Below are 72,089 nucleotides of genomic sequence, written 5' to 3'. Positions count from 1 at the left end.
GATCGCACCACTGAATTCCAGACTGGCGAAAGAGTGAGACTCTGTCTCAAAAAAATAAATAAAATAAAATAAAATAAAAATAAATAAATCACTACTTAAAAAGGTACAATGTTGTCTTTCTGATCTTTAAGAATTATGTGATACAGTTTGTTCAAGCAATAATAACATACTTTTCCTGAGAAACACAGATTGAGTCTTCCTGTTAAATCAAATCTACACCAAAGCTAAAAGTGAGAGCTTAACTTCAGATTATTTCCACCTACTAAATTTAGAGTTTATCCTTTTATGTCTAGACACATACCAGAAACTATTTTCCTTTTTTATATATGAGAAACCAGCCAGGAGTGCACTTTGGGAGGCTGAGGTGGGAGGATCATTTGAGGCCAGGAATTCCAGACCAGCCTGGGCAATACAGTGACACTTCATCTCTACAAAAAAAAATCTTTTTTTTAATTAGCCCAGACTTGTGGTGCACGCCTGTAGTTCCAGCTACTCAAGAGGCTGAGGTGAGAGGATAGCTTGAGCCCAGGAGGTAGAGGTTGTAGTGAGCCAAGATCATGCCACTGCACTCCAGCCTGGGTGACAGAGCAAGACTCTGTCTCAAAAAAAAAAAGCAAGAAAAACCTTTAATAGGCATTTTAGGTTCTTCACTTGCACCACTTTCCTTTTGCACTTCTCTTCAAAAGGTAATTTATCAACATGTGATGTTAGTTTCTCAGTAATATACTGCTTATTGTAAATGTTTTGAGTATAGAGACAGTAAGCAAGATTTACATTCCTGCTGCTCCCTATCCAATGCCTATAATAGTTCAAACTACATTTATCTCAAAGATGACTCAATACTTTTCAAAAAGAATTGAATAAATTTGGAAGACTAAGCATTCAATATGGATGCAAAAAATAGAATATGAAAGAAGGGAGAGAAGAGTGGGAGAAGAGGGAGAAAAGAATTTCGGTGTACTTTCAATGATTAACTATAATATTTTGCTTCTCACAAGAATGTCAGTTTCTCGTCAATCAAATAATCCTATAATTTTACTTAATATTAATGCAAAAATTTATAGAATTTCCATGAAATGTAAAATGGTCATTTATAAATGTAATAATATGAAGAACTGTTTATTATCCCATTTATAAATAAGATCTGTTAAGAGCACTAATCTCATAGAACTTTTGTGTCCCATATAAAATTCAATGCATCTTAGTAATTAAATAGTTGGTCCAATAGCACACCACCTAATACTAAATTTAAGGGGCAGCTAAGCCTAACTAGTTCTTGAAACTACTGACATTAATAAGCAAAATAACAATGAGAAAAATATTTTTGTAAATTACCTAGAATACATACATATAATATTCTTAATCCTTTTTAAATTAAGGAGCCACCTGAAACAGAATGCCAAAATCTTTATATAAATCAGCTTATAAAAACAAAACTGGCAACAAGTTTCAGTGATATGTGATTATTCTGGCGAACGCTTATTTCCATTATAGAGAACTATTATTACCAGGGTTATTAAAATTAAATCTAAACTCCATCAGTGAGTACATTTGCATGACACTACTCAAATAAGCACATATGAATTTTGTGGCAAGAAGATACAACTTTCATTTGTTCTCTGAAATTCCAAGTATTCTAAAAACACAGAATACTCTAAAAGTACATTCAAGCATGGTTTTAAAAGTTCTTTTTTGTAGTTTTTTGAACTACTGGATCATAAATTTAACAGCTCCTAAGTTAGAAAACATTTTACTACCAAAAGAAAATTTCCCACTAATATCAAAGTTATATTAATAACCCTGAAAATTACTGACAGAATAAACTATGTGTTTCTCCAAAACTGGAAGCTAGTTCAACTGCAACACTGTCAGTTGGGAAGCCTAATATATTAATATGAATTAACTAAGTCACAAAGTCAATAACTTAAAAAATAAATAAATCACTTAAGAGTAACGTCAAAGAAGTAACAAGTATTATTTCTTATACCCTTGTATCACACAGAGATTCAGTAGTATGCCTTTGGAGTAAAAAGCTTCTCTTGGTCAAATGAGAACCAAGATAGCCAAGTGCCGCCTCAACTAGCATTTTTTGTTGCATGTTCTAATGCTGAGTTTCTCAATCATTTTTACCGCCACCCACCCTCATTCCAGTTGTCATTTGGCAAGGTCTGGAGACATTTTGATCGTCACTACTGGGAGAGATGCTACTGCCTAGTTTCCCAGGTGCTTCCCAAACCCCTCCTGAGAACTACCATGTACATTCTTTACCTAGTGACAGTATCAATTAACCTCCCTAACTCAAATTGTAGCTTCAAACTGTCCTAAAGCGGAGCTCAAAACAATAGGTCATTAAGCTGGGGTCAGAGATATGTGCCAAGCTCTAATGCCAGATGTTAAGAGAGAGAAACCCTAGCCTGGTCTATACAGTCAAATATCATGACTAAACAAGATTTCTCTGCCTGCCATCGCCAACTCAGGAAGTTGACTTAATACAAATCAATCAAAAGTAAATCTACAAAATGCCCACTATGGTTTTAAATGAGAGAAAATGTCAAAAAGTCTGGGAAACTCCAAGACCAGATAAACAAGAGCTCGCATCAAAATAAATGGGCTTCAAAAGGAACAAAGACAGCATCCCTCCCAGAAGCGGAACCCCTCTAATGCCCCTCTCAGGTTAGGAGCCTGCGAATGGCAACAAAAAGACATCTGCCAAGACAGCAGAATGAGGGGCCACTTAACCCAAATGAGGAACACACTCCTTAGGAGAAAGGAGAATCCTCCTCATTCCTACTCTGGCCCAGGGACCCCTGCGTGTAGCTTCTCCTTCTGTCCTTTCCAGATGGTAGTTTTATACCAATTCATCAATTTTTCCTAACCACTGTATAAAGGCTATGTTGGGAGGTGTTTACATATACCACTTACCACGATGGCCAGAATAGTGGGAGACACATAGTTCTGAAAGGACAGCCTATTGTGCACTGGAGAGAGTAACAACGTGCCTTTAGGTTACGGCCCTCCAGGGAAAATAGGAGGTTAAGTGTGATTTTGGTTTTAGGTGAGATAATGAATAGTGGAGATGTTTTTGAAAGTGTTCACTATGAAAAAATGCTATGCTAACCATTAATATACTCTGTAGTTTGAAAGACTACCACTGACATACCAAAAATACCGATTTAAAACAAAATTTATCCAAAACTTGAGAAGTTGGTTCTCTGGATTACTCCTCTCTCTACTTCCACCAATATAGCTCATGTGAGGTATATATGAGGTATACATAAACCTCACACTCTAGACAATTATTTTCATTTCTCAAACACCAAAAATGATTGTACTAAATAATTTAGTCAGTTGACTAAAAATAGTTTTTAAATGCTAAACTGAAAAAGCCTAAAGAGTAGGAAAACTAAAAAACAACGTATAATGTGTAATCAAAATGTGAATACACTGATGTTTCTGCTACCATCAGTGGAATTTACTGTCTTAATTAACATATGTAAGGCTACAGATATTGTGATATTTAGGTGAAAGTTCTATATTTTCCATACCATTTTTGTAAGTAGTCCAGTGCCTCCAAACGAGCACCAATCTCAAAAGTGATTCCAGGGCGATTTGGGGGCTTTTTACTCATCTTGAGATCCTATTCTTCAGTATTCTCTTTTCACTACCTCAAGAGAAAGAAAAAAGTTAGATTCCGATGCAGAAAATGCATAGGAAGTAGAGTATAAGGGAACAGGTAAAATTAAATTTAAACAGAATTTCTAAAACAATACATGGGAATATAAAATACTTGCCAAATTGTTAAGAAATCTGAAGGAGTATTACCAACATCTCTATATAAAGTTCTGTGCAATCTGCAGGCAATCTTGATAATGACTTAAGAAAAAGAACAAAGAAAACATAACTATCTAAAAAGAATGAATAAATGGACTGTTAAAAATTGTTAATAGCTAAAAATGCTTTATATTTTAGCTTGAAGATACCCAAGAAAATTCTCCATGGGGACAGTTGAAAATGCTTTCCTGCCTTTGAAAAATTAAGGCAGCTGAATGTTCTGGAATACGACTACTGAAATTCTTGAGAACAAAATCAATTTTTTAATTTCAACAAATATTTGTTGAGTGCCTCATACTACAAAACATTAGATAAGGCCCTACAGCACACAAAGATGGAGGAAACAGTGGGCACAATCCTCTGCCAGTAAAGATACCACTAATTCCTCTTGGGATTAGGATGTTTCATTACTCATGATCTCCCACCTTGGCAGCATATAATTCAATAATTTTAATTTAACATATAGTGTTACAAAAGAGACTGCTTTCTTATACTTCACATTCAACAAGCAATAATAATATGCTTTTGTTAACTCTGAGTATTTCTACTATATTTCAATATAGACAGTGTCCACATTGATAATAAAAGTGGTTGTAATGCTAGAACAAAAACTGCAAAGGAGTACCTATGTATCCCTAGGTCGTTCACATGCAAAGTATTATATTTTGGGCCACACTGGCCACCGAGCACATTTGAGGTGGCCTCTTTTTCACTAATGGGTATATGAGGAACATGAATAAATTTTGAGATAACCTAATCAAAACATAACTCATAATTAGAAATGTAAATTGATTGTTATCGGGGCAAGGAGAGATCCCTAAAATGTCCTTCAATATTTGAGATCACTAATGACTATGTTCCCTAGAGTTTAAAACGAAAAAAAGAAACACACACACTTGTCATTTTTTATAATGGTTTTGTCACAATTCAAAATAGACAAAACAGAACAGCAAACATAAAATTTCAACTGCTCCCTCTTTTCTCTTTGAAAGAGCCTGATAGATCAGGGAAAAAATAGCATCAATACGGGCCATGAAAATATGCGAACTCAAATACTCATGGTTGGAGGGGGAGAGTGGGTATCCTCCTGCTATGGCATAAGCAAATATTAAAGCATTAAAATGTTAACAGGGATCTTGCCCAGGGTGTAGGTGGTGCAAAAGAACAAATGTATGAATATTTCTAACAGAGGTCTCGTCAGTGTGCAACATGTAAGGCAGTTACTTAAATGTGTAGAAATCGAATCAACCTTTTCTGCTGTCCGTCACAGGAAGAATTCAGTAAGAGGTAGTAAAGGTACACTAACATATTCTAGGATCAAACTTACAGCCCATAATTAAGCGATGGATTGAGTAAGTATAATCCCCTACTGACACTTAGGGGTGAAGTACCAGAAAAAAACAAGATTTTCCTTTGTCTTAGGTTTGAAGAGGGAAGGATGAAGAGGGACTTGAATTAAGGAACTTTTATAAAGTAAGACACCCTACTGGGAGTAAAACTTGAAGCAAAAAGAAGGCAGAGAGCACGGAGAGGAATAAAAACAGAAAGGAAAGGAGCAAAGAATGGCAAGAAATAGGACAGTGGAAGTTTTCGGAGATGACAAGTGAGAGAGAAGAAGAAATGAGCAAGAAGACAAAGAGACGGATAACGTAAAGCAATGGTCAGAGAATGACCGCCAGGCCAAAAAAGGTGAGGAGGTGAAGCCAGAGAGGGGTGGCAAGCGACAGGCAGGAAAGGCTGAGACCGGGCTGGCAGGGAGCTGGAGAAGCCTCCAGGTTTGACAGCCATCCGGCCCTCGGCAGGGGGGTAAGGAAGGGAGGGGAAGGGGGAGCGGCGGCGCCCAGACAATAGGGCCGGCGAGTTACGGGGAGGGAGGCAGGAGGGGAGCGGGCCGGAGAGAGAGACACCAGAATGGGGCCGTCCCGGGCGGCCTGGCGGTGGCCAGGCGGCCTCCCGGCTCAGCCGCCGCCGCCTCTTACCGACTCGGCCTCCTCTCTGCACAGCAGCCGGGCCGTCCGGGGCCGAGCTGGGGTACGAGCAGGGCAGCCAGCCCGGGCCTCTGCCTCTGCCTCCGCCCAGGCAGCTGCCGGGGAGGGAGCAGGAGCGGAGCGAGCTGGGGCCGCAGCGCCGGATCGGCCCAAGGTTTCGCGGGAGGGAGCTGGGTCCGAGCCCTCAAGCTTGCTCAGGGTCCGCTGCCATCGCCGCCGCCACCGCCTCCGCCGCCGGCCAGCCCTGACGCGACGCCGGGCCCCGGCGACGTCAGCCGCCCGCGACGTGCCGGAAGCGGGCCTGGCCTTGTCACGTGACTCGCGAGGGTTGGGCCCGGGCCGCGCAGCAGATTGGCGGGCCGCCGTGGGAGGCGGGGCTTTGTGGTGGTTGATGGACCGCTAGCGGGCGGGGCTCTGGGTTAGTGGAGGAAAGAACGCGAGCTCTTGGTGCCTATTGGTAGTTGTGAAGTGTTTGACCTTTGAGATTTGAGGACGAAGGGCATTGCTTGTTATTCTTGATTCGTTGGGAACCATGTCCCCCAAACCCCTCTACCCAGGACCCTTGGCAAACTTTTTCAAATGCACTACATGCTTTCTTAGATATCCACCCCATTCCACATCAAGAATAGAGCATGGTTACTGCTACAAAATCAATAAACCTCCCTTGAATGGATACTTTGTGATAGACGCTAGGCTGTAAATATGTCACCTGACAATCACAACTGTACAACTGTGTTACAATTGTATTGCTTTCCAGTCTTGGAGATCTTTACAATACAAAGAAGCATATTACTAAGATGTGTGTGTGCGCTCGCGCTGAGGCACAGCTGAATAACCTTAACCTATGGCTACATTGATATCACTTCCCCAGGACTACACAGCTAATGATAGCAGAACTGCTTTTATTGAATACCTACCCTCCCAAACTCTACTAAGCATAGGAGACAGTATCCCTGCTGTGGGGAGAAACCAATAAGTGAACACACTGAAAATAATATTGAGATGAAACATCTTTTTTCTCTTGCTTTCCACTGTACCACTCTGGCTTTCAAGTGCAACACTGCATACAAATGACACATATTTATCTTGCTTCATAGTGTGGAGTTAAAATAGCAAAGTAACTCTCTTTAAGCTTCAGTTATAGTAAGATTTGGTAAAATAAACAATCATTTTTTTTTTATTCAACAAACATTCATTTAGCACCTACTATATCACTAATAGCTAGTGAGCTAGACTGAGCATGGTGATACATAGAAAAGATAGAAATAAGACAGTCTCTAGTGGATATTTGTTGCCTTGTTATTTGGTTGCCCGGCATCTCAACTCTCTTTCCATGTTTGAGAAATTTCTCATCATGGTTGTCGTTAGTTCAGAACACCAAATACTTGTAGCATCTTCCTTAGGACATGACAGGATTATACTTTCCACCCTCCTTAGAATTATGCATGGCTATTTGATTTGCTTTGGCTGATAAAATGTAATTAGAAGTGAGATTTGTCATGGCCGGTTGGTAATTTTTAACGCCAGCTCACCAAACTTTCTGTCTCTGGCACAGTGTAAAGCGGTGTTCGAGATGATAGCTGCTCTACCATCTGTCTAAAACTGTCTACCAGGTTCTAGACAGATTATAATGAACCAAGGCCTCACTGATAATCTACAACTACTGTGTTGTATAAGGAAAAAATAAATATTTATTATTTTAAGCTATGGAGATTTGGGGGCTGGATTGTTTGTTACACAGCATAATCCTACCCAAACTAAATGATACATCCAACCTTATGTATCTTGGATGCAGAATCAACCTCCCACTAAATAAGATGAAAATATCAGAAACTTATGTTGCCAGTCTCCCTTGCAGCTAAAGTTCTAGTCTCAAGTAAAACTCTCTTACCAATGACTTTGTCGCTAATGATGTTCAAAATAAGGAAACTTTTCTCCTGCATCTGTGGCAGTACCAGTATTCAAGTTTCTGATGGTCAGCCTAGAGTTAAATCTTTCTGAACTCTGGCAGAACCCCTGCTGAATCACAAGCTAGTAAGTGAGAAATAATAAATATCTATTATTATACACCACTAAAAATTTGAGGTTGTTTGCAATTTAAATAAAATACATACATAAAGAATAACACATATTCTGTCCATTCTCCCAACTATTTGTTGAGAATCCACCCTGAAAAGACGATTGTTCCATTTTAATTGGAACTTGACGATGGGTCTTCCAATAATGACACTTGAAAGAAAAAAATTAAAATGAGGTCTTATATAAATGATTCCTGGCTTCAGTGGATTGAATAGGCTTAGTAATCCTCTGTGGAGTTAATACCATCCCCTAGAGGGCACTTTGGAAATGGAGGAAGGTATTTTAGTTGTCTCAGGTTTGGGGTCGGGCGCTGCTACTACTTAGTGGGAAGGAACCAGGGCTACTAGACATCCTGAAATTTACAGTGCAGTTCCATACCTTGAAGAATTGCCCCAGGTCATGCATGACTTCTGGATGTTCTTCCAGACATTCATGTAGGTGAAAAATCTGTTTATAATTGTCTGTACCTAAAACTGCATTTCACATGTAAGTTTTCACATATAAGTATTTTTGAAAGGTTTTAATATACATTAAAAATTTCCAGGAATGAAGCAACTATGTAGCGTAAGGGAACACTGACCTTTTCTTCTGAACATTACCAAGAGTCTATCTCATTTTAAAATATCATGCCACCAATGGCTAATTATTCATAGTATTTGAGGCCCTGATAGAACTCACCTATGTCAGTCTGGTTGCGTAGCTGTTATATTTAGGAAAATCTAAATTTAGATACAAGCACATCACTACTTCATTATATATCTCTGTGAGACATGGCTGAACGTTATGTATTGAAAAATATATATGATTTCTTATGAATTATTTTCATAAAATTTGGTTTTTTATATTATCATTGTCATATTGGTTTTTAAGTATATATATATATATATATAGCTTGGTTATGTTATTTATGAATTTAATGTCAGAAAGTGGAGAGGGTGTGAACATAATACTGACTCTAAAAGGGAGTCTTTTAGACTTATCTCAAGCCTGATAAAACTGACAAAAAATTCATGTAGGATGTCATTTCCTCTTTTAACCACACAGAGTCAAAGGTCAGGATCAGAGTAGGGATACAGGATATACAAAATTCTAGTACTGACTCCCCGGCCATGTAGTGAAGCTATGCATTGCTCTGTCCCTTCTCCTCTCTTCCACCCAACACACCCTCATCCAGATGGTTGATGCCCAGCCATCAGTCACTCCATCTCCAAATATAGAAAGAAAGAACTTACAGCTGTGTTTGAGCAGAACCAAACAAGCAGTGGGCAAATTATCTTGAAACAACAGTTGTTAGGCAGAAATCACTGAACTAAATTCCTCCAACATTAAAAATATGAATGTGGAACCATAATGTCTCCTGGAATATTTAACAAATGTTTACCTATTTTAAGGTAGAAAAAAAGTTACCACTAAATACCAGATACTTCTTGATTACAAATAAAACACAAGAAAGTTACTTTTTGTGTGTTTACTTAATATTTGTAATTAGCATTATTAAAGAAAATCAAAGCAATTCAAGGTTTTTTTGTTTTGTTTTGTTTTAGGTTAGTTTAGCAGAAATTTAAACGGCTGTGATAGATAACCTCCATCAAATCTCTTCATTCCAGGTGCATAAAAATCTTTGAAAATAGCACTGACATAATTTTCCTCACCTGCCAAAGAGCTCACTTATCTTTTCTCTGTCACCATATCCCTTTATCAACTGAACAGAAGTTATAGTTATTCCAGAATTAATCCCTGGCAATAGGAGCTCTAGGCCATGTATAAACTAACAGAGATATCATCTCTCCCAATGTTCCCACAGCATTTTTTTCACCTCTCTAATGTATTCCTCACTGTGATTCATAGGTTTACATTCCACTTTCTTAGAATGAGCCAACTCCAAGGATGATAGGGTATTCCAGATTACTTTAAATGTATTTATATATATGTATAAATAAAGAAACATAATATTATTGAAGTAAATAATACATACTTATTAATTTATGTACAAAGTACATAATATTCAAGTAATATATATTACTTTGATATATATATGTATATATGCATATATGTAAGTTTATGTGTTACTCAGTTTACACGTTACTCAGAGCCACATGGATTTCTGAGATTTTTAAAACTTTTAGGCTTGGCAGTAATGATTCTAAGATATCAAAGGCTCTGCTACTAAGGGTCATAAAATAGAAAACATACGTATGTCTATTTCAGCAAATGCAGCAAGAGAGGCAAAGAACTCTTTTGTGTGTGTGCAGATTACCGTGAAGCAAGAGAGTGAACATAAAATATATCATCCAACCCTGAACACTTTTGAGAATGGAAGGAAGTGCTATTAATAATTACACCAGAATGACAGGTGGATCCCAGACAGTTCCAGACAAACTGAGATATCTGGTCATGACACATAAAGCACGAAGAAATAATCATGAGAAATTAGTGAAGATTTTATAAATAGAAGTACATTGAATATGGAATCCTCTCGTGATACCTCAAAGGATTTTCACATTTCCGATTTAGGACAAAGGATGGTCTCTGCTTCCCGCTGCTATATGATACTTTGCACCTCCCCTGATTTGTATCATTGTTTACTAGTGTCTCTTGCATTAACTATATCTGTATTTCTCAAGCTTTGGTCTGCCAATTATCTGCATTATAGAGATGTGCATACAGCTCAGGGGCACTGTTTTAACAAGACGGTCTGTTAAAATGCAACACTGTTTGATAAAATGCAAGTTCCTGGGCCCTGAATTATATCTTAGGTTTGGGGACTGGAAATCTGCATTTTCAGTAAACTACCCAAAACAATTCATACGTACATGAAAAATTCAGACCCGCAGTGTGTGAGGATTCTTTTTGTAGCATGTAACAGAAAATTTTATGAAAACAGGTATAAGCATAAAGGGAATTTTTCAGTTCGGGGAATTAATAGAAGATAAGGGATAAATCTGCCTTCTGCATCAGTTTGATTTAGATAACATCTTTCACTCTACTTCCTAAGGTTTAGCTTGATCCTGGGGATCCCCAATAGCTTAAGATATTATAGCATCCTGGTGACCATAAAAACAAATCCTAGAAGTCTTTCTCTCACTGGCCTAAATAAAGTTAGGTGCTTAAACCTGAACCAAGCATGGTGGCCATGGGGATGACTTGTACTGATTTGGCTTAAACTGGGTTCCTATTCCTAATCAGGCAGGAAAGCGGGAAGACTGGTCTAAACCTCATGGACTGAGCGATGGGAATGAGTGGGTTCTTTAATGCAAAATTTGAGTGCTGTTACTTAAAAGAAAGAGACTGTAATTTGGACAACAAAATAACTAATATTCAACACAACTGTAACTCCAAATTACAATTTACAGCCATTCAACAAAGCTGAGAATTCTCTTCCTGGCTTGCAAAGTTAGAAAACCAAGCCAAATGAGAGCCAAATCTAGTGAGAGATTGACCTAACACTCACATTCCTAATTCTGTAGGTGTTTGATTTTAGAGATAGTCTCTGCAATGTCCAATCCCTATTTCTGCAGATTGTTAAAATTTGGGTAGGAGAGGCTGAGCAACAGAACTCAGCAACTACACAAATTAACAGTCACCAAATAGTGAATATTTTTACTCTGTTAGTGATCATTCTTTTCATTGAGAACAGAGCTAGCAGCAATTAAGTGGCATCCTGAAAAATGGCAGACAGCATACATGCATGCATGCAATATTCATTTATTTACATGCATTCATTCATCATTAATTTATTTGTTTAATCACTTAATGTCTTAGTTTGTGCTGCTATTTAAAAAAATACCATAGACTGGGTAGCTTAAACAACAGAAATTTATTCCTAACAGTTCTAGAGGCTGGGAAGTCCAAGATCAAGATGCCAATTGATTTGGTGCCTGGGATTCTTCCTGGTTTGCACTTGGCTGCCTTCTCACTGTGTCCTCACATGACAGACAGAGATCATCTCTCTAATGTTTCTTCTAAGGGACTAATCTCATTCATGAAGGCTCAACCTTCATTACATAGTTACTTACCAAAGGCCCACTTCCAAGTACCATCGCACTGGGGATTAGGGCTTCAATATATTAATTTGGGGGACAAGGAAACACACACATTCAGTTCATAGCACTCAACAAACTTTTTGAATTCTCTCCTAATGCTAGAGACTGGGGGGATGTAGAGTAAGGGAACAGAAAGAAAAATGAAACTAGATACCCATTCAGAGGTGACTTGTCATGATGCAGACATGGATACAGAAACAACTAAACACAATATGAAGCTAAATATAAATCAGTTTGAAATAAAGATACTATTGGAATATGGTCATTCTGACTTAACAAATCAAGAAAGACAGCATAGAAGAAGAGACATTCAAAATATGCTTTGAAGGATAAGTAAGCTCCAAATAAGAGTTCTATGCAGACTTTATAATTATTAATGCCTTACAGTGCTTTACAGTTTCAATTCAAGGACTGACAAATGAAAATATTCTACTTCCATTTCTTTTCCACATGCACGTATTGAACATCTGTGATGTGCCAAGCACACAGCACTAGTTTCAGGGAGCATAAGGGATAAGCTTAATTCCTGATCATTGTTAAGACATTTAACAATGTAGAAATGTAGACAAACATGCAAACAGATAACTTGGATACATTGTAAGTGTTAGTGTGGAAGAATGCGCAGGGTCAGCATTTGGGCTCTAACTGGTTACTCAGAATTTGTCGAAATGTCTGGCCTCCTGGCCAGGACCAGAAAACATAACAATATCTCCAAGGTAATTGTGGACATTCAAATGAAATAATTCCCCTTCTGCAGGAGGGAGAGTGAGCAGGGAAGGGGCAGATAATTTGTCAGCGCAAGCATTGCACAGCTGGTGGTTTGCCTTAGTAAAAGTGTTGAGGCAACACACCGTTGTGGTCGAGTATCGGATTACTTCCTCTTTTGTATTTTGCAAAACATTCTACTGAGCCAGTTTCACCAGGATAAGGAGAAACACCCTTTTGTTTTTTTTTCTTTTCTCTCCAATTTTTTTTTATAACTATGATGTCTTCAAGACAATAGGAGACTGTAGATTTGAAGGAAATCAATCCATTAACTTGCTTTTTGCTATTGTTTTTTAAATAACAACTTAAAATAATAAACCATATAAGATCCAGGGATCTGGAATGAAGCCAAGAATTGTATGTTAGACCTGACACATTACCAGTTTGTTTGGGGACTAAATACCTCTCTGATTTGCTCTTCCTCACATGTAAATTAAAAATTTAAACTTACTTTGCAGAGTTGTAATGAAGATTAAATTAGAAATTATGTTTTGCAAATTATAATCGATATACAATTGGCAGGTGCTTCCTAATGTTCCTTTCTCATCATTTTCAGGGACCCATATACTAATGATTGTAATCTCTAAGAATAGTCCCAGTTTTATTATGATTCCGTGAAAACACACATTTGCTGAGGACGTGCTATGTCAAGCCCTGTGTTTGCTGCTGGAGATTACAAAGATGAATAAGACACTATTCTTGCTGCCCAGAATGTAAGCTCTTATTAAGACTTTATTGTAAAATTTCCACTAGCTAATCAGTCTCTCTTAATGTGACTCCTCTGCACCCTCATTTCATAATCTGTCTCTCCCTATCTCTGTCTCTCTCTCTCAAAAAAAAAAAAAAAAAAAAAAATGCTGCAATTGAAAATGAACCCTGAGTAAACAGTAGGGATATACCTATAGCATTTTTGAGAGACAGAATTCTAGTTGCAGGAAATATTCTATAAATTCTAAAAAGACACATTAGCAGCAAATGATCTGCCTGTCTCAGCCTCCCAAAGTGCTGGGATTATAGACATGAGCCACCGCACCCTGCCAAACACAACATTTTTTAAAGTAAAAGGGAGGAATGTAAATATTTGTGACCAAAGGAAATTTGAGAACATCAATTATAAGAAAATCAAATCTAAAGTACTTATCATCTAAAATGAAAATACTACAATGAATTTAATGATGTAGAAATTGTAGATTCTAAAAAGCAGGACAAAGCCTCAGAAATCTCATTGTTCTATCACTATCTGGACATGAACTATTCCAGTGTTATTACAACGGAATTGAGGTGAGTCAGTTTTTAAAAATGCAAATTTAGCCTGGTTTGCCACTTTTCTGATTTCTATGTCCTTTCTTAGTACATCACTTATAATTTAATTATTCTCATATTCTCTAAATACTCACATATACAGTCCCCATCCCTACCCCCATATTACCTGTAGGTAACATAATTCCTTAATGGCACTGTGATCTCACAATCTCATGACAACTCATACCGCCAACATAATCTTTTTCTCATAAAGCCAAATAGTTTGAAAGTTCTTCAAAGACGTGCCCATGAATTATTCACCCGACACAGGACAGATGCTTAAGCAACAGGTTGTCCAATAAGCTCAAGGTTCTAGCAGTTAAAAACAAAGAGCTGGATCGGGTGTGGTGGCTGACGCCTGTAATCCCAGCACTTTGGCAGGCCAAGGCAGGTGGATCATGAGGTCAGGAGATTGAGACTATCCTGGCCAACATGGTGTGAAATACTCTCTCTACTAAAATACAAAACATTAGCTGGGCGTGGTGGTGCACACCTGTAGTCCCAGCTACTTGGGAGGTTGAGGCAGGGGAATTGCTTGAACCCGGGAGGCAAAGGTTGCAGTGAGCTGAGGTCATGTCCATGCACTCCAACCTGGCAACAGAGCGAGACTCCCATCTAAAAAAAAAAAAAAAGAAATTAAAAAAAGAGGTAGGTATGTCTCAAAACAGTTATAAGCATGAATATTGACACAAGAAGCTGACTGGAATCAAATGCATGAAAAGTTGTCGATATGTTCTTAATAGAATGTACAGTCACAGAGGTAGCAGCTTGGTATCAAAGAGATTATGACAACTAAAGGTTTCAAAGTTACCTTTCCGTCTGCTAACTTCTACAAACAGAAAGTAAGCTGAGAAAGTTGCTCAGCCCCCAAGAAAGGCATATTCTCTAATCTTCAGAGGTGGCCAAGGAGAGTAATGGAAAAGGAATACTTTTACTTTCCGGAGGGTAGAAACAAGAGCCCCAATTGCCTGAGCTACTACCCCTGAGGAGCAGAATCAGAGCTGTATCAAGGAACATTCCGTACTCACAGGGTACAAGGCTTTTGTAACAACTGATCATTCCGTTTCAGAATAGCTCCATTACTGTCTTGCTAAATAGGAGAAGTTTTGATAGAAGTTATTCCATCTCTGTTCTGGTATTGAATGTTGGACATATAGGCTAAGATGTTTTAGAAGTCTTTGTATTAAGAGAAACCAAACTGATGTAGAGATTATTATGAGATTCTGGACTGGAAGTCTGTTGTCATGATTAAATAAGATTTTGGCATGTTCTCTGGAAAGATGAAGTGAAAACAGCATCTTTTTTTTTTTTTTTTTTTTTTTGTGGGGGTGGACAGAGTCTCTCTCTATTGCCCAGACTAGAGTACACGATCTTGGCTTCACCACCTCCGCCTCCCTTGCTCAAATGATCCTACTGCCTCAGCCTCCTGAGTAGTTGGGACCACAGACTTAAGCCATCATACCTGGTTATTTTTTTTTTGTAGGGACGAGGTTTCTTCACGTTGCCCAAGCTGGTCTTAAACTCCTGAGCTTAAGTGATCCACCTACCTCGGACTCTCAAAATGCTGGGATTATAGGCGTGAGTCACCATGCCTAGCTGAATACAGTATTTTTTTTTTTTTTAAAGTAAAAAGGAGGAATGTACATATTCGTGACCAACGTGGAGGGCTATAGTAAATTCTACAACAATTCCCAGTTCTTCCTTTCCACCCCATCCCCCGCCCCCCATGTGCTTCTGCTATATACATCTACCCATTGCCCTATGACTTACAGTGCTTCCCCCTGGAGGTGTGTACTTCCCTATCCTGATGGCATTGGATTTGACCATGCAATATGCTTTGACCAAGGAAATATGGGTAGAACTTTCAGGTGTCAGCTCTGAAAAGCTTTAAAAGCCATTATGTGTTTCTGACAGCTCTCCTGTTCTCTTCCCTCTGCCGCAAGAAAGGGAAGTCCCTCACAAGGGGTACTGCCTCCAGGAATGATGGCACAAGGAGCAAAGTTTCAGCCAACTTGCAGTTAACACAGGTCAAAATGTGTTAGATTCGGCAGGGCACAGTGGCTTATGTCCGTAATCCCAGCGTTTTGGGAGGCTGAGGTAGGAGGATCACCTGAGGTCAGGAGTTAGAGACCAGCCTGGTCAACAAGGTGAAACCCCGTCTGTACTAAAAGACACAAAAATTAGCTGGTGGTGGGTGCCTGTAATCCCAGCTACTCGGGAGGCTGAGGCAGGAGAATCGCTTGAATCTAGGAGGCAAAGGCTGCAGTAAGCCGAGATCGTGCCACTGCACTCCAGCCTGGGCGACAGAGTGAGACTTGTTATCAATCAAAAGATAATATCAATAATAATTATATCAATAATAATAATATAATATAATATATAATATATTATGTATAATATATTATATATTATGTATAATACATTATAATATAATATAATAATATATAATATATATAATATATTATATATTATGTATAATATATTATAATATATAATATATAATATAATAATAATTGATATAATAATAATTATATCAATAATAATATCAATCAAAAGATAATAACAATAGTAATAATAATAAGAAGAAGAAGATGTGTTAGATTTGAGCAGAGAAGCAGAACTACTAGGAATGATGCAGAATTGCAATTGTGTAAAATAGAGATTGAACCTTGTACAATTATGGACACTGGTAAGCGAGCTCAGTTTGGCTGTTTCTTTGGAGGGGTGCTGAGCCTGAAATCACAAGACAGTTGGTCAGTATCAAAAGATGGACAGGAAGCAGAGGAGAGCTCGGAAAACTGGAATCCACAAAGAACCATCTGGAACACGCATCTGTCTATCACCAAAAGCCATATAGGCCTTTTCCTATCTCTGAGACTCCACCCTCATTGCCGGGTGTGCTCTAAACAGAAGCTGGTATTCTTTCTGTAGAGCCACACCCTCTCCTCTACCAGGACTTGTGAAATGGAAGCAACTGATCTCCAGGGACTGGAGCTTTGGGCCGAGTCCATGCATCAAGCCAGCAGGTCTGTGAAAACGTGCATGAGCTGCCGCAAAGTCTGACTTGCGGGGACCTTCCAAAAATACACACAGCTTCAGCTCCACTTTCATCTTCCAAATCTTGCACAAGTTGCTTTTAGGGCCTATCTTAACCAGGAGCATACAAAAAGGGAATTCTGGGAAATGTAGTTTCAATTAGCCAAGTTAACATATTACAAAGCCATCAAGTGGGAAAATAAAAGCTTACTGCTGTATGCCACTAAGACTTGGGGGTTGATTTTTACTATGGCATAACTGTTATGATAAGAATTGCTAGCTTCCAACTCTTTCCAGATTATTAGCCTGTCCAGGCTTTGGCCCATATATCTCTTTCCGGCCCTTCTGTGTTATGTGTGGCAGAGAACCCAGCCAGACTTAGGTGATAAAAAATCTTATTCACATATTATTAAGTGCCTACTATGCTAATCATAGAAACTGTGATAGCAAACTAGAAAAGCATTCTCCTTACTCTCTGAGAACTCACAGTGTAGCAGAAGGAACCAACATGGACAGAAACTTTGCTCATTAATTGCAACTGTGATGCATCCTCTGAAAGGAATGTGCAGACAGCTATGGGATCCATAACCTAGTCTGGGAGGGTCAGAGAGGCTGTTCAAAGAAAAAGCTCTTTCAGAAAGAGATGGGAGGTGAAGAAAATAGCACATTCCAAGGGCCTGAGATGGAGCAAAGCTAGGGAAGCTGAAAGGAAGCCAGTACAGTTGAATTCTAAAAAGAAAGATGGGGCCTGTTGAGGGAACAATGAGGCTGAAAGATAGTCAGGACCAGACCCTACCAGACCTGGCAGGCCATGAAGAGGATTTAGAACTTGACAGGAGAGAGGAGCAAGGGCAGACACTGATGGTTTAATCAGGGGAGTGACATGATCAGATATTCTATTGGAAAGGTCACTCTGGCCATGGCTTGGGGAATGTGTTGGAGAGAGGCCAAGTGGCCTTGGCATGTTGGCACAGAAGTCCAGGTAACAGGTACAATACACACACACACACACACACACACACATATTTCCTGGTTCATATTTTTCATTATGTAATGTACGTTATTGATAGCTATTATTATATGGCTTATGCATACTGATTTGATGTCGCTGGAGCCCCAGAGCAGATAGTGGAGATGGAGACTTAGATGGTAAGTCTAAGAGCTACATGAAGAGGAGTCACAATTTCAAGTCCGTGTTCAAAAGCTGCATGGAGAGGAGTCACGATTTCTCCCAGTTTTCTGGCATGAGTGATTGGGTGGAAGATGTTGTCATCTAATAGGACACAGAGTTCCAGAGCAGGATGAGGCTTGGGTAAGAAGAGACATCATGAGTACATGAGGGATTTAAGCAAGCATGCAGGCGTGTTTGTTCATTGCTTGTAGTATGTTAAAATCGAATTTGTCAAGTTCGTCAACTGATGTCAGCATTTCCTAACATGAGTTCTTTAGCATCCTGCCAGTCAAAGAGTATCTTATGGACTAACAGTTTTGACTTTACCTGGGAGCTGATATGAAACACTGTCTCCAATTCCCTTACTTCTGTAAGATCCTCTGTGATTTGTAGCACATGAAAGTTTGCAGTACACAGCTCTGAAACCCGGGTCTTGGGAGATGTATGTTATGTGACTAAAAGATTCTCAAGGCAAATAATTTTGATAGATGGTGAGATCATGTTTCCTGTGTATAGTAGCAAGTCCGAATATCATTTAAATGGTTCTATAGTGACCTCCATTACAGAGACCTATGTTTTCTAGGACTTTTTGTACCTAAATTTACCACTAATCTTTTCCCCATCCACACGCATCACCTCCATTAATAGTGGAGGATTGAATATTCTGTGGAACATGCTTTTAGAAACACTGATTTGTAACATACAGAATAAAAGTTCTGAAGGCAAGTCTACCTGGATGTAATTAATTTATTGGTTACTTCTACAAACATTAATTGATAACCTACTATATGGGAAGCACTATTCTTGATACTTGGGCTATTAAAATGAAGACAAATGGCAATATTCTTTGCTCCTTTAAGGCTTATGTTCTGGCTGAGGAGTATGTTTCTTATTACAAGGAATGAATTGAGTGACATATTCCTTGGTAAAAAGTGCTAGGAGAAGAATAAAGCAGGAAGAGACTAGGAGGGCAACTTAATTAGAAGCAAGGCAGTGGAGCAAAGAGCTGAGGGAGGGGAGGAAGAAAGCCCTATGACCCTTAGGGTGAGGGAACGCTAACCTCAAAGATCTTAACGTAGACCCATGTCTAGTGTTTCAGAAACAACAAGAAGATGAGTGGGCCTCAAGAGAGATGATTGAGAGGGGAGCCATAGGGTTGGAATTTAGTTCTGGGCCTTGGCAATTTTGAAAGATTTATGCAAACTCTATAAACCTCTGTCCTGCATGTGGATAATAATTGCACTTATTTTCTAGGGCTGTGTGAGGTTGAAACAAGATTATATATGTACAGTGTTTAGTGCAGTGTCTGGTTTGTAAGAAATGCTGACACATGTTGGCTATGATCATTATCACTTATAGGTTAAGAATGCAAACTCAGCAGCCATCTCACCAGGGTTTGAATCCTAGCTCTACTTACTTATCACATACTGGCTATGTGAATTTGGGCAATTCTCTAAACTCAGTTTGCTCTTCTGTAAAATGAGAATAATAATAGACCATCTCCCATGGAATTGATATAACAGTTAATGTATTGATATGTGGAAAGGCCTTAGAGCAGTGCCTGGTACATAGTAAGCACTCCTTAAAGTTAGCAATTATTATGATCATTAATAATAAGGTTCTAATATTTACCAGATCGTTAAAAAAAAAGTAGACCAAAGTCTTTCTGATGTGAACTCTTTGGAGAAGTGGGTTTGTGGGCACAGGAAGAGCAGAGGGTCTCGAATAAGTCAGAAAGATTTTCCTCCCTCATCTGGAAGAGATAAGCCAAGGCTGGAAGCGGGAGGATGAGAGATAAGCAAAACAGGAAAAGGAGAAGAAGAAGAGAACTGTGATTTCCAATGAAGAGAACACCAGACAGCTGTGGAGCAGAGTAGCTGTCTGGTAAATCTAGGCAGATGTGACCAGAAGTAGCCTTGAGTAAATGTGACTATATTCTACAGGAGTCACTAAAGCAGCAGAGTCAGCAATGACAGATGGCTCAGGAAGTGACCTGTGTTAGGACTATGCATCTGCTAGTCATTGCTGTGTAACAAATTACCTCAAAACGTGGTGGCTTGAAACACCATTTGTCACCTCCCAGTTTGTGTGGGCCACGGAGCTGGGCAGGGCTAGCCTGGGTTGTCTGCTTCTGGGTCTTTCTTGGTTCCAATCAAGCATTAGATGGTGCTGCACTCAGCTCAAGGCTCACCTGGAGAAGGTTCCACTTCCAAGCTCACACACTTGGTTCTTGGCTGGATTCCTGGCTGTTGGATGGAGCATCAGACCCTTACTGGCTTTTGAGACAACTCTTGATTCCTTGCCACATGGGCTTCTCCACCATGGCATCTTGCTTCATCAAAGCAGGCAAGCCAAGAAAGTAATAGAGTCCAGCAAGACAGAAGCCTCATCATGGTAGTGGAAACCCAGCACCTTTTCCTTACTCTATTTACAAGGAGTACATCAGCAGCCTTCGTCCACACTTGAGGGATGGAGATTAGACATGAAGTTCCAGAGACAGAGAACTTTGAAATTAGATGGACCCTCCTCCTGACAACTTCTTCTGCCTAAAACATGTTCTACAGAAGATCCTGCCATGTGGCAGAACCTCGGGGAAAGGGAACCACAAGAAAGGATGAGATTAACTTTTTTGCCAACCTGACCAGCTGGTGCCTCAGAAGAGAACTTGATTTGCAGAAAACGAATAAGGAATACACCTTGCATATCTCTGCTGAGGACTCAATTATTCCTCATTTCTTTTATTTCATTGAATTCTTCAAGCTATCATGTGACATGTATATTTTTATGCTTATAATTGAGAAAACTGCAACTCAGAGGGGTAAGTCACAAATCTGAGGTCACACAGCTAAGGTGGTAGACAGGTTGAATCTCTGTCTATATGACCCCCAAACCTACACTCTTTCCACCATACAGTAGTACCTCAATGTTGCTGGAATATATATTTGAATGTACATTTCTTTTATCACTTGTAATAGTACAGACGTGTACGAACCCACAAACACCATCAAGTCTTTGAGCTCTACTATAATGTAAATGTAAAATGCCATCTATACAGTTTTTTTGTAAAGTCCAATCTTCATTAGATAAATTTACTGCCTCTATAGAAATTTTCATAAGATCAAGCTCTTGCTATTTAGTAGTATTCTGAATTTAATAGCATCAGTGCATTATCCTCAATACATTTAAGTGATTTGGACAAAGATCACTACTCTGCACTACTTGTAACTGAATGTGGCCAGATGATGAGCAAGAAGTGAGACTGAAAGTCTTTCTCATGTTCTTGCAGCCAAAGGTGACAAGTTAGCTCAGCAAACCACCCCTCCAGTGACCAGGTTGTAACCAGCTGGCCTGTCACACGGGCTGCACATTCCCTCCTGCTGGCCCAGGAAACTCTGTGAAATCTTCACCACACTCCTCAGTGTGAATGCCACTGATGTGAGCCCAACAGGAAGTATGACCTCATTCTGCTTCTTTGTCTCTGGTTACGCAGGCTGTTTTCAAAAGAAAACAAGAGAAGTTGTAAGACTGACTGTCCCAAGAACTATACGCTCATTTATACCAGAAAACAGACAAGAGAAGAGGAGGCTGCTGAAGACAAAACTTCTCTGCAAACACCTGTGCACGGCAATGTGTGTGGGCATCTGTGAGAAGAAGGTAGGGTGGGATTCCCTTTATTAAGAGACTTTTGCACCTGTTGACATTCAGACATTTTTTTCAGCTGAGGAACTGCTCAGTCCTCAAATTTTCCACTGTCAACCACAGGAAGCTTCATATTTCAGTAATAATTTTGTCCTTTGTCAATTGGAAGAAGAGGCTGGGAACTCTCTTTGGAAGGAACATGTATGCACACATTTTTCAGAATAGATGTGTTGCTTTGATGGAACTGGCAGATTCTGTTTCTTGAAAAGTTTTAGATCTATAACTGAAGGGTTTTTTTCCTACTGTTACTAATTTTCTATTGAATGTCAGTGTACTGCCTGTAGATTCCTCTAAGCACTTGTAAGATAGAGCAATAAGACCTTACTTTCTGCTGCAGGATTTACAGGCTTAAAATTAAGCTTAATACTTGGGGAACACTAAAATAAGGTAATTTGGGCTGGGCATATCCATACAATATTGATCAAAAATGAAAAGAACAAGTGACATACTAATATATTACATTACATTGGGATTATTTGATATCCCAAACAAATGAAATTTGTAAATGTGTGCTTTGATTTAGAGATCTTCCAAGGAAGGCCAGAAAGTTCTCCTGACGTCTTTGAAGGTCTCTACAAACCAGGTTTATAGTTTCCTAATAGGGTTTGTATATATTTATTGAAATATTCAACTTGAAGCTATAGAATTAGCCTGGTTTGATTGATTGTATTACAGCTACAAAAACAATCCATTACTAGTTCTCACGTTACAAAATGTGGCCATAGGTGGTGAATCAGAAAAGAATTTAGTCCTACCTTATAAAGTGATTAGGATAGTGATACTATATACAAAGTTTCATAGTCAACAGAAGTTGGTTCTATTTGATGAACAGTAAATGATCAAAGTTTGCATAATTTGCATTCTTTGATATGTTTTAAATTTGTAATTGAGAAATTAAATTATGTCTTCGTGGGAACTGAGTTCTAAAATCTTCCCAGTGGTATGCTATCTTTAGTGCAATGTTACTTATGCTCTTTAGGAATGTCCAGGCTGATAAAAGCTATTAAAAAACACTCTCTGTGACTACCTGTCAATGGTTCAAGTTGTTGGGCAAAAGACAGACACCAATCTCCAAGCACCGTTTGAAACTTGATAATGAAGATGATTTGTGTCAGATGATTAAAATACAAGTAAGTTTGTTTTGGGGGCTAAATTACTGTTAGACCAGTCATTTTATTAAGATTTCTCAATCAAATACCTCACCTTCATTATTGTCTTTGGATTACAAATCAACCTTTTTAAGTCTAGATTTTCCAAATAAAGTATGGTTCTTATTTACAGAAAAAGGTTATTGAGATGCACTGAGCGAGGCAATGGAAAATGTTCAAAGTCATAGAGGCAGACATAACTTTAGAGAAGTTGTGTCTTCAATCTGGTCTCCTACCTTCAATTCTGTATCTCTGTATTATTTCAGTAAACAAATCTGACTAGTGCAATTAGTAGATGCCATCTGTTTTGGCATAATTTTTCTATTTTTAATATATAGTCCACCTTTTTTTAACGTCTTTTGCAGAGAATCTGTGAAGTTTGAGCAAGCGGCCTTCCCAAGATGTACCGAATATCTCAACTGATGTCAACACCAGTAGCAAGTAAATGTAGAAGAACTGTGATACGCAATTATCTTTTGAACGATTAGACTCCTTTTAGCAATTTCCTTGCTTTGATTTTGCTGATACTCAGACCATTAACCATCTGTCAGTAGCTTGTGCTTCTTAAATGCCAGTGTTCACTTTGGCAATGATTTTGACTTCATTTTTTTCCTTGAAAGAAATGTGGTATTTTTCCTTCTAGTAGAAAAAAAAAAAAAAAAACACCGTTTTTTTTTAGATGCCTGTGCATAAATGTGAAAGGAGATTGTTTATCAGCTACTATTAAGATGCAAAACTGTTTGTGTATAAAAAATGCTGAATGATTTTGATAGCTACTTGCAGAAAATAAGGGCGCTGTTAAAACGGTAGTGGTTTCAAGTTTCTTCCTTCCTCTTGTTATTTTCTCCCAAAACCCCACTTCTAACTCTCCCTCACACACCCACAGTTTTCTCCTTACAAATCAACCAGCCCAATCTGAAAGTCTAAATTCCTTTCTTTGTCCTAGATACTAATTGTCCGTAATGGAATCAAATTTCACTAAGCTTGTCTGTTAGGACCATTGACACCATCTCTGCACACGATAAAATTCTGCTTTAGAGTTTAGAATATTAATCAACTCCAACTTTCCCCAAGTAAAGTCTGTTGCCATGCCTTTGGTTAAACTGGAATGAACGAATGGATGATGTTTCTATAATTAAGAATACTCACAGTCTTTATACATTGGAAAATTTTATATAAAACAAAACAAAACCTTATTTCTTCCCCACTAATGTCTTTTGCTCATTATTTTACAGTAGAAGTGTCTTAATATGCACTAAAGAGAGAGAGTCTACAACAATGATTGAATTCCTCAGTTTACTGAGTAGCTACAATAACCAACACATTGGGTAACTGATTTGGGTTTTCTCCCGTTCACACAAGACGTTTTTTCCCCATCCTTTCATGAGCTCAGTTTGATGCTAATGATTTATTATTGCCTTATCCTGCACTAAGGAACGTTTTTTGTTTTTTGTTTTTCGTTTTGAGACGGAGTCTCGCTCTGTCGCCCAGGCTGGAGTGCAGTGGCCGGATCTCAGCTCACTGCAAGCTCCGCCTCCCGGGTTTACGTCATTCTCCTGCCTCAGCCTCCAGAGTAGCTGGGACTACAGGCGCCGCCACCTCGCCCAGCTAATTTTTTGTGTGTTTTAGTAGAGACGGGGTTTCACCGTGTTAGCCAGAATGGTCTAGATCTCCTGATCTCGTGATCTGACCTCCTCGGCCTCCCAAAGTGCTGGGATTACAGGCGTGAGCCACCGCACCTGGAACTTCTGGAGAGTTATGTGGGAGCAGGAACAGAAGATAGAAGCCTCTAATTTATGTCTTGCTTCCAGTAGAGCCCTAGTGATAAGGGTGTCTGTACTAGTTGGAATCTTCCAGCTGAAGCTGGAACGTCAGCTATTCCCATCTTCTTACATGCCTCCACTGTTTGCAATTATACATATTGATACATGTATCAACATATGTAACTGTTGATCAGGTATGATACATTCTACTTCTCTCTCATTTGTTTATGCAGGTTCTTCCAGATTGGAAAGAGAATATGCTGGAGAACTGTCTCCCACGTGTATTTTCCCAAGGTATGTTATGGAGCTTCTTTTAAGAAATAATAATTCTGGCCAGGCATGCTGGCTCACGGCTGTAATTCCAGCACTTTGGGAGGCCTAGGCGGAAAGATCACGAGGTCAGGAGATCGAGACCATCCTGGCTAACACAGTAAAACCCCGTCCCTACTAAAAATACAAATAAAATAAAATTAAATTAAATTAAATAAAAATCAGCACAGCATGGTGGCGGGCGCCTGTAGTCCCAGCTACTCGGAAGGCTGAGGTGGGAGAATGACGTGAACCCAGGAGACAGAGCTTGCAGTGAGCCGAGATTGTGCCACTGCACTCCAGCCTGGGCGACAGAGCAAGACTTGTCTTAAAAAAAAAAAATAAATAAATAAATCATTCTTCTCTGGGCATGGTGGCTCACGCCTGTAATCCCAGTACTTTGGGAGGCCGAGGTGGGTGGATCACTTGAGGTCAGGAATTTGAGATTAGCCTGGATAAAACATGGTGAAACCTTGTCTCCACTAAAAATACAAAAATTAGCCGGGCGTAGTGGTGGTGTGCCTGTAATCCCAGCTACTCTGGGGGTGGCGTGGAAGAATTGCTTGAACCTGGGAGGCAGATGTTGCAGTGAGCCAAAACTGCACCACTGCATTCCAGCCTGGGCGACAGAGCGAGACTCCATCTCAAAATAATAATAATAATTATTTGGAAATAGTCCCTTTTGATGTTTCCAAAGTTTCAGATTTCTATGTCTTACTTTGTTGTATTATTGGTTTGAAATTATTATTTTAGCTATCATCTAGTTTTGAAAGGCTATTTATTTTCAGTGCCATGTACATACTAAATGAAATCTTGCCTAATAGAATAATGAATATATATATTATAATCACATATCATATATATTAGTGTCAATATATAGGCAGTTGTGAATTGTTTCTCTGGTGAGTGGTGAAACTATTGAATACTGATGAATGATTACTTTTTCTCAAACTGATATCTTTTTAAATATGCTTTCCTATCTTGTTTTATAAAAGCAACACAATTCTATACCAATGGCCAAATTTTATGCTCTACCAAAACATGTACAGTCTACCATTTTGTTGAAGTGCTACAAGGGAGTATTTTTTCTTTCTTTTTTCAATGACTCACTGAGTGTCTCTTATTCCTTATGCAGACATCAGCTGACGTTTCCCCTAGCATGGTGAAATGTGCCTAGAGCATAAAGAGATCATACATTCATTTTAGGACCGGCTCCTTCTTGTAAATTGTAGGCCTCCTGATGCTACCAAATGAATCAATATGAACAGAGGCACATGTGGAAAGGATCCATGGTTTAGAGTCAGATAGACTAGGGTTCATATCATAGCTCTGCCACTTACTAGCTATGTAAAATATCCAAGTAATTTGCTGCTTTTGCAAATCATTTTTTCCTGCTATATGATGAAGATAATAATGATACTTAGCTTTTAGAGGTTTGTGAAGAGTAGATAAAGGGCAAAAAGTAGGGGGCCAGGTCATGCTCAATGTTGAATAACTCACATTAATTTGAAACAGTATTTTATTACTAGACTGAGTGCATGTATTCATTGTATATAAGCTTTTAAATGTAAAAATATCAGAAATTCAGTAGAGCATGAGGCAGATGTGTAGAAGGATGAGAGACATTTTGTAATCTATCAGTGTGTAATTATCTAACATTTTTTAATGGTCCTAATGATACTTGTCCTTTCACCAACCAGTCTTTGTCCTATCCTAGGAGGTACGATTTAGGCTCTTCTAAGGCCTAGTCAGTAACCTCATAAGAAAAGAAAAGGCTTTGTCTTTAGGCAGTTAGGCACGTTGCTGGGCTTTGCTGTGGGATTGGACTGTAGAAACCAATTGGAAAGGACCTGCTAAAAACGAATCAGCTACTAAGTTTATTAGAGCAGAATGAAGCAAGAGTCAAGATCTGGAGATAATGTTGTTATCTGCTCTAAAGGTTTGATATTGTTCAGAAGGGTCCTTTTTTTAAACTATAATCCAGGTGTTGGAAGAGTGTCTTCATTTTGTTTACAATCAAGAGAGGATAGATAAAGGTGGGGCATTATAAAGGAAAGATGCCAGGGGATTAGGGAGGCTGCAGTTGATAACTGTCAAATGTTGAAATCTTGGAAATTGGAGTGCAGATAGAAATACAGGTCCAGAACTCTGAAACCTCCTAAGTGTCCAGCACCATATAGTTGCCCCATTAATTTTCACAGATGCAAAAGGCTGTAGAAGAAAGAGCACTAGAGTCGGAGAAAAAAGATCTAGATTTTTAACTTGCCTCTCCCACTTGTAAGCCCTGAGTTATTGAACAATGAACTTAACCTACTGGAGCCTCCATTTTCATATTTATTAATAGGGATAACAAGAACCAAAATGTTCTGTTAAAGTGCATGTCTGGAAATAGTCCCTTTTGATGTTTCCAAAGTCTCAGATTTCTACCCATACTATTCAATATTTTTATCAATGATTTGGATTGAGAACATATAGATTCCAGGGATAACATATTTGTATGACATCATTTAATATATTAAAAGTCTTGTGTAATATAATGAGAATCCCTCAAAATTCTTTTTTTTTTTTTTGAGATGGAGTCTCACTCTGTCGCCCAGGCTGGAGTGCAGTGGCCGGATCTCAGCTCACTGCAAGCTCCGCCTCCCGGGTTTACGCCATTCTCCTGTCTCAGCCTCCCGAGTAGCTGGGACTACAGGCGCCCGCCACCTCGCTGGGCTAGTTTTTTTTTTGTATTTTTTAGTAGAGACTGGGTTTGACCGTGTTAGCCAGGATGGTCTCGATCTCCTGACCTCGTGATCCGCCCGTCTCGGCCTCCCAAAGTGCTGGGATTACAGGCTTGAGCCACTGCGCCCGGCCGAATCCCTCAAAATTCTAACAGCACAAAATGAATAGTCATTCAAACAGTAGGCAACATATTTAGCTTACCACCATTAGGCAATGGAAAGCATAGACATTAACAACCTCCATTAAATTATGACATTAAATATTTACAGAAATCTATGGGGTTTATTTTGGGCAATCTTTACTGCACAGATTCACATTTGTTAAAAAAAAAAAAAAAAAAAATACTAAGCCTTGGAGAGAATAATTAGCAGGAGGTAGAGCCAGGATTGAAACCAAGGGTATGAACCTAGCTCTATCTGCAAAGTCTTAATTACATATTGACTTTGTAATATAAAATTGATCCAAAAGTCTAAGAGAGGAAAGATAATTCTAAATATACAGGAAAACTAGAAATTGATAGTTTATTTAAATGAGATCATGCGCGTTCAGGGTGGTATGGCCATAGACTTGATAGTCTATTTAATAGTGTGATAGTATGTTGGTAACTGGAGGAGAAAAAAAAGAATCAAGCTAATGTGACTTAAGCTTCATTGCTAAAGACATGGATTCTATAATGAGGGAAGTGATAGTCCCTATATCTCTTGGGCAGACACACTTAAAGGGCTAGGTTCTATGGTTGGCATAATATTTAAGAGGAACTCTAAAAAATGGAGAATACTCAGAGAAAAGCCATCAAACTATGATAGCTAAGGGATCAAAACTACATCATGTCGTATAAAGATGAGTTAAATGAACTGGAGGACTTTTAATGTGGAGAAGCGAGGACCCAGGGAGGACATGGAAACTCTCTTTAAATAGCTGAATAGATCTCAAATGGAAGATAGAAGGAACGGAAAACGAAGGGAAAGAAAAAAAGGGAGGAAGTGAACATTTATTAAGCCCATACTAGGTGCTAAGCACAGACCATTTATTTTATTATGTAATTATTAAGATAACCCAATAATAAAGATTTTTTTCTTGTTTTACATATAAGGAAACAGTCTAAGAGGCTAAGTGACTGGATTAAGGTTACTCACCTAAGCAATGACAGAGTTGGAATTATGGGCTTAGAGGGGGATTGACTTCAAATCCCCTGTCTTGTCCACTATGCTACAGCCCATATTTGTTCAGTGAAGGGTTGTGGGGGTGCTTAGTAAGTGTGGGGTCCTTCTTACTGAAGGTGTGCATGCAGAGAGGGACAATGTTTGTCAGAAATACAGCAGATGGGAAATTTGGTGGGGCTGCAGACATGACCATCACAACTCCTTCTGATTCTTAGAATCTGTGATTTTCTGGAAGCATATGGTCCCAATTTATGCAATTAAGTGGAATACATAATATGTAAAAATTATTGAAAGCATCAAGGTAAGAGCACATGAGAGCTATTGTACTATCAGTGCTGTTAATTGATTGACACAAAACCACCCCAAGAACTCAGATACATTCAGACAGTATATATTTTCATAGGTTTTACCAGATTTCCATAGCCTGTCAGGTGATTTCATTCAGTAACTGGCATTGAGTTTATTTACATACTGAACATTTTTTAGGCTCACAATATCTGCCCTCCAGTAATGTCTAAAATAATTACTGAGGCAGACATACGTACACAAAAATCACAGTGAGATTAATTGGGGTTTAGGACAAAGAAAAATAATTTTTGTGGGAGAAGAGAGGGGGAAAAAACTAAGCAGTTTTGAAGAAATAACACATTACATACTCTTTTATCCAATATGGTTCTATTACTATTGTCACCAGGCTTCCACCAAACCTCACCTCAAGAAATTTTACATTTATGAAACATTTTCATAATAATTTAGTTGCCTGTCAATTATAGGGCCATGTGATTCCTTCCTTCCTTCCTTCCTTCCTTTCTTCCTTCCTTCCTCCCTTCCTTCCTTCCTTCCCTTATTCGTTTCTTGCTTTCTTCCCTTCTTTCTCTCCCTCTTTCTTTCTCTCTCTTTTCCTCCTTCCTTTAGATACAGGGTCTTTGGTATGGTGCTCAGGCTGGAGTGCAGTGGCTATTCTCAGGCATGAATAGCACACTGCAGCCTTCAAACTTCCTGGGCTAAAGGGATCCTCCTGCCTTAGCCTTCTTAGTAGCTGGGACTATAGACACACACCACCAATCCCATCTCAACATGATTGTTTTTTAAAACTAAGACACATATAGGTTTACTCAAGGAATTATGAGGCTTCCCTGGATACCAAATCAGGGAAGGTAACCGTGTGCCCATTTTGTGCAGCCAACCTGGAGGGAAGTTTGCACAGGCCAAAAATGATCTTTTTGACTGCATGTTCACCCTGTACCTCATATGTTTCCGGTGGCTACATAGTTATAATGTCTCTATTACAGTGACAAGATTAAAGATCTGGCAACTGGAGGGCTATTCAAAATAAGGGAGAAGAGGGGATTTTGAGCTTCCGACATCCCATCCAAAAAAATATAATAGACTAACATCAAACGTAGGTTCATCGTATGGTGAGGAAAGTGATTAGCCATCGTTTTCACCAAGGTTTAAAACAGAAAGAAGCACTAAAGGTTCTGTAGTTTAATGCTGTCATAGGTGAGGAGATGAAGCCTAGAAGGTTAAGAGTGACATTCCTAATGGTTGCAGAAGTAATTGACAGTCATGAATGCAAAGATGTTATTTTCCTTCACAGTGATGAGACGTGGTTGATGTGGGACTGGATGTACTGAATAGATATTTCAAGGGCTTTCCCTTTTCCTTCTTAGTTTTACCTGTGATTCCCTGGATGGTGACCATTCTTTTGAATGCAGCTCCGTAGATCCCCTGACAGGCTCCCACTATATCTGTCGCCGAAGTCCCAGACTCCTCACCAATGGCTACTATATTTGGAACGAAGACAGCTTCCTGTGCGACAAAGATGGCAACATAACTCTGAACCCATCCCAGACCAGTGTTATGTACAAAGAGAACTTAGTTAGGTAAGTAGAGCATATTACAGAAAGAAATCTGAAGTCCAATCCATCCATTAATTGTTCACTCATTCATTTATTCACCCAACTATCTTTTATAAGGAGCCCATTATTGTTCCAGACTGTGGAAATACAAAGGGTAAGAGGGAATGGGCATAGCCAACATGAAAACAAATGAGAGCGATGAAGTAATATGGGTGCCAGGATAGAAACCTGTCAGGGTGCAGTGAAGGGATAAAAGAAAGGAGATACATTTTACTTGGGGAATAGGTAAAAATAAACTCACTAGAGGTGGTGATGGCTGATTTAAGTCTTGAAAAATGTAGGATGTTAGTTAAAATAAAAATAGGAAAGAGGACTTCTGGAAAGATGGCACAGGTGTGGGGTTCTGAGAGACCCTGGTAAAACTTGGAGAATAGCAAATAGTTGGGTAGGAATAAACTTAGGGTGGGAAGGGGTGTTTTGTAAGAAAGAAGACTGAGTGCAGGAGCAGGGGCTGGATGAAAGGGGTTAAATTTCAGGCTAAGGAATTTGAGCAGTACTCTATAGATAAAGAGGGGTCATTGATAAATTATCAGATGTATTCTTAGAAAGATAATAGTGACCGCTATGGAAAGGATGGGTGGTTGGATGTGTATGAATATGTCAGTAGAGACTGAGTACAATGGGAAAAATGAAGGCAAGGTATCCATGGATTAAAAGCAAATTGTGGTAGCAATGATGAAAGAATAAGGGTGGGCAGATAGATAAAAAGAATGGTAAAGGGGTGGAATCTTGGTCATCCAAAGATGTGGGAGGTCCAACAAAGGAAGAACACTTGCATGAATCTTAGGACTCTGGTTCTGTCAAGTAGATGTATGGTAGGACCATTTATCAAGATCAGAAAGAAAGGACGGGCATGTTTGAGGAAAGAAGAGGGATGAGTTCACTTTGGATCGGTACATTTGGATAATCGCATTCATTTTCTTTTGCTTCAAAACCACCCATATGCTGACTGAATCAGTCAGCTATTGACACAATAAGGCTGTGTAACAAATAACTATCGAATCTTAATGATATAAAACAATGAGTCCACACATGTGGAAGTTAGTTGGAGTAGGTTGGTTTAGTCTGAACAAGGTTGAGGTTGGCTTCAGTTGGAATCAGTGTGCATCATATAGGTCATTCCCTTGAGACCATTTGACTGCAGAAAAATGTTCTTTCCATTGTAATTACATAAATGCGAGAGGACATACCCCAACAGCGGGTACATTTCAAGCCTCTGTGTGCATCAATCTGCTACCATCTCACTGGTCAATTCAACTTATATGGGCAAGTTGTAATAAGGGTCAGGGAAATACACTCTACCTTTGTTGATGAGGGAAGGAGGAATTTCCTATAGGCATCTCAAACCCAGTATGTCCAAAATAGATTAGGTCACCTTTCTTTCAAAATGTTTCTCACATGATTTCTATTTCAATGAAAAGAAGCACCATTTATCCTCTGCTGTGAGTCTCTCTAGACTTGACATTTTTATTCATACATCCCTGTTAGTCAGTTGGTCAGGATAAGATGGTGTCGGTAGTAACCTATAGATCTAAATAGGTAATGTTTCAAATGAAATCAGATTTTATTTCTTCTTTTTATGTCTTTTTTTTTTTTTTTTTTTTTTGAGATGGAGTCTTGCTCTCTTGCCAGGCTGGAGTACAGTGGTGTGATCTCGGCTCACTGCAACCTCCGACTCCCTGGTTCAAGCGATTCTTCTGCCTCAGCCTCCCAAGTAGCTGGGATTACAGGCACCCACCACCATGCCCAGCTAATTTTTGTATTTTTGGTAGAGACAGGGTTTCACCATGTTGGCCAGGATGGTCTCGATCTCCTGACCTTATGATCTGCCCGCCTCCAACTCCCAAAGTGCTGGGATTACAGGTGTAAGCCATTGCACTGGGCCCAGATTTTATTTCTTGTTCATGTAATTGTCCAGCATGAGTGTTCTAGCCTAACTGGTGAGCCACCTTGAAGCAGAGACTTGGAGACCCAGATTTCTTTCATCATATGCATCTGCTAACCATGCAAGCCTTATAGAGGCTGTGGCATGGTGGAATTGCCTGGAACCAACTGGTAAAAGTGTAGAAAGAATGTGAGTTGAAGGAACACCTGCTTTCCCCAAGACTCCAGCCCATAAATGGCACAGATCACTTCTGCTCACATTCCACTGGGGAGACTTTAGACTCATGACCACACCTAATGGCAAAGGAGAAGAAAGATGTAGTTCAGTTGTGTGTCCAGGTAAGGTGTATTTGGTAAGAAGTTTATTGTTTCCACGACAAACGTGAAGACCAAATGAATCTACTTCCTAAAATTATTTTGAATTGTTCCTCTTGTCTTTGTTCCCATAGCTATTTTCTTCATTCAGGCCACCATAACCTCCTGTTTAGATTTCTGCAATGATTACCTTAGCATTCTGATGCCTCCTGCATTAGCCACCTTCCAGTACATTCTCCAGGCCAGGCTACTGCAAGGTGGTTTCCTTACATTGGTTAGGCAGCCTCCTTCAGGAAAGTTTTACTCCATTTTCTTTCTTCTCATTTTGCCTTACATAACTGCCAATGTTTGTTATTTTAAAAATAAAATAAATGTATTGATTGCTTTCTGTGTGCTAGGGACTATCCCAACTGGTTTGCATATATACTACCATTTGATTCCCAACTCCTGCTCTGGAATCTTATGACATAGATTTTATTACTGCCATTCCCATTTCACAAAGGTGAAACATAAGTTCAGAGAGGTTAAGTAATTTTCCCAAGCTCACAGGGCTGTTAGGTGGAAATAGGATTCCAGCTCAGATGGTCTGACTTTCAAGAATCAGTTTTGCAACATCACTTTTAACTCTAGCCCACGTTATATAGATATTCTTGATGATAAAGATGTTTCACCCGTACTTTTTGTTCTCAAATTTGATGAGTGCCCAGCCCATAATAGGTACTCAATAAAGAGCTGTTTAGAGAATTAATGAATATAAGAATAAATGAATAAAAATTTCTAATTGCTGTTTATTCCATTTTAAATGATCTCATCATAGAACCTACAAGAATCTTTCAAATTTGGTTCATTTTCACAAGAATGTGTTCCATTGTCATGAACTCTACCATTTTTCTCAACTTGCCATTCCTGGAACCAATGACAGAGAGAGTTCAAATAAAGTAGATTTTCTCAACAGTAGCACTATTCACATTTTGCACCAGATAATTATTTGTTGTGGGCAACTGCCCTGTGCACTGTAGGATGTTTAATGACATCTCTAGCCTCTTCTCACCGTCTGCCAGGAGCACTCCTTCCCTGGTGTAACATTAACAAAATGTCTCCAAAACCTACCAGATGTTCCCTGCAGCCAAAAATCAACGTGGTGGAGAACCATCAGGATAAAGAATGCACAAGGCTTGTTGTAATTCATCCTAACCACCAAGGGAAAGCACAATTCAAAATGCGTCTTCTGGTAGCAGCTGTAGCTAAAGAGCAGAATTTCGTGATGGGAAAACTGTTCCATGCCCTCCTTGCATGTGATGGGAAAGCTGTCTCACTCGACCTTGCATTACCTAGCTTTGGTTCAGGCCCTCACTATTTTTCACCAGTACAGTGAGCACCCTGTGCTCAGCACAGGGCTTGACACATCACAGGAAGATACGCAACAGTGACTCCCCTGTGCACTTCGATCAGCCCCTCTGCCCTCAATCTTGCACCTCTGAGCCACCCTCTGTTACCGACAATTTTGGAAATGCAAACCGAATTATGTCATCACTACTGTCTTCCCTGTAGCCATGCTTTAGAGGTCTCCCTTTGTTCCAACACTAAATTCCAACTCCCTTGTATCATATGAGAAGTCCATCATTACCTGCCTTCCTTTTACCTGTCCAGCTTCATTTCTTGGCATGACCTAATCACACCTACTGGTTCCTTGATGAACAGGTCAGATCATCTCATACAGCTTACAACTCACTTCTCCCAGAAAAACTCCCTTGATTATCAATTAGCACTGCCACTCCTGGTGCCCTCAGAGCAGCCTCTAGGTAATCCTTTCAGAGCACGTATCTCCTATATAGCATAGCGATCAAAAGCAAAGACCATGGAGGCAGATTCTCTGGGTTTGCATCCCAACTATGTCACTTACTAGCTGCGTGACCTCAACCAAGTGACTTAACCTATCTGTGCCTAAGTTTCCTGATTAGAAAAATGGGATAATAATAGTATCTGTTTCACAGAGTTGTACTGAAGATAATGTGAGTTTATCTATGTAAAGCACTAAGAAAGATGCCTGGCACAGAATAAACTATAGGAAAGCATTACCTATATGTGCATTATTTTTTTTTCTTTCTCCCATAATACATTGTGAACTTTTCACACACAAAGTTTTGTCTTTTATCTCAGTTCTCTTGACATTGAGCCAAGGACCTGGCACACAGTAGAATTTGAGAAACTTCTGTAGAATTAATGCAGTGAGCAGACTTGGGTTGTGGAAATCACAGTTTTGAACTAAAGGTAACTATTATTAATTGTTCACCATGCTTTCATTTCTCTCTAGGATATTTAGAAAGAAAAAGAGAATCCGTCATCCGTTTTCTTCTCTCTTCAACCTCAGTACCTCCAAATCTTGGCTGCATGGAAGTATCTTTTGTGACGTCGACTCTTCTCCAAGTGAGGACAACTGGTTGGAGGGGATCAAGAGGTTGGACACAGACCATTGCAATGGAAATGGTGAGTTTTGAGTCTTCTTTTCCATAATAAAATTTTATCTCCAAGTGGGCAGTGGTAACCCTGTGGTCCTCGACCAATGTCAGTTCCAGAGATGACAGTCATTTTGATGGAGAGATGGGCCATATTTTAAAAATTCTCTCTATATTACATGTGTGATCAAAACACATATGTGACTATGTCATGCAAAATAGCCTAATGTAAATGTGTAAATTATTAAGTTGATAATGCTGGGAAAATATTTGCACATTTCCACCGTATCTTTTCTGTAAGGAATATGGGTGGAGAAAGGATACTGGAGAGTCAGATTTAGAAGACCTATATTGGAAAAAAATGTACTGGAGTCAGGGTTCAAGTCCCAGTATGAGTACACTTGGATAGTACTTAACTTTGTTGAGTTTAAATTTCTTCATTTTTAAAACCATATATATGGTTTATATATATATATGTGTGTATACATATAACTTGAAATATAATACATATTAGATATATATACATATTGTGTAATAACAATATTCATACAAGTAAGTATGTGTATATACATGTATATAAACACAGTGATGGGAACTCAAAGCATCTATTTTAAAATTTACTTTTCTTTTTCAACTTTTATTTTAGAATCAGAAGGTATGTGTGCAGGTTTGTTACCTGGGTATATTATCTGATGCTGAGGTTTGGGTTATGAATGATCCCATCACCCAGTTACTAAGCATAGTACCCAATAGTTAGTTGTTCAACCCTTGCCCCCTTCTCTCTCTCTCCCATCTAGTAGCCCCGGTGTCTACTGTTGCCATCTTTATATTCATGAATATCCGATGTTTAGCTCCCACTTATAGGTGAGAACATGGGGCATTTGGTTTTCTCTTCCTGTGTTAATTTGCTTAAGATAATGGCTTCTAGCTTCAGCCATGTTGCTGCAAAGGACGTGATTTCATTATTTTTAATGGCTGTGTAATATTACATGGTGTATATGTACCATTTTCTTCATTCAATTCCATGTTGATGGGAACCTAGGTTGATTCTTTGTCTTTGTTATTGTGAATAGTGCTGCCATGAAAATGTGAGTGTGTGTGTCATTTTGGTATAATGATTTGTTTCCTCTTGGATATATACCAAGTAATGGGATTGCTAGTGAAATGGTGGTTCTAAAGTCTTTGAGGAATTTCCAAACTGCTTTCCACAGTGGTTGAACTAATTTACATTCCCACCAACAGTGTGTAAACATTCCCTTTTCTCTGAAGCATCACCAACATCTGCTGTTTTTTGATTTTTAAATAATAGCCATTCTGACTGGTGTGAGATAGTGTCTCATTATGCTTTTTATTTGCATTTCTATGATGATTAGTGATGATGAACATTATTTCACATGTTTGTTGCTACATGTATGTCTTCTTTTGAGAAGTATCTGCTCATATCTTTTGCCCATTTTAAATGGGGTTATTTGGTTTTCACTTATTCAATTGTTTAAATTCCTAATAGGTTCTAGATATTAGACCTCTGTTAGATTCACAGTTTGTGAATATTTCTACCATTCTGTAGGTTGTCTGTTTACTCTTGTTGATAGTTTCTTTTGTTGTGCAGAGGCTCTTTAGTTTAATTAAGTTCCATTTGTCAATTTTTGTTTTTGTTGAAATTGCTTTTGAGGACTTAGTTACAAATTATTTTCCAAGGCTGATGTCCAGAATGGTGTTGCCTAGGTTTTCTTCTAGGATTCTGCTAGTTTAAGGGAGGTCTTACATTTAAATGTTTAATCCTTCTTGAGTTTTTATAGATGGAGAAAGGTAGAGGTTGTTTTATTCTTCTGTATATAGCTATCCCAGCACCGTTTATTAAATACAGAGTCCTTTCCCCATTGCTTATTTTTTGTCAACTTTGTCAAAGATTAGGTGGCTCTATGAGTGAAGCTTTATTTCTGGGTTCTCTATTCCATTCCACTGGTTTATGTATTTGTTTTTGTATCAGTACCATGCTGTTTTGGTTACTATTGCCTTACAGTATAGTTTGAAGTTGGGTAATATGATGCCTCTGGCATTGTTCTTTTTGCTTAGAATTGCTTTGGCTATTCAAACTCTTTTTTGGTACCAAGTTAAATTTAAATTGAAAAATAATATTGATAGTTTGATAGGAATAGGGATAGTTTGATAGGAGTAGTTTGAATTTGTAGATTGCTTTAGGCAATATGGCCATTTTTGTGGTATTGATTCTTCCAATCCATGAGCATGAAATATTTTTCCATTTATTTGTGTCACTTGTTTTTTTTTTTTTTTTTTTTTGAGACAGAGTCTTGCTCTGTCACCCAGGCTGGAGTGCAGTGGTGCAATCTCGGCTCTCTGCCTCCTGGGTTCACGCTATTCTTCTGCCTCAGCCTCCCAAGTAGCTGGGACTACAGGTGCCCGCCACCATGCCTGGCTAATTTTTCTGTATTTGTAGTAGAGATGGGTTTTCACCGTGTTAGCCAGGATGGTCTCGATCTCCTGACCTCATGATCTGCCCGCCTCGGCCTCCCAACATGCTGGGATTACAGGGGTGAGCCACCACGCCTGGCCCTGTCACTTATAATTTCTTTAAGCAGTTCTTTGTGGTTCTTCTTGTAGAGATCTTTTATGTCCTTGGTTAGAGGTATTCCCAGGTATATTATTTTTTGTGGCGATTGTAAATGAGATTGCATTCTTGATTTGACTCTCAGCTTGAACGTTGTCAGTGTACACAATGTTATTAGGATACAGAATTGACTAGTGATTTCTGTACATTGATTCTCAAAGCATATTTTAAAGATGAAATGAGACAATGACTATCAGTCATAGTTCAATGTCTGGTGCTCAGTAAGTTGTAGTTATAATTATTTTTATTACTAGAATGGAAACAACAGATATTTATTGGGCACTTACCATTTTCCAGGTACTACAGTAGGTCAGGGGATACAAAGATGAAATAAACAATGTAACCCCTGTCTTCTTGGGCCTTCTGGTTTACTGGAACAGGGGCTGGGGTTCAGCTCTTTGTTAAATAATTGCAGAAACATGACATAATGATTGTAGTAGGTGCCATGAAAAAAAGTTGTATGACACAATGGGGAATTTGACTCATTTGGAAACTTAAGAAAAGTTTCCCTGTGGAACTGGCAATGGAGATGAGTGCTAGACAATGAGGGGGATTTTGCTGGGCAAAGGGGAAAGGCAAGAACATTCTGTGCTGAGGAGATGAAAACGTCTGGAGTGTGAGTTGCCTAGTGAGTAGACATGCTTGGTGAGAGAATATAGCATGCATGGTTTGAAACACAATGAGTTTAAGTTTCTTTGGGACATCCAAGAGACAATGTCAAGATGGTGTTGATATTTGTAATCTGGAGCTCAGAGGAGGAATCTGAGTTAAAGTTATACATCTGAAAGTCATATCAGTATAGGTAGTCATTGAGGCCTTGCAGTGGACGAGATGGATTAGGAAGAGGGTATACAGTTTTCAAAAGAGAGAGCCTAAAGTGGAATGTTGTGAACTCAAACATTGAATAAGTGAATAGGACAGGATTAACCTGCAAAAGAGATTAGGAAGGAAGCGTTCACAGAGGTGAGTGGAAAACCAAGAGAGTGCTGTGTAATGAAATTTCTAGGATAATAGTGGCATAAAAGGTGGGAGTACTTAGCAATGGCAAATCATGCTAGAAAGGTAAATAGGATGAGGACTGAGTGTTCAACAGATTCATTGGCCTGGGGGTGACTGTTAGTGGAGTGAAGATAGCAGAAGAGAACCATGAGTACAAAGAAGAGAGAGTGAGAGGTAAGGAAATAAAGGAATGGCCTATAGAAGACCCTGATGTCTGCCGGGAAGGGAAAGGGAGAGGTGAAGGTGGACGAAGGCAAATGAGAAGATTGAGTGAGTCCCCGCTGCCTCTTCTTTCTCTTTCTCCTCCTCCTATCAACAATGGGGGAAATTTGAGCATGTGTCATGATATGGTTTGGCTGTGTCCCCACCCAAATCTCATCTTGAATTCCCACGTGTTGTGGGAGGGACCTGGTGGGAGGTAATTGAATCATGGGGGCAGGTCTTTCCCATGCTGTTTTCATGATAGTGAATAAGTCTCATGAGACCTGATGATTCTATAAGGGGAAGTTTCCCCGCACGAGCTCTCTCTTTCCCTGCTGCCATCCATGTAGGACGTGATTTGATCCTCCTTGCCTTCTGCCATGACTATGAGGCTTTCCTAGTCAGGTGGAACTGTAAGTCCATTAAACCCCTTTCTTTTGTAAATTGCCCAGTCTTGGGTATGTCTTTATCACCAGCCTGAAAATGGACTAATAGATGTCACTTCATCAATAAATGGGCCTGAAATAAAAGTGAGTTTGCAGGTCCACTTTGATATATTATATACTCATTTAACAGTCATTCTTTCATTTATTCATTCACTCATCAAACTCACTGAGCATGTGCTATGTGCCAGCTATGGTACTAAACACAACACTCTTCCAAGCTAAGTAAGACATTACTTTGAGAAATTCCTGGTTTAAAACAGGTAAATAAATACATTTGCAAATAGTTTGAGTATAATGCCTGAAACAGCATAAGAGATTTAAGAGTAGTATGTGGAGACAATGTCAGAGGTTTATCCAGGGGAGGCAGTGTTAGCTGTACCTAGAGGTGGCTGGGAGGGCTTGAGAGGGAGACAACATTTTAGTGGGTTTTGTTTTTTTTTTTAAACATAGTCTCGCTCTGTCACCAGGCTGGAATGCAGTGGCATGATCTAGGCTCACTGCAACCTCTGACTCCCTGGTTCAAGCAATTCTCCTACCTCAGCCTCCCGTTTAGCCGGGATTATAGGCAAATGCCACCACACCCAGCTAATTTTTGTATTTTTAGTAGAGACGGGGTTTCACCACGTGGGCCAGGATGGTCTCGATCTCCGACCTCGTGATCCACCTGCCTCAGCCTCCCAAAGTGCTTGGATTACAGGTGTGTGCCACCGCACCTGGCTCTGAGTGGGTCTTGAAGGAGAAGTGGGATGGCTAGGCAGAGATGAACTGGGGAGATACTCCCAGCTTCCCCATTCCTCCAAACTGCTGTGAGGCTCACCTTCCCAAGGTATTAAATGTGGCCTTGTCATTCCTTAACACAGCATACAAGGTCTTTTTGAATATTTCCTACTTCTCCAACCCAAACTGGCTGCATAATTTTCATGCCCAGTGCAGAATAAAATACAGGGCTCCCTGTTCAAAAATGCTTAAGAATTTCAAGTGTTAACCAAGAAAAACTGTTAAACCAAGAAAAAGACCCTTGTGAGCAAGAAGCCCTGTGCAGTGGCAGTTGCCAAAGGTCCATGTGGCTGGTCTTGTCTTCAACTCCATCGTTTTCCTTTCCTTTCCCATACATGCAATTGACACAGATCACACTGATCTTTCAGTTTCCTGAATAGATCCTACTCTTCCACACATCTGTGGCTTTTCTTATGTCACTCACTCTGCTGTAATTCATTTATGCATTCATTTGGAAGATTTTATTGAGGGCCAACGATGTGTCAGGCATTATTCTACACAATGGACATAGTGGTGAATAAAATGGACAAAATGGCTTGCTCTTGTGGAAATTGCATTTCTGTAGGGGGAGACAGACAATAAATAAATAATGTAGCATGTTAATAATTGGTGAGTGGTATGGGAAACAAGAAAGCGGGAAGTGACGGAGATTGCAAATGCAAATAAAATGGTTAGAGAAGGCCTCATTGAGAAAGACTTTTGAGCATTGGCTTAAAAGCAAAAGCAAAACAGCTCTGTAGATATCTGGGGGAGGAACAATCCAGGCACGTGAAATGCTGGTGTACAGGTTCTAGTTTCGGAGCCTGCACTGGGCTAAGTGAGTGAGGGGGGATAGTAGGGAAAAGACTGAAAGGTGTGTCAGGAATGCAAGTGAGAAGGGACAAGGAGAGCTGTGGGGTCATTTCAAAGGCTTTGCTTTCATACTCTGAGTAGACGGCAAACCACTGGATGATTCTGAGCTGAGGAATAACTTGTTTCGATTTACATGTTGAAAGGATTATTCCAGCTGCTGGGTTCAGATTAGATGTCAGGTATTCGGAACAGAAGCAAGAAACCCGTTAAGAAGTGATGAGAAGCAGGATTCCAGATTCATTTTACAGGTAGAGGCAACAAGATTTGCCTACGTGGCTGTGAGAGGAAAAGAGAAGTCAAGGGTGCTTACTACGTGCTGAGCACTTCACATTTTGTCTTTTAAAAATATATTAGCTTGTTTACATACATTATCTTGTTTAAATATCCCCCAAACTCATAGGAAGTAAGTCATATTATCTTATTTATTATAATTATGATAAAACTGAAGTTTAGGGTTAAAGAATTCACCCAAGTTAATTTAGCTTATAAACAGCAGAGTTGGGGCCGGGCACAGTGGCTCACGCCTGTAATCCCAGCACTTTGGGAGGCCAAGGCGGGTGGATCACGAGGTCAGAAGATCGAGACCATCCTGGCTAACATGGTGAAACCCCGTCTCTACTAAAAATACAAAAAATCAGCTGGGCGTGGTGGCGGGCACCTGTAATCCCAGCTCTTTGGGAAGCTGAGGCAGGAGAATGGTGTGAACCCCGGAGGCAGAGCTTGCAGTGAGCAGAGATCATGCCACTGCACTCCAGGCTGGGTGACAGAGCGAGACTGTCTCAAAAAATAAATAAATAAATAAATAAATAACCAGCAGAGTTGGAATTCAACCTAGGTCTATCTGATTTAAAAGTGCAGACTCTGCTCTGCTGCCAGGAAGGGCTTTGTTCTCCTTTTCAAGGAGAAATCCATTATGTCCCTCTAGCAGGCCCAAAGAGCAAGCTACAGGAGTCCTATAATGCAATAATGTATTAATATAAATGTGTAGCAATTATATGGCTGTGATTTTTCTTAATCTGCTTCCTAGAGAGAAAACACACATAACATTTTTTAAAATTTTCAATAACTTCGATTTACAAAATGTTACAAAAAATAGTACGGAGAGGGTCAGTATATACTTCATCCAGCTTTGCCCACTCATAACTACTTATACAACTATAGCACATTATCAAAACCAGGAAATGGACATTGGCACAATACCATGATGATTCTACCAATTTTTACATATATTCCTATGTGTGTGTGTGTGTGCATGTAATACTAGATTAGTTTTAAAAATACAATAAGTGCTTGTTAAATGAAGAAACAATTCTTAATATGATCAAAGGATTACTTAAATTGAGTGATTCTAGCTTTCCACAATAGCGAGAATGTATAAGCAGGACGAGGAGAGGAGAAAGAGCAGGGATGTGGGGGGTGAGGCCAGAAAGATTAACCATAGATATTTGAAGAAACTTTTGTGCCATTGAGGATTTGGGGTTTTATCTAATCAATCAAGAATATTTTCTGATGGCTCTTAAGCAGGGTGATGATGCAATCAGATTTGGAATTTTCAAGTTATCTTTGCAATAGCAGAATTGAGGATTGGATGGGAGCTCCGAGGCAATTAAAATCAACCAGTATCCTAAGGAAGTGGCAGGAAATAGGGAGGAAGGAAGAGACTTAAAGAATATTTTCCAAGGTAGAATTCACAGGTTGGTGATAGATAGAATATAGTGGTGAGAAAGTGGGGGAATCAAAGAAAACTGATGTATTTAATTTGGGAGACTGCGTCAAAAATTCTGCAAGTCACCAAGGGCTGGAAGATAGTGTGGTAGAGTCATAAGGAAAATGAGCTTTTGAACTGGATGAACCTGAATTCAAATCCTAGAACCATCTTTTCCCACCTGATTGTTCTTGGACAAGTTATTAACTAACCTCTCTGATCCTCTACTTCTTAGATATAAAATAAGAAAAACAATAGCAAATAGAATGGGGAGAATGAAATGCAATAATTCATGAAGTGTCACATCTCTAATATCGCTTATGAATACCAGGGGCTGGCATTCTGCTTAATACACATTAGCTCTAAAAAGGCAGAAAAGAACAGATGGGGATCATCAAAACAGACAATAAATTTTATTTCTTATGGGTTGAATTTGAGATACCTTATGGGAAATACATAACCAGTAGAGGTTTGGAAACATAAGGGGATTCAGGAGTAAGGAAGGACCTAGAGACATTGATTCATAAGCCAATCTGAGAGCCAATACAGTTTTTTGGAATAAAGAGGTCTACTTATGGAAAACAAGTGAATGAGAAGAAAGGAGAGTTAAGAAAGGAATTCAGGTGGTTGAACAGAAGCCCCAGTAATAACGATCCCTAATTGTGTGAGTGCTAGAGGCGAGCACAGTTCCAACAAAGTCACATGTCATGTCATCACTTACCTGCAAAGCCTCTGAATGAGTTATTATTCTTTATCCCCATTTTCCAGGGGAAGAAGCTAAGGCAGCTCAGGTACTATGTGAGGCCATACAGGTAGGAGGTTGCATAGCCAGGATTTGAAGAGAAAAGTCTGAGCGTGTGCTCTTAATCACTGGACTATACTGGGAAAAAGCTCATTGGGGAAAGTTTCTCAGGCAAAGAAGCAGAAGAGTGTGGTGTTATGAAAGAAAAGAATATGAAGAACTGGCTAATGATGCACAGCTTGATAAGGAGGCCAACTCAAGAATTCTGTAGTCCCTGGTAGATGTGTTATGTCTGGAATCTTCACTCAGAAGGCAAAGGAGAAGTCATCACTCTGACTCTTTCTGACAGAGTAGCACAAATATCTTAGTAGAGAGCTCTCGTTACTTTTTAATTGAGATATAATCCACATTCCTTAAAACCTACCAATTTAATGTATACAATTCAGTGATTTTTTTAGTATAGTCACAGGGAGGTCATGCAATCACGACTGCTTTCCTGTTCCAGAACATTCCATCAGCCCCAAGGAGAAACCTTATACTCAATAGCAGTCACTCCTCCTTCCCCACCAGCCCCTGACAACCAGTATTCATCTACTTTCAGCATCCTTGGATTTGCCTATTTTGGACTCTCATTATTTTGTTTCATTTTGATAAAATGTTTAATTAAGGTGGTATTGATGAAGTGGGCAATGTGATGTTTCAATATAGTTATACATTGTGAAATGGCAAAATCAAGTTAATTAACATATCCATCACCTCGTATACTTACCATTTGTTATTGTTGTTGTTGTGAGAACATTTAAGAGCTGCTCTCTTAGAAATGTTTTTGTTTTTGAGACCTAGTCTCACTCTGTTGCCCAGGCTGGAGTGCAGTGGTCTGGCCTTGGCTTGCTGCAACCTCCACCTCCCGGGTTCAAGCAATTCTCCTGCCTCAGCCTCCCGAGTAGCTGGAACTACAGGCATGAGCCACCACACTTGGCTAATTTTTTGTATTTTTAGATGAGATGAGGTTTCACCATGTTGGCCAGGCTGGTCTCAAACTCCTGAGCTCAAGTAATCTGCCCGCCTCAGCTTCCCAAGGTACTGGGATTACAGGCGTGAGCCACCATGCCTGGCCCTTTCCTGGCAATTTTCAAGAACACAATACATTATTATTAACTCTAGTCACCATGCTATAGGATAGATTTCCAGAACATTTTTCATCCTGTGCGACTGGAACTTTGTACCCTTTGACCAACATCTCCCCATCCGCTACCCCACCTGCTCATGACTTTCTGAGGCTGCCTTTTCCTCTCAGTAGTTACTGCTGCTCCAGGAATGGCTTACTCAGGCTCACCTCTAGTGTGCCTTTTCGAGTATCCATCCATTGGTTCTCCCCTGTTTTTTTCTGGAGCAACAAGGCAAGTGTCTTCTCAGTTCTAAAGCAATGTTTTCTAAAGTGTAGGGTAGAGTAGGAAATGCTGCTAGCCCATAGCAACAGTGAATGTTGAATCAGACAGTAAGAGAGAAGCTGTGGCTCCTTTTCCAATTCCCTTACAATCCTTCTGATGAAACCAAGAAGACCAAGGCTCAGTTTAGAACGTTGGTAGCTGTCAGATTCTCTAACGTTTGCTACACTGTCTTTGGTTTTAACAAAGTTCTTCTTAACCAAGAACAGGCTCAGAGCTTTCTGCTACACCAATATTTCACACACTTTAAATAAGGTTACATTTTCCATTGTACTTATTTTTACCTTTACTTTCTGTTTAGGGCATTTATGTGACTGATATAAAGTTTGCATTAAAGTAAAAATGTAAAATGAGACAATTTTAAGAAAATATTAAATGGCTAAGAGCAAGCAGGTTCTGGGATTTGGCAAAAATCAGGAAAATGATGCCTGGATGACTAAAGTCTGAGAATCACTGTTCTAAAGACAGTATTTCACATATTTAGAAATTAACATCTAGTTTTTCCTTCCTTGTCTCTTCGAAATATGTCCAAACAATTTCAAAGTGATTGGACCACAGCAATGCTGCACGTGTGTGAGGTATCTTATTAAAATTCTCATGGTTTCCAAATATCCTCTAAATATAACAAATCAAACTACCTCCATCCAAAATCAGTAATTAGTCAACCTGGATGCACACAGGACTTTGAAATCTCTCATCTCTGCTGTCAAAGTAATCACATCTTCCCCAGACTTCTTGCTTTCCGGATTTACCCAAGGCCCCGTGACTTTTATCAGCAATTTATTTTTCTCTGGAAATGCCTAGTTAGAAGACTCCAGAAGAAATCAAAATTAAATTGTTTTGCTGTTTTCTCTCTGAGCAATGGATGCAATCAAACATTACTTCCCCTGATTTTCTTGTGCTTCATTTTTCAGGCAAGAGGATGTTTTTGCCTGTTTTGTTTGTCCTCAGTTCACCCCTTTCCCAGCTGTGTTGACACCTTTCCTCATTAGTTGCAATTCATTCTTGAGCCACGGAATTTTGCAGCTTCCCAGGCCCCAATACTGCAATTCGGGATGTGTTCCCAGAGCCTGTGAGTCATACTGAAGGAGAGTAGAGGATTCACGCAGGGAGGACTGAACAAGATGGGCTCTATTTCTGCCAGTCCTAGAAAAGGCAGGATGACTCCAGGCAAGTCACCTGAGCTTGAGGTGTGTGCCTTTCTCTAGAACTCATGCCTGTCACATAAATATCTTTGGGATGGCAACATCTGCATGTGGCTTTGGGCTTCTCTTTATAGCAAATCATGTCCATTTTTATATAAAAGGCTATGGAAGATGTGCTTAGAAGATACAGAATCTTCCTGACAGAAGTAAACTACATCAAATTTAGAAATCAAGTTAAACAGAATGAAATAGATATCTTCAACAATAATACAATTAGAGCTATTTGGTAAAATATTTTTTGCATTATAATCCTTTTATTTGTTATTAAGTTTGGAGAAGAAAGTTCACTGTCAATTAGGGAAAGTTAAATCATGTCTTTTCAGAGATGAAAAATCTCCTTGATCACTTTTGATTGTTAAGGCATTTTGTGGTTTCTCTGTCGAATGCCATCTTTTCTTTTAGAAAATTTTGTGTACAATTTCCAGTATTCTACATAGGATACATTTTCTATTTCATCCAACTGTCAGCAGCAAAGCTTTATGATCAACTGGGCAGCCCTGGGAAACAGCACATCTTTTTACTGTTGTTACAGTCTCGTCCACATCTACCCAGATTGTAGTTAAGGGGCACTCATGAATATGCAATTAGCCGTGGAAGTTCCCATGTCTTTCTCACTTCCACATTGATTTGATCAGCTAGCCTCCTTTTTTTTTTTTTAACAGCTTTATTGAGGTGTAATTGCTATACAGAGAACTGCACATATTTCATGCGTACAATTTTATGACTTTAGATATATGCAGACACCCGATATTCCATCACCACACTCAAGGTAATAGACATATCCAACATGTCCCAAAGGTTCCTGTGTCTCCGTGTGTGTGTGTGTGTGTGTTAAGAACATAACATGAGAGCTACCTTATTAATAAATACCATATTGTTAACTATAGGTACTATGTTGTAGAGCAGATCTCTATAACTCATCCTTTCAGCATAACTGAGACTGTATTCACATTGAACAATGGCTCCCAATTTCCCCCACCCCAACCCCTAACCCCTGGCAGCCACTATTGTACTCTCTGCTCCTATGCGTTTGACTGTTTTGGCTATCTCACTGAAGGAGAATTATGCAATATTTGTCCTTCTGTGACTGGCTTATTTCACTTGGCATACTGTGCTCCAGGTTTATCCATGTTGTTGCAAATGGCAAGTTTTCCTTATTTTTTTAAAGATTGAATAATATTCTATTGCATGCATATACCACATTTTCATCATCCATTCATCTATGGATAGACACTTGGGCTGCTTCCACCTCTTGGCTACCATGCATGGTGCTGGGATGATCATGGTCCAGGGCCCCCTCAGGAGCCTGGTCATTATTGGACGATCTGCATGTTTCATTTTCTGCCACTCCTTTCTCTATGGCAACCAGCAGGGATGCATCCACAGACTGCTTTGTCAAGCTGCCAAAGGCTATGTGTAAGGTGGTGCAAGGCAGCCTGCAGGGTTAGTAGTAATTCCCCAGTCCAAAACCCCAGCTGAGTATCCAGTCCAAGTGGGACCACAGGTGGAGCCAGCCCACCAGCTATTCTCCTCTCTTGAAGTCACAGTCTTAGCTCAGCCTTAGCCTCCGTGGTGGCGAATACCGACCCACTTTCTCCATAGTTACTGCACCCTGTTAGATTTTAGCAGGCCTACGTTAGATTTTGCAAATAACAACACTGCACATCTTAACCTCCCACCCCTTACTGAATTCTCCGTAAAACTTACTGAATGCTAACTATGAGCTGGGTACTAATTGCTGGTGTCTGGGTCAGATGAAGTGACCTTTTTCTCATGGAGCCTTTTATCTAGTGAGGGAGGCAGACACTACACAACAACAACAACAACAAAACCACACAAATTATGTATTCTATTGTCTGTATTTCTGTAACAATTATAAAATCATAAATCATGATCTGTCCTCTGAAGGCAGAGAACACAGTGTTTTGACTGGAGTAAGCACAACCAGGAAAATACAGACACGTGATCACCACTCGAAGCACCTACCAGAGTTGTCGAAAGGACTCTAATGATCCAGTTGCCTTAGATGGTTAGGTCCGCTCTCTCAATGACAGGGTTGCTCAGCCTCAGCATCATAGTATTGTGGGCAGGTAAGGCCTTGTTGTGGCACCTGTCCTGTGCATTGTTGGGGGTTTAATAGCATCCCTCGCCTCTGTTCAGCAGATGCCCGTAACACTCCTCACCTCACCCCAAGTTGTGACAACATAAACTGTCTCGAGATACTGCACCATGTCCCCAGGGAGGAAAAATCACCCCCTATTAAGAACTACCGTTGTATGAGGACCCCAATGTCTTCTGGAGCCCCATAGTCACTCAGCTCCTAGACTGGGAATCTTGCAAATCTCTCACTGCTGAATGAGCATTTTAACACACAAAGCAACTCATGTTACACTCATGCTCAAATTTTTAATGACTCTAAATCACCCACAGAATCAATATTAGCTTGGAGTGTGATATGAGACCCCACACAATGTGACCTCTGCTTAGCAGCCCAGACAGAATCCTCTCCTGGGACTGGCCTCACTCACATGCTCTTGTCTAGCGACACAGAAGGACTCACTCTTCTGGGAACCCACCCTGGTCTCTCCTAGATTGATGTACTGTAATTTCTCCCCATCCCCACTTACTTTCTTCCTCTCTGCCTGGCCTGTCCTCTTCCTGCTCTCTCTCTGGAAGAACTCCTACTCCTCCTTCCAGTTTCCACTGAAGCACTGCCTCCTCTGTGAAGCCTCCCTGGATTTCCCTCAGACAGACTCAGACACCCTTTCCTAGACTCCCACTGGACAACTTGTTCCAGCCTTTGTTGTAGCAATTACCTCATTGCAGCCTAATTGTTCATTTGCATATATGTCCCTCTCCTGATCATGAGTAGGGCAGAGCAGTATCTAATTTGACTTCCTTTTTCCAGAGCAGCATTGGCAGTATATACAATAACTGCATTGAATGAATAAATAGATCTGCCTGGCCCGTATCCACGCAGCTTTTTCCTCCCCACTTCTTTTTGCTCCACCTCCCAAATCCTCTGGCTTGGGGGTCTTCTCTGGGGATGTCACCTGGGGGCTGCCTCAGTCTTTCTTCCCAGCTGGTTGGTATCTTTCCTTAGTCATTTTATGTTCCAGACATTCCATGACAGCAATCAAGGCAGAGAAAGTCTCTATTTATTAACTGCAGCTGTTCAGATTACCCTGCTTGTTCCCCTTGAAGTTCCTACTACAAGGTAAAAATCATCTCCTTGATTCTTTCCTTTCTTCCTCCCTGTTCTTTTGTCCCTGCCTCCTTCTCAGGAGCTGTGGCTATTCCCCACCAGGTCAAGTTGGTCTTTCCCAGAGGCCCTCTTGCTATGCCTGTTCAGCTCTGTGATGGGGCAGGGGGCAGAGATTACAATCTCTTCCCTCTCCTGGGGCAGTTTCCTCTAGAGAGGACTGTGTCCTATGGTAAAGTCAGGGCAATTAAGCAGCCATATGGGATAAACCCTGTGCCTAGAAATGTCTGGAGCAGGTTTAGGAATCCCTTCATGGTATAGCAAATTCCTGTATATATAATTCAAAGTAAAATTACCTTACCCAAGGTCAAGTAATAAGCTTCTTTTATTATTGAATGATAAATTCTTAAAAATCACTTCTACCTTGAAACATCCTTTGCTGACTCATCAGTACCCTTCTACCACCCCCCACTCCCCATGAAGTTGATTATCACATTTGGTCATGTAACTAGGGACGATATCTACTACAATGTCTATTAGTGATAGAAGTTTCGATTCTCTCCATCTATACCATATGTTGGGATGTTTACATTTTTGTCTTTTCTCCTTCACTTATCACAGCTGTAAAAAAGTAGACATTACTGTCCTATTTTACATGAAGAAACTCAGGGTCAGAAAAATTAAGCAAATTGCCCTGTTACTAGTCTTAGAATGTTTGTTCCAGTCTTTCTGATGCCAAAGTCCTTGAAATTTCCACAAAACCACATTTCATCTCTTTTTAGCAAATGACAGTCTGTTTCCCCTGTACATAAGTGATGCCTTCTTTATTGCCTCCCACTGTTGACTCGTGTGTACATGCACACACACACAAACACACACACATGTGCACACATGCACACCCCCCCCACCCCCAGATTTCAACTTCTTTTGGGACAGTGTCTTATTCTCCCTTGTTTCCCTCCCATCTAAGTGTCCTACAATTTATAAGTTTACCAAATATTTGCCCAGTAGATATGCATATTTCCCTTAGTCGTGAAATCAAAATTTAGATGGACCATAGAAATAATTATCCTGTTTAGACAAGAAGCAAAAATAAGGACATACTATGGGTATTTTAAAAAAAAACACAAAAAACAAAAAACACAAATTTTACAGGTCTTCAGTTTCCCCAAGGTAAAATAAATTAGGACAATTTCTCCAAACACCATGCCTCCTGCTCAAAGCTTAAAGCCAGATGGTAACATCATGGCTACTCCCATCATCTCCCACTGCAGGATTATCTTTTTCTGAAGCACCATATTTATTCTCCTTACCCATGGGAGATTATCTCCCTGCGTAATTTATAATTTTAGATTGTGAGCTCATGTCCTTTGGGCTTTATCTGGGGAAATCTGTGCAGCTTGGGCTGAGAGTGTGTTTCCACAGAGAGCTTTTATGTTGGCTTCTGGCAGATGTCACAGGGCTAGTACCAGCCTGAGACTTTTTAAAATATTAACTTCCCAGGTTAGTATAAATTTTAACTCAAGGCCAGGCATGTTGGCCCATGCCTGTAATCCCAGCACTTTGGGAGGCTGAGGTGGGTGGATCACCTGAGGTCGGGAGTTCGAGACCACCCTGACCAACATGGAGAAACCCCATCTCTACTAAAAATACAAAATTAGTTGGGTGTGGTGGCACATGACCGTAATCCCAGCTACTGGGGAGGCTGAGGCAGGAGAATCGCCTGAACCCGGGAGGCGGAGGTTGCCGTGAGCTGAGATCGTGCCATTGTACTCCAGCCTGGGCAACAAGAGCAAAACTCTGTCTCAAAAAAAAAAAAAAAAAAATTAACTAAAAACCCACTTATAAAGTGTTCAGCGAGACATTTTCCTCCCACCCACTACGTAGGCCAAAAGAGATAAGCTTTCATGCTTTCTCCTAGAACCAGTGGGCAGATTTTTTTTCCCTAGCCATCCTTTCATTGAGGAAATAGCATTTTGAGTCCCTACAGAAACTTGGTTTTAATTTTCTGCCTCTCTTGAGACCAAGGCCTTTTTTTCTGTTCCTAGTGTCAGTTAATCGATAGACCTTTGACTACTATGACTTCTAAGGCCCTCTCCCCCACCCCTTTTGGAAGCTTTGTTCACAGTACATGCTTAGAGTTATAGGATTCCCTGGCTTGGCTTTGGGAATATTTCCTTCTTTTGAGCTCAGCTATAGAGTTAAAGAAAAATAACATGTGTTGGGCATGTGCAGTCCCTTTCAGATGTCAGCTTAGAAAACACCTACATCCCAAAGCAGGACTCTGGCTACTCTTTCTGAGTGGCTTTGCTTCCAAGTCAATGAGTTCTAAGCTGGCTCGAATTCTTACCCAAGATCATAAGAGTAAAGTTAAACCCTGAAATATGACACGGACCACTCAAGACAGAACCAAGAGAATTCCTAGGTACATTTATGCCAGGTGAACCAAATGGGAGACGTCCAGTGGTTGAATCAGAGGTGTGGTGCTTAACTTTCCCTGTGGTTGAAAGGCATTCTTAACACATTCATCCTTTCCAAGGAAGCTTTGGCTTAGAGCATTTTGGATCCCTTAATCTCTGACTCAAACTAAGAATCAAGGATTAAAATTCATTCCTTGGTGACCTCACACTGAAGACACCAAGTGTTATGAGGAGTCATCTTAGCATGTTTGAAACTTAATGTTGCATGCATGCTTTTGCAATAAACTTGACTTTTTTGTGAGAATGTCAGGCTAAGTTTAGGGCCAGTAAAATATATTTATGTATGAATCATCATAGAAGAAAATGGGTGCATGTTCTTGAAGCTATGTATGTATGAAATAGCCTCTTTGAATAAAAAAGTTTAAACAGATGGTTGCTATATTTTATCTAGGCATTTCAATGTATTTTATAGAGGCAGAATTTCCTTCATGGCACTTGTCACAAGATATTTTCTCCCCTGCCCCTCAGCAATATGTAAGGACAGAGATGTTGTTCTAATTCACCACTGTATCCCAGCAGCTAGGTCAATTTCTAATATATAGTCACATTCAATAAATGTTGAATGAATAAATGAATCAGAAGTAGAAGGAGTTGACTGCTGCAAAGTTTGGTCCTATAAAGATGTGAGGTTTATATACTGACTACACTTCCTTTAAATCCATCTATACAAGCCTCAATATCACTGAAGATGCCTCTGGCCTTTGTTTATCTCTGCACCGAAGATATTTCTCTTCAACCTTCAAGTATGAAGACAAATTGAAATGCCATTTGATATGGTTTGCCTGTGTCCTCACCCAAATCTCATATTGAATTGTAGCTCCTACAATTCCCACATGTTGTGAGAGGGATGTGGTGGGAGGGAATTGAATCATGGTGATGGGTCTTTCTCATGCTGTTCTCCTGATAGTGAATAAGTCTCATGAGATCTGACAGTTTTATAAGGGGTTTCCCTTTCACTTGGCTCTTATTCTCTCTTTGCCTGCCACCATCCATGTAAGATGTGACTTTGCTCCTCCTTGCCTTCCACCATGATTGTGAGGCCTCCCCAGCCATGTGGAACTGTGAGTCCATTAAATCTCTTTTTCTTTGTAAATTACCCAGTCTCAGGAAAGTCTTTATCAGCAGCATGAAAACAGACGAATACACTATCTTATCCAAAAATCCTTCTCCCATCCCACTATGGTAGTGCAATAGTGTATCAATGTTACTATTTTTGTGATTATTAGGAACTAACTGTGCATTGAGCAGTCACCGAACACACACACATACACTTACACTGAACCCCTCTGCTTTTTCAGCAGATGGTTTACACTGTTCTCCGACTGATGACTGGGAGTCGGGGAAGATGAATGCAGAATCTGTAATCACCTCCTCTTCCAGCCACATCGTATCTCAGCCTCCTGGAGGAAACACCCACAGTTTGTCTCCTCAGTCCCAGTTGACAGCTTCTGAACGTTTCCAGGAGAATAGTTCGGATCATTCAGGTGAGTTCAGGTGTTTTAAATCCACACCCAAAGAATTCTTTCTTTCAGAGCCTGAGAATGACTTGGAGATGACTAATGTGCACTTAGGAGCTGGTACCAACCTGTGTGAGGAAGGGAGGACATAGGGCCTCTGCCAGAGCCCAGGTTACCCTTTTCAGAGGCAATGACTGCCTTTGGGTGTCATGTTAGAGGCACCAAAAGCACTGGATCTGCAGTGTTTTATTAAAAAAAAAAATTCCAAGAATATTTTGTAAAATGTTAGGCCTCAGTAAAGCAAAGTGGAAGATTCACAGATGTTTGCTATTTTAATTCTTAGCTGTGTATTGGACATACTACATAAGAAGAAAAAAGAGGCTGGGCCCGGTGACTCACACCTGTAATCTCAGTATTTTGGGAGGCCGAGGCAGGTGGATCACCTGAGATCAGGAGTTCGAGACCAGCCTGGCCAACATGGTGAAATCTCATCTCTATTAAAATACAAAAATTAGCTGGGTGTGGTGGTGTATGCCTGTAATCCCAGCTACTCTGGAGGCTGAGACAGGGAGAGTCACTTGAACCTGGGAGGTGGAGGTTGCAGTGAGTCAAGATCACTTGAGATCACACCACTGCATTCCAGCCTGGGTGACGGAGTGAGACTCCATCAAAAAAAAAAAAAAAAAAAAAGAAGAAGAAGAGGAAGAGGAAGAGGAGGAGGAGGAAGAGGAGGAAGAGGAAGAAAGAACAAAAAGAACATCCCTTAGTATTTTCTTGCGGGAGTAAAGCTGTACTAAATTCAACAAGCATGCCCTTTAATTTCTGGTTTGTTAATGTCAGATTAAGCATGTTTGGACATAGTGCTGCACCAAGGTGAAAGAGCTCACTCTGTCATTGGCTTGCTGAGATTAAAAGCCCAGCTCCCTACTCGTTAGCTATAACTCAGAAGAAGTTTACCAAACCCTCTCAAACTTAACTTTTTTTTTTTTTTTTTTGAGACAAGTCTCACTCTGTTGCCCAGGCTGGAGTGCAGTGGTGTGATCTCCGCTCACTGCAAGCTCCGCCTCCCAGGTTCACACCATTCTCCTGCCTCCCAAGTAGCTGGGACTACAGGTGCCCGCCACCACACCTGGCTAGTTTATTGTATTTTTAGTAGAGAGGGGGTTTCACTGTGTTAGCCAGAATGGTCTAGATTTCCTGACCTCGTGATCTGCCAGCCTCTGCCTCCCAAAGTGCTGGGATTACAGGCATGAGCCACAAACTTAACATTTTTATATCTACATGGAGATGATCATAATTCATACCTTCTTGTGACTAAAATAACTCTTGTAAAGTACTTAGCATACTGTGTCATGTCTACTGAATACTCAGTAAATGTGAAGTTATTGTTACATAAAATTGATGTTAAATCGGAAAAATATTTTCTCTTTATTTGCTTCCACAAAATCATAAATATTCACTTCACTGGCCATCACTCTTCTGGTTCTGAAGATCAGTATGCTTTGTACATTTTGTTCCCAGTGCAGCTACTAGATAAATGTTCAAGGGTTTTTTGGTTTTGTTTTTTGGTTTTTTTTCCTACTTCCCTTTCCAGGTGTTGGAATGACAGGTTATCAACACCTAAGAAGGCTCAATAGCCACCTCCAGGGAGCTCCCCCTGCTTGGTGCTCCCCTAGCTCCCAGGACTTCTCTTTCTCATGCCCATTATTTGCACTGTTACTGCATGTTTGCCTCTGTGAGATCCTTAAAGATGAGCACTAGGTCATGGTCATCTGTGAATTCCAAAATGCCCACATAGGCATGGAGTCTCACTCTGTCACCCAGGCTGGAATGCAGTGGTGTGACCTCGACTCATAATGCTTCTTTACTGGTGGACCAAGTAATAAGTGTGCTACCTCCATTTTACATATAAGAATATTCAGGTTCAGACAGATAAAGTTAACCTTTGTACCCTTTGCCAAGGGTTTTGTAAGAACAAATATAAGCTCTTTGCTGTGTCTGGAATGTCTCTCCCACCTGCTATACCTGGGTGGCCCTCTACTCTTCCTCAAGTCTCCAATTAAATGAGACCACCTCTATGCACCTTCTCTGCCTGCTTCTGCCTGGTGGAGGTAGCACTTTACTTCCCCTTGATTCCCTAGCACTCTATATATCTCTATAGAAACTGTTTATTTTCCTCTTTCTCACTAGGCTATGAAGTCCTGGGTGGACAAGGTCTCTATCTTCCATTAAGCCCTTCACATATAGGTTTTGCATGTATGTTCCCTTTCAGGTGCTAAAGATATAGGCAGGTACATCATCTGTATCAGTCTAAGATTTTTGAGTTCCAGTGGATGGAAACCCAACTCAAAGTAGATCACTCAATAGAATTTATTGGCTCATCTTAATGAAAATCCCAGGCTTACAGTGCAGGATCCTGTCATTCTCTGTTTTTTGTTTTCTCTTCTCTTCTATGTCTGTGTTACTCTTTGAAAGGTTGTACCAGGCTAGCCTGGGTGACATAGTGAGACTTCGTCTCTCCAAAAAATACAGAAATTAGCCAGTCATGGTGGCTCATGCCTGTAGTCCCAGCTACTCAGGAGGCTGAGGTGATAGGATCGTATAAGCCCAGGAGTTGGAGACCAGCCTGGGCAACATGGTGAGACCCCATTTCTACAAAAAATTATCTGGGCATAGGGGTGCATGCCTGAAGTCCCAGCTACCTGGGAGGCTGAGGTGGGAGAAACACCTGAGCCTAAGAGGTCAAGGCTGTAGTGAGCCAAGATCATGCACTGTACTGCAGCCTGGGCAATAGAGTGAGACCCTGTCAAAAAAAAAAAGAAAACAAAACAAAACAAAACAAAAAAGACCCTCTGTCCATGGTGGATCCTGGTGGCTCTGTGCCTATACCTTTCTAGTTTCCAGTTCAGCAGAAAGAGATTACATCTGTCTAGACTAACGACAAGAGGCCAATAATTGAATTTCATTGGTTCTGGAAGGGCCTGTTTCACATGAACAAAACTTTGTTGATAAGTATGTGAAACTCCAAAAAGCTTGAAAAGAATCAAATGCTAGGAGGAAAGAGAAAAAACCAGTCACTTCACTAAATCATGTACCAACAGAGGGGGAAAGGTGATTCCTCAAGGAAAATATGGGCACTGTCCCCAGGGAACAGGAAATCGATGCTGACTGTTGTCTCAGTGAGCTTGCAGTCTAGTGGGGGAATATTGAGAAATATTACAGAATTTTTAATTCAATGCGAAAGAGAGTTAGCGAAGATATGAACAAGGTATAATGGGAGCACAGAGAGGGAGCAGCTAAGGGCTAAGGAAGAGCTAGTAGAATCAAGGTAGGCTTCCTGAAGGAGGTTACACCTGAGCTGAGCTGAAAAAGGTATTCAGTAAATGGCCACTTAAGGAAGGAATTCATGAATAATTCGTCCCAAATCACACAACTCATATCTTTGTAGATCTCAAATTTAAACCCATTCATCCTTCAGTATCCAAGTCTGGTGAACTTTGCAGTTTTTCAAGCTGGATTTGTTTCTGAGGAAATGTTTTCCAAATTCCACATGAAATCAGGGTAGGCTAAGAATAGAAACACACTTTAGAAGGATGGTTGAGTATTCAATTGAACCCACAATAACTGAATTCACAATATACATGAACGACTGTACATTTGCAGTGACATAATTTACTACTGTGATATTTTGAATTGCCAATCTTCAGCATTCCACCCGCATTATGGGCTAAGTAGGTTTTGTTAGCTGACTCAATCCTCATTCATGGCATAAATAGCAAAAATAAATGCATTCATAACATAAAGTCATTCCAAGTTTTAAACAACTGTTGCAAAATCGAGCTTTTGAAGCATTTGGCAAAAATTAAGTTGAGGTCTGTTTATATTCTCCTTTAGGTCTTTTATGTGGTAATCCTTAAACCAGCTTTAATTTCTTTAAGGTGATTACAATAATACTGAGGTTCACTCTTATTCTTATAATTGCTGGATGACTTGTAGTTTCTACTGTGGCTTGGCAGTACTGAAATATTGTACTGATTGCAAAGAGTTTTGCAAAGACAAATATTTCATAATATATGTTCTCATTTTTGGTCTTTAGAGACTTCCGGTATGTGAAGTCGCAATTGTCTTTTCCTGCCTGCTTCAGACAAAATGTTATGCTCTGTCTAGATGTGGTTTTTAAATCTTGGCTGTGACACCTCATAGCTGTGTGACCTTGGACGAGTTCATCATTTCTCTTAGTCTTATTCTTCTCTTTGCAGAACTAAGATAATGGCATGCACTTCACAGGGTTGTTGTGCTGTTTAAGTGAACTAACGTATAAAAGCTCTTTGTGAATTATAAGACACTTTACAGATTTTAGACATTATTATTATCACAGTCACAGAGTTAGATTTCTTACATTATCGTAAACTCTACAAAGCCTTTCCCCAACGTTAGATCAAAAGGCAGCCCTAAACTGTGTAAATAGCATAGTCTTTTATTTTATAGCGATTGAAGAAAGTAATTAGTTGCAGAAATTTTCTAATGACAGCCCTGTATAACAGTAGGTAATTTTATCTTGTTATTTATGACGCATTGCTTGAACTGACATACGTTCCAAAACTTTTTTTTTTTTTTCGGTGGGTAGAAGGGAAGTTTGAGATGATTTTTTGTTCCAAGATGATTGAATCAGCAATGATTTCTAATTTATTTATTTTTTTCTTCCTATTAGAAACCAGTTTGTTGCAAGAGGTCTTCTTTCAGACCATCCTGCTTGCTGTGTGCTTAATCATTTCTGCATGTGCAAGGTAATTCAGATTTTATTTTCATGCAGTGGTATTTCATAATTAGTGAAGGTATAACTGATTGATGATTTCCTTGCCCTATTCCACAAAACATTTTAGGTAGCTTTGTTGTTAAGATTTGTTCATTTGTCTGTCCATGATAAGTTTCCCTTTATCTCTCATTGCCCACCTCCATCCTCTCACAAAGCATGCAAAACCTAGAAAGTAGGCAAGGCACAGTGGCTCATGTCTGTAATCCCAGGACTTTGGGAGGCCAAGGTGGGAGGATCACCTGAGGTCAGCAGTTCGAGACCAGCCTGACTAACATGGTGCAAATTAAAAATATGAAACTAACTGGGCCTGGTGGGGGGACACGTGTAATCCCAGCTACTCGGGAGGCTGAGGCAGGAGACTTGGTTGAACCCAGGAGGCAGAGGTTGCAGTGAGCCGAGATCCCGCCATTGCGCTCTGGCCTTGGCAACAAGAGCAAAACTCTGCCTAAATAAATAAATGAATAAATAAAAACCTAGAAAGCATACAAAACCTAGTGTACCTTGCTTAAAATTGTATTTTACCATGTATTGCTTTTTGTTAAAAAAAAGTGGCTCCTGTTACAGGTATACTCTAAGTATACCTGGAGTTCAAAGGCACTTGAAGTTCCCGCTATGGGACTTAGGGTCCCTGCAGAGACTCCACCCTTCCCATTGTATTTGCATATCCCCACATAAATTGTCTTTTTATGTCTTCTTAAGGTATGTTTGTTCTCTACTCTCTGGCCTGTACGTTCTTCCTCTGCCTTCTTTTTCTTTCCCCATCCAAGTCTCCAGGGTAGTGATCGAGTTCCTTGGCCCACTCCTGTCTCAGGGCCTTTGTACTTGCTGTTCACTCTGCCTCTTACAACCCTCCAGATAGCCTCATTACATGTGAACTTACTTCTTTACAAAATCTGTTCAAATGTCACATCATCAGAGAGATCTTCCCTGAAAATCCTGTATAAATAGCATGCCACTCTTTGTCACATGCACCTTGCTTTACTTTTCTTTCAAGCACTTATTACCCCCTGACTGTGACATGATTATCTGCTGACGTTTCAATGGGATCTGCCTCTCCCTAGAAGAATATGAGCTGCCTGAGAGCAGACACATTGTGTGTCTCCCTCATTTCAGCATCCTCAGTGCCAGGGGTTCTTCAATATTTGTTGAATCAATGAAACAAAGGTGAATACAACAGTCCAGGGGTCTTTATGGTTCTTGAACTCTGGCCAGCAAGGGCTGCCTGCTCTCGAGTCCCACATTTTGAGGGTCAAATACAGCAGCATCACTTGGAGGGGCCGCTTTTCAAAATACAAAGTCCTGGATCCCATCCCTTGAGATTCTAATTTAGATTTACTGAGAATTGGTATTTTAAAATAAGCTTCCCAGATAATTATGAGGTTTGCAAAATATTTTTAGATCACAATGGGACCAAAAGAACAAAAGTGGAGTGTGGAGGGTGCTCCTGTGGTTAAAAATAAATTTGCAAAATTCTGCGTTCTGTATCCCAAGTTGGAGAACCATGATGTGCATTAGTATAATAATCAGTGAAATAATGTGGTGAGGGAACACGTCTGGCTTTATTTCACTTAGTGTTTTCCAAACCTCCAAGTTGATCTCAGAGCCCTTTCTTTCCTTTCACAGGACTGTGAATTAAATTTCGTTAGATTAATGTTTGTGGATACTCCTGCCTTAAGAGGTGGAGCTTAACTCTTAATCTTTTGAGGGAGGGCTGCATTTAGACACGTCTTCCGGGAAGTAGAGTAAGGAAGTGGGTAAGAAAGGTAACTCTTCAGTGGAGAAACTGGACAAACACTGCTGCAAGTGAACAAGTCAGCATCAACAGGGATAAGTTACATTGATTGCATGTCCCCTTGATAGATGTGGTGAGAATGGCGCTTTACCTCTGTGGTCTTCCAAATCCCAGTCTACCAAAAGAAAAATAGCAGAATAAATAAATTAATTAATTAATTAAAATAAAAAATATTAAGGGACATTCAACACATTATCTGAGCAGGACTTTCCAAAACTCTTGTTGTACTAATGTACCAGTGTTGGTACATTACCATGTTCCTTCACTGTGACAAACATACCACAGTAATAATAATAGAGAAAGCTGACTGGGGACCACATGAGAACCCTCTGTCCTAATTTTCTGCTTTCTCTGCATATCTAAAATTATTCTAATAATGTTTATTTGAATTAAAAATTGACTAAAAATGTATAGATGTAGGCAAGAGCATGGATGTTTCTCTCTTTTTTTTTTTTGAGTCAGAGTCTCAATCTGTCACCCAAGCTGCAGTGCAGTGGCGCGATCTCAACTCACTGCAAGCTCCACTTCCCGGGTTCATGCCATTCTCCTGCCTCAGCCTCCCGAGTAACTGGGACTACAGGCACCCGCCACCATGCCCTGCTAACTTTTTGTATTTTTAGTAGAGACGGGGTTTCACTGTGTTAGCCAGGATGGTCTTGATCTCCTGACCTTGTGATCTGCCCGCCTCGGCCTCCCAAAGTGCTGGGATTATAGGCGTGAGCCACCGCGCCTGGCCGGATATTTCTCATAGATATGTAAGTGACACATGACAGACAGGAAAGTCAACATGTTTGCACATACAGGTTGAGTATGCCTCATACAAAATGCTTGGGACCAGAAGAGTTTTGGATTTTGGACTTTTTTTTTTTTTTTTTTTTTTTACATTTGGGAATATTTGCATATACATGATGAGATAGCTTGAGGATGAGACTCAAATCTAAACAAAATTCACTTATGTTTCATATACACACAGCCTAAAGGTAACTTTACACAATATTTTAAGTAATTTTGTGCACCTGTGGCATGAAGTCAGGTGTGGAAGTTTCCACTTGTGGCATCATGTAGGCACTCAAAAAGTTTCAAACTTGGGGCATTTCAGATTTTGAATTTTTTAATTAGAGATGCTCAACCTGTGTATATAAAATTCAAGAAAAGGCAAGACAAATCAATTATTATAGATGTAAGAATAGTGATTAATTCCAAGGGTATATACTGAAAGGGACAACCAAGGAACCTTATAGGGTGCAGGAAATATTCTGTATCTTGATCTGTGTAACAATTACAGGTGTTTATATTAAAAAATCAAAATCAAGTTGTATACTTTATAGGCTTTGCTGTATGTATGTTAGAGCTCATTTTAGAGTAACGGTTTTAAAATGCATATAAAGGGATTTCCAAAAGGATATTCACCAGATTTTATTAATAACTTTTCCTGTATGGTGGGATTTTTCCGATGATACTTTCTTTTCTTTTTTGTATTTATTTGTAATCTCTTTCAGATGATTCACATTTTGAAAATAAAAACCACAAAAATATTATTCTTTTTTAAAATAAATCTACCCAGTGACATCATCACCCATCCTATTGGCAAAAATTCAAATGCTTGGTCACATATTTTGGCAAAGTTGTGAAGTAGCAGACGTGCTCCATCATTGCTGTGAATTTTTTAACAATTTATTCTTAAAATCCCCAGGTAGGGGGGCTGGGTGCCGTGGCTCACCCCTGTAATCCCAGCACTTTGGGAGACTGACGCGGGTGGATCACAAGGTCAGGAGATAGAGACCATCCTGGCCAATACGGTGAAACTCCGTCTCTACTAAAAATACAAAATATTAGCCGGGTGTGGTGGCGGGCGCCTGTAATCCCAGCTACTCCGGAGGCTGAGGCAGGAGAATGGTGTGAACCCAACAGGTGGAGCTTGCAGTGAGCCAAGATCACGCCACTGCACTCCTGCCTGAGCTACAGAGCAAGACTCCATCTTGGAAAAAAAAAAAAAAAAAAAAAAATCCCCAGTCCTCAGGTAAGGAGATTCAATAATGTCGACCAAGTTTAAAGTTACATGTCTCCTTTGACCTGGCCATACCTTTTCAAATAATTTATTGTGTGAAATGACATATGTAAAATACTATTCATTGCATTTTTAAGCAGTTTTTAAAAATTATTTTTAAGTGCACCTTCAGTGGTCTTAGTATATTTACAAAATTGTAACACCATCACCACTATAATTCTATAACAATTTCATCACTGAAGAAAGAAACCCTGTACCCATTAGCAGTTACTCTCCATTCCGTCCTCTCCCACTTCCTGGAAACCACTAAAGTACTTTCTGTCTCTATGAATTTGTCTATTCTGGACATTTCCTATAGAGTTATACAATATGTGGACTTCTGTGTCTGGTTTGACTCACTTAGCGTGATGTTTTCAGAGTTCGTCCATGTCATAGCATGTATCATACTTCATTCTTTTTTATGGAAGAATAACATTTCATTGCATAGATATACCACATTTTGTTTATCCATTCCATCAGTTGATGGGCATTTGAGTTTTTCCCACTGTTTGGCCATTATGAATAATCTTGCTATGAACACTGGTGTACAAGTTTTGTATGGACATACATTTTCATTTTTCTTGGTTAAATATCTGGGAATTGAGTTTCTGGGCATATAGTAAGTCTATGTTTAGTATTTTTAGAAACTGCTGAAACGTTTTCCAATAGGACTTCACCATCTTGCACTCCCACCCCCACCATCAGTGTATGAGGAATCCAAATTTTCCTCATCCTGAACGGTTGCTATTGTCTGTCTTTTTGACTAGAGCCATCCTGGTGGATGTGGTGTGATACCTCACTGTGGTTTTGATTTGCATTTGCCTGATGGATAATGATGTTGACCATCTTTCCATGCACTTATTTGACGTTTGTTTGTGTATCTGTTATACAGAAATGTCTGTTCAAGTACTCTGACACTTTTTAAACCAGGCTGTTTGCTTTTTATTGTTAAGTTAAAATAATTCTTTATATTTTCTGCATATTAACCCCTTCTCAGATATGTGATTTGCAAATATTTTTACTGTTCTGCGTATTGCCTTTTCACTCTATCGAATGTATTCTTTGATGTGCAGAAGTTTTAAATTTTGATGTAGCCCAATTTCTCAATTTTTTTTTTCTTTTTTGTGGCCTCCGCTTTTGGTGTCACAGTCAATAAATCATTGCCAGATCCACTGTCATGAAGTTTCCCACATATCTTTTGTTGTGTTTGATAGTTTTAGCTCTTACATTTAGGTTTTTAATTCATTTTGAGTTAATCTTTGTATATGGCATAAAGTAACGCTTCAACTTCATTCTTTTGCATGCAGTGTAGTAAGTTTTGAAGTGGAAAAGCATGAGTCTTCCAACTTTGTTTTCCTTCCTCAAGATTGTTTTAGCTATTTTGGGTCCCTTGCACATCATTTTGGTAATAGCAGAAAATAGAAACAACCCAAATGTCCATAAATAGAGGACTGAATAAATAAATTAAATTTGTCCACACCACAGAACAATGTGCAGTTGTGAAGTGCAATAGAGATAGATGTAGTAATAAAGTTAGATAATGGGGTGGGAAAGACAGAGACAGAGAGAGACAGGATAATTCGTATCTTTCAAGATATAAATTATTCATAACTGGAAAGTACAAGCATTGAATACAGTTGTCCCTTAATACATAAGAGGGTTTGATTCTAGAGCTTCCCTCAGATACCAAAATCCTTGAATACTGAAGCCCCTTATATAAGATGATGTAGTATTTGCAAATACCCTATGTATATCCTCCCATATAATTTAAATCATCTCTAGATTACTTATGTAGATGGGTTATATTACTTATGAACTTTATTTCAGGATAAGAAGAGGCATTACTGTTATTAAATGAAATGTTTGTTTTTAAAAGGGACTGTTAGGTCTGACTGGTCTGAATACCTTTTTTACAGACAAAATATGCTATGGAATATACAGGTGTGGGTGATCTAGATCTCCATCTCTTCACTGCCATGACTCTTTTTCAGATATATATTGAGCCTTTGCAAGCAAGGTGTGAAGTGGTGAGGGCTGTGTGAGCAAACAAGTGTGGGGTCTGGTCACTGCTAAGCTGTAATAGCATCCGGGCCTAGCTACAACTTTGCTCTGAAGTCAGAGCACACAACGCGAGCAGGGAGAGGCCAGGGGCAGAAGCAGGTACTTCCAAGCCTGCAGGGGCAGGGGGGCTTCCAAAACCCCCAAGAGTGCAGGGATACCTGGGTTCAGAGCAGTGACTGGGTGGCTGCAGCTGCAGCTGCACCTGCACCTGGGAGGACGGGGCTCCCTCCTGTTCTGGGCTCCCTCCTGTATCAGGCTCCCTCAGGCTCTGTGAAGCACACAACCCTGGCCACGCCTCCCCTCATGCAGCTGGCGTGTTTGCAGCAGCCACAGATAGGCTGCTGCTGCTGCCATCACTTATGGGACTTCAGTTTTTCCCACCATTTCTGTCTTCCCTTAATTTCTTATTTTTTCAGAACAAATTATTTCTGCCATGGAATATTTTGCTTGTATATGATTAATATAGAAAACTGTTCACCTCCTCTAAGAAAATATACTAACCCACAGCAATAACAAATATGCTAATCTATAATTAGCTCATTCCTTTTTGTTGCTGAATCATATTCCGTTGTATGGATGTATAAAGTTTGTTTATACATTCGCCTATTGAAAGGCGTCTTGGTTGCTTCTGGTTTTTGACAATTTTGAACAAAGCTTCTACAAAGAATCACATGCTGATTTGTATATAGACACAGAGTTCAACTCAGTTGAATTAATACCAAGTGCAGCTGTTGGGTTTTATGGTAAGTCTACGTTTAACTTTGTAAGCAAGGGCCAAACCATCTTCCAAGTGTTTGCACCCTTTTCATTTTAACGGCAATGAAGGAGAGTTTCTGTTGCTCTGCATCCTCCCTAGCATTTTGTGTTGCCAGTTGTTTGGGTTTTAGCCATTCTACTAGGCATGCAGTGGTATCTTACCATTTTAATTTGCATTACTCTAATGATGAACGATGTTGAACATCTGTTTTTATAGTTATTTACCATTTGTATATATTCTTTGATGAAGTGTCTGGTCAGATATTTTGCTCATTTTTTCAAGTGGGTTGCTTATTTTCTTATTTAACTTTAAGAGTTCTTTATATATTATGGAGAGAAGTCCTTGGTCAGATACATAATTTGCAAATATTTTCTCACAGACTATACCTTGTCTTTTCATTCTCTTAGCAATGTCTTTCACAGTGCAAAAGTTTTACATTTTGATAAAGCCCAGTTATTCATTTTTCTTTCATGGATTGTGCATTTGGTATTGTATTTTAAAACTCGTTGCCAAATACAAGGTCATATTGATTTTCCTCTATGTTTTCTTCTAGAAGTTTTACACTTTTACAGTCTACATTTTTGGTCGATGACTCATTTCGAGTTAAATTTTGTGTACAGTGTGTTATATATGTGTAGGTTCATTTTTTGCATGTAAATATCCAATTGTTTCAACACCATTGGTTGAAAAGATGGTATGTTCCCTTTGAATTGCTTCTGCATCTCAATTAAAATTAGTTTACTCTAACTGCATGAGTCTACTTCTGGGCTGTCTACTCTCTTTCATTGATCGGTATGTCTGTCCATTTTCCAATACCACTATCTTTATTACTGTAGTTTTTGTAGTAAACCTTGAAATCCTAAGCCTATAGTAAGTCTAGGAAAATCACATAGTTTGGAAATGCACAATTAGTATGCTAAATCAGAGCAATCTTGTTGTTTCAGATGGTTTATGGGAGAAATATTAGCCAGTGTCTTCACATGTTCATTGATGATAACTATAGCTTGTAAGTAACTGTTTCCCAGATTACTGCGATGATGCCTGTATTTCATTCCAATTTTGGTCACTTTAAAATGATTTTAAAATATTTTCTCTTTTTCGCTCAAGATGTGAAATCATTGTTTCTCAGCCTTGCCAGCTATTTCAAAACCACTGCCTGTGCTCGGTAAGTGTTGCCTGTGTTATCATTATTGTCTGGACAAAGGTGACCATAATTTGATATCCGAGAATGGTTTCTGCTGCATAGTAGATGGCAGTGACTATGTATAGAAAACATTGTGATCATTTGTCCTGAAGACTACTTTCTGTTACTGCTAAAATTTAATAGTATTATCATCCTGCCTCCTAAATTTTTACATCAAAATAATTTTTAGAAAAAAATTATTTCTTAGGACTTAGAAAATAATTTGAAAGAGAATGTCCTTTAAAATAATTTTTAAAGTGATTTTGTAGATTCATAGCACTACACTTTATAAATACCTCATATTAAGAAACCTTTGTGTTAGACTTTCCCAAATAGCTGGCAAACTGCCCATGAAATGATCTCAGTTACAAACTGTGATTTCTGTGCCTTCTCTTATTCATTTAATGATCCCCTTGTGTGTTAACTGCCATGGTTCAGCATATTTCAAAGGGTTACTGGGGTCTGGGTGGGATACCCATAGAATTTCAAACAGTCTGGAAAGCACCATCCTATTGCAAGATGAACTGTGTTAATTACCTTCACTTCAATATGGCTGCCAGAGGCAAACTCACAGGGCTTGGAGACTGAGGTCTGTAATTCACCATGGCGCTCTTACAAAATCTGCGTTAATTCTGAAATCACAATGGGATTTAGTGAAAATTTATTTTGGTTAGGATTCTAGGCAATATTGATTTACTGAGATTTTGAGTGATGCTTCCCACAATTTCTAGATATTTCAGGTTTCTGGGGGTGCACATATAGCTAAGTTTTATTCAACCTGATATTTAGAAAATTGAATCTTTGGGTAACTCAAGAAATCCTTGTAATTTAGCCCTTGAAATTAATGACAGGCTGGGTGTGGTGGCTCACACCTATAATCTCAACACTTTGGGAAGCTGAGGCAGGAGACTTCCTTGAGTCCGGGAGTAGGCCAGCTTGAGCAACATAGTGAGACCTACAAAAAATAAACAAAATTAACTGGGTGTAGTGATGTGCACCTGTAATCCCAGCTACTGGGAAGACTAAGGTGGAGGGATTGCTTGAGCCTAGGAGGTTGAGGCTGCAGTGAGCCGTGATTGTGCCCATGCCACTGCACTTCAGCTTGGGCTACAGAGAGAGAATTTGTCTTAAAAAGAAAAAAAGAAGAAAGAAAAAGGAATTAATGACTTCTGTTTAAAACAATTATTGATTTCTGAAGTGGCACCACCTAAGTTACCAAACCTTTATTGAGAATTTATGATATGTTCTATATGGTATGGGGTACCCAGTTCAGCTCAACTGCTGTTAATGAAGTGTCTACCATGGGTTAGACACAGTCACTAGGTGCCAGAGTGTCAATGCCCCAGCATGTGGCTGGCCTTGAGATTTCATCATCTCATTAGAGTAAAGGACATGTAAGGGGCAAGGTGAAGTTGCTTTTTAATATGGTCAAGTGCAAATATCAGGTTAGTACAGGAGCCAGGGGGAGCACAGGAGGTCGGTTTACCAGACTCAGAGGACTGGGGAGTATGTTCAGGGAGGGCCTCCTGGAAGAGCCAACATCCATCCTTCAGGGGTTATATCACCTGCTGTTTTCTCAGAACTTCCCATTGTTCTGGGCTCATTGTTTGTTTTCTCCTAAAAGAAATTACATTAGGACAATATATCTATCCTGAACAAATGCTCTTATCTTCTGACTCATTGGAAGAAAGAATGAGATTCCTTCTTTGATTACTTGTGTACATACTTTGACTTGTTCTTCTCTTGTTCCCAACTCCATTTCTCCTGTTTCCTGTCCACCAGTCTCATATACACACACATTTGCATTTAAGCCCTGTGAAAACAAGGACTATTGACTTCATTTTTGTATCTACCACCAAAGCCTTGAAAATAGTACGTACTCCATACATATTCATTAACTATGTTTTACTGCATCATTTCTTGAAGTACTTCCTTAAAAGCCCGAGCTCTGTGTGTATATTAAAGACTTTGCAACCCTCTCCTTCTTATATAAACATACTGAGAAGCTAATAAACCAAAGACATGGTTATTAATATCGAGAGTCAAGAATGACTCATGGGCTTCCTCTAACAATCAATGATGAGAATCTAAGGAAGTGGAAGGCAAGCACTGAATTCAGTTCAGCAAATATTAATGCAGCACCCTCCCCCCAACACACACGCCGATCTTGCACTGTGCAAGTTAGATTAGATTAGGTGTCTGTTTAGCACCTCACACTTCTCAGATTATATCCCTTTTCATAACATAATGAAATTCTTAGGCAACTGTTTTCCTCATTAAAGTTAAAGTCTGTGAGGATAGGGACTATCTATCTTGTCCACCATTGGCCTGAGTGTCCCTTGCAAATGAAGGTCAGCATGGGTATCTCGTGTTAGTAATGATGTGTTAGCATCAGCGGTACACGCTTTGCACACTTATGATTTCATAGTAACAAAATGGGCAACATCTGTTCTCTCTTAGATGAAGGAATGTATGTTTGTGTATGTAATGAATGAATGAATAAACTTTAAGGAATAAAAATATGGGGAAAATCCACCTGTTACCCTACAGACTGTTCTACTGGGCAGGAGAGAGCCTTTTTCTGGAAGTTGTATTCTTTTGAGCCATTTTCTTTACTAAGTTTTTAATCTTCTTGAGGCTCATGATTGCCTTTCACTTAAAGTGCGTTTAATCCAGAAAAATGCCATTAGGGCAGGTGGGAAGAGGAAACCTTAGGAAATGTTAGTTAGCTAAGTACCATGCTGGGCTGAGGGGTCGAAACCTCTATAGCCTTTCAGACAAAAAGGAGAGCACTAAGAACTACTGGGATAAAAGCAAAAACAAAAAGTACCCTTAGTTGAGGCTGCAATCTTCCTAGTTGTGATTACTTAGGCCAGTTGTGGGTATGGGTGTGGTTGTGCGCATATGTATGCACACAGGGGTATGCAGTGATTACATACTGCGTTTCCTGGGCATAGGGATGAATTATGCATTTCTTTTCTTCTTTCTCCAATCTAGGTTTGTCAAAATTTGACAACCATTTACGAATGCCTTCGATGAATGTACTCCATCTGAGTATCCGGAAATTGTCCAACTTACAGTCTACTTGGAATCAAGTGTTTTATTGAAAGGGAGTAAGCAAGTAATTAAGAAAAATCCATTTTAGTTGGACTATGTGACTTTAAAATGATCTCAGTTTTTCCATCAAAATTATAATATGCTCATGAAAATAATATTAATTTGCCTTCCCTTTGCAAACACCAGCAGTTGAAAGGGAAAGGACAGGGAATGTGATGGAAAAGAGACCGCCTGGAATAAATATTCCCCTATGATTATCTAAGGCAGTGGTTCTCGAGCTTGAATTTTCATTAGGAAATTCTGTGAGGCGCTTGTAACCAGATTCATGTATCTGCCACATGCAGCTATCTCTTGCTGAATTGCTTTAATAGAACAATGAGAGCAAGTTTGTCTAATTAATACCAACCTGGCAACTTGAATAACAATAAATACAATTTGTACATAAAATATAATGCTGCAAAAGTTTGTCATTCACCTCAATGGAGTGACTTGATATTAGATGGTAACAGTAGGTGATGGTTGATACGAAAATGGATAGGAAAGAAGCGTTTTCTGAAAGTTATATTCTTTTGAACCACTTTCTAAACCAAGTTTTTAATCTTGGGGCTCATAATTACCTTTCACTTAAATTACACTTAAAGATATAACACAGAAAAACACCTTAAGGACAAAATAAAGGCAAAACACCAGAGCGCTTTGAAATGCATGAAAATGGTGCAGCTGTACCCTGGAGCCTTGACTCAAGGGCTCTAGAAAATGTTCCCTTTGTACCCCCCACACTTGGTGCATGTTCACAAAGCAAATATGGCCTGCCATTCAAATTTGTTCTATGTGATATTGTCTGAGTAAAAACTCTTATGTGCAGAAAATTGTCTTTGCTCAAAATGGTAATGCCAAAATGTAACTTTATATATAATTTGCATTTAGTGCATTTTTTGCTTAAAAAATAAACTAATAAATAAGTGGAGTCACCAGCAAATTTATATTTGTGTGTGTGTGTGTGTGTGTGTGTGTGTGTGTATGTATTTTTTTTTTTTTGAGAAATCCTGGAGGAACATCATTAATGGAAGACTGTATTATTTCCCTATTTCTGCCTTAACAAATTACCACAAACCAAGTGGTTTACAGCAACATAAAGTTACTGTTTTACAGTTCTGGAACTCAGAATTCTAAAATAAAGGGCAGCAGAGTTGTTTTCCCTCTGGAGGCTTTAGGGAAAGATCTATTTCCTCGCCTTCTTTAGCTTCCAGTGGCTGTCTGTATTCCTTCGCTTGTGGCCCCCTTCTCCACCTCCAAAGCACACAACTCTGATTTTTTACTTCCATCATTACATCACCTTCTCCTCTTTTGCAGTAAAATCTCCCTCCACCCCCCTCTTTAAAGGACACTTGAGACTACATTTAGGATCCACTCTGATAATCCAAGAAAAAATCCTTAACTTAATGACATCTGCAAGGCCCCTTTTGTCATATAAGGTAACATTCTTGGGTTCCTATGATTAGAACTTGGCTATTTTGGGGGACCATTAGTCAGCTGACCACAGTTGTACTTGAAATAGCTTTGTGTAATAATTTAGTACTTCTGGGATGTGTCCCATGCATTTGCCATTTTTACAAGTAGGTTAAGTGATCACAAAGTGATCCACAATCCACGTGCATGGAATGCTTTGAAGTGGGATTTAAAATGAATTTAATGGAGAACTAAATGCATATAGAGCCTTTCATTTAATACTCTATTAGGAGAGTTTCCATTGAGAATTTCTGTGTTTCCTTTGTCTGTGTGTAACACACATTTTTCTACAGGGTCATTTGATTTAAATGATAATGTTTTTCAAAGTAAGATACTGAAATAGTACTAATTGTTTACATGCATATAATGCTTCGTTGTTGACAAGGACCTTTTCTCCCAGGCTGTATGAGCTTACTATGGCTACTGTAACAAGTTACCACAGATTTGGTGGCTTAAAACAATGCAAATGTATTATCTTACAGTTTCGGAGGTCAGTCCAAAATGAACCTTACAAAGCTAAAACCTAGAGACTGCTTGCATTCCCTGGCCCCTGGCCACCTCCTCCATCTTCAAACCACTTCACTCTAACCTCTGCTTCTGTGGTCTCATCTCCTTTTCTGACTTTAGACATCTTGCCTCCCTCTTAAAAGAATTTTTGTAATTACATGGGGTCCACCCAGATAATCCAGAATAATCTCTCCATTTAAAAATCCTTTACTTCATCCTATTTACAAAGTCCCTTTGCCACATAAGGTAATCTAGTCATAGGTTCCAGAGTTCTGGAAGGCAGACATCTTCCAGGACCCAATGGCTAAGGCCTTCCCCAGTGAAAGCTTCAGATGAGAGGCCAGTGCAGGACAACACCTTCTTTGCAACCTTGCAGGGGACATAGTTAAAGCTGTGGTTCTGACCTACAGAAACTGTGAGGTAATAAGTGTGTGTTTTAAGCTGCTAAACTTGTGCTAATGTCATTACATGGTGATAGACAATGAACACAACATCCACAGATTCTCCCCCAAGTTTATGAAGTGTGTTGCTGTGCAAAATGACTTTAGGACATGTCCCCTAGCAGTGGGCTCTAGCTAGATAGTTGCTCTTGAGCCCCACAACTTGGAATGGCGAGTAT

General features: G+C 39.6%; 2 protein-coding genes across 7 annotated transcripts in view; one reads left to right on the top strand and one right to left on the bottom strand.

Annotated features, from left to right (window-relative positions):
• Nucleotides 1-6,095, bottom strand: part of PHF20L1 (PHD finger protein 20 like 1) — a 75,588-nt gene extending 69,493 nt beyond the window's left edge. For 2 of the 4 annotated variants that reach the window (XM_025394481.1, XM_025394482.1), the window contains exons 1-2: nucleotides 5,811-6,095; nucleotides 3,546-3,665 (exon numbers count right to left, since the gene is read on the bottom strand). In XM_025394481.1, the coding sequence (XP_025250266.1) occupies nucleotides 3,546-3,628 (83 nt within the window). In that variant the 5' untranslated portion in view covers nucleotides 3,629-3,665; nucleotides 5,811-6,095. The remainder of the gene's footprint in view (nucleotides 1-3,545; nucleotides 3,666-5,810) is intronic. The other 2 variants (XM_025394483.1, XM_025394480.1) reach the window with 2 other exon arrangements.
• Nucleotides 6,096-21,676: 15,581 nt separating this feature from the next.
• On the top strand, nucleotides 21,677-70,433 carry TMEM71 (transmembrane protein 71). Of its 3 annotated transcripts, XM_025394099.1 has the most exons (11): nucleotides 21,715-21,869; nucleotides 21,978-22,055; nucleotides 23,428-23,503; nucleotides 25,059-25,119; nucleotides 30,695-30,907; nucleotides 35,457-35,629; nucleotides 53,583-53,768; nucleotides 58,453-58,528; nucleotides 66,159-66,220; nucleotides 66,322-66,379; nucleotides 69,395-70,433. In XM_025394099.1, exons 3-11 carry the CDS (start codon nucleotides 23,464-23,466, stop codon nucleotides 69,408-69,410), a joined length of 885 nt encoding a protein of 294 aa, XP_025249884.1. In that variant the 5' UTR covers nucleotides 21,715-21,869; nucleotides 21,978-22,055; nucleotides 23,428-23,463; the 3' UTR covers nucleotides 69,411-70,433. The 3 variants fall into 3 exon arrangements, with proteins under 3 accessions (XP_025249885.1, XP_025249886.1, XP_025249884.1); XM_025394100.1 differs by lacking the exon at nucleotides 21,978-22,055 and having other exon boundaries at nucleotides 21,677-21,869; nucleotides 35,514-35,629; XM_025394101.1 differs by lacking the exons at nucleotides 21,978-22,055; nucleotides 53,583-53,768 and having other exon boundaries at nucleotides 21,677-21,869.
• Nucleotides 70,434-72,089: the final 1,656 nt, after the last annotated feature.

The sequence above is a fragment of the Theropithecus gelada genome, chromosome 8 (genome assembly GCF_003255815.1).
Source record: "Theropithecus gelada isolate Dixy chromosome 8, Tgel_1.0, whole genome shotgun sequence".
Taxonomy (NCBI): Eukaryota; Metazoa; Chordata; class Mammalia; order Primates; family Cercopithecidae; genus Theropithecus; species Theropithecus gelada.
The sequence above is the reverse complement of the archived record's forward strand: the minus strand, read 5'-3'. Positions and strand labels throughout refer to the sequence as shown.

What these genes read in the sequence shown, in the direction of transcription:
- TMEM71 (XM_025394099.1), top strand. Translation starts at nt 23,464, where the DNA reads ATGTACCGAATATCTCAACTGATGTCAACACCAGTAGCAA. An exon ending in TACAAAGAGAACTTAGTTAG is followed by an intron (nt 30,908 to 35,456) that starts GTAAGTAGAGCA and finishes ATTTCTCTCTAG; the next exon opens with GATATTTAGAAAGAAAAAGA. An exon ending in AGACCATTGCAATGGAAATG is followed by an intron (nt 35,630 to 53,582) that starts GTGAGTTTTGAG and finishes CTGCTTTTTCAG; the next exon opens with CAGATGGTTTACACTGTTCT.